This window comes from Adiantum capillus-veneris, chromosome 26 (genome assembly GCF_014529385.1).
Source record: "Adiantum capillus-veneris isolate H3 chromosome 26, ASM1452938v2, whole genome shotgun sequence".
NCBI classification, from domain to species: Eukaryota; Viridiplantae; Streptophyta; class Polypodiopsida; order Polypodiales; family Pteridaceae; genus Adiantum; species Adiantum capillus-veneris.
This window is the reverse complement of record NC_140956.1, coordinates 120,161,373-120,233,461: the sequence shown is the minus strand read 5'-3', so window position 1 is coordinate 120,233,461 and position 72,089 is coordinate 120,161,373. Positions and strand designations below refer to the sequence as shown.

Genomic DNA, 72,089 nt, shown 5'->3' with positions numbered 1-72,089 from the left:
AAGGGTTAGCCAAAGAATTGTCAGCTAGATAAGTGTGTGTGTGTGTGTGTGTGTGAGTGAGTGAGTGTGTGCAGCTCCCTTAAATGTGTATGTGTGACCTTGAAGACAAAAGAACCCTTCAATGCCCCTTAGAGCTTTTGTCGGATGTGGGGGACCTCCTTTTACTAAGGCCAAGGCTTTTTGGGCATCGGACACCTGCTAACCAAAGCTTTTTCAATCCTTCAAACACCCAACCATGGTCACTCTACAAGTTTAAAAATTTGCCTACTGGGAGCCGGTGTTGCCTCCTCACCTTCATCATCCAATTAGATCCGACCTTGTCATCCATTCCCCCCTATTCCAAGCCTCACCTCAACGTAAGAGAGGGGGAATGCAAACATGCCCAAAAACGCATAGAGATTGCTCTCTACATCCCAAAATATTCACAACATCCAAACCCTCTCAGTAACACCCCTAGAATGACACAGTTTCATAATGTACACCTTATGCGGCACACAAATAATCGTATACACACCATAGCTTCATATCCTAGTGGACCCTGCTCAATCTTCTTCTTGATTTGATTGCTCTTTTCTCAAGCAATCACAAATGCACCATTATAATTATCTGAACTCTTGAAATCTACCTTCTCTAAAAATTTGGGATGCAAAAATGCCATGAAATTCTCCAACTTGAAGTACTCGTTGGCCAACTGAATAGCGATTGCAAACTCTACCCAACACTCTTCAAGACAGTTAAGAAAAACACCAAATTCATCATATAATTGAGAGCGGATTTTTTGAGATGGGGCTCAACTCAAGGCTCCCAATAGACAACCACTCCGTGAGACCCTACACACGCATATTTCTTAGGGGACACCACCCTCTTTTATGGAGAAAGAAGGAAACCAAAACAAACCATATACAACACACACACACACACACACACCCACACACACACTCACACCTTATGTGCTTCAACACAAAATTCCCTTCAACCATTCAACACACACTCCTTAAGCAATCCCTTTGAACACTGCACAAACTCACATGCAAAGATTGACCTTCACCATATTAGTGCTCATATACTTCTAAGAAAAGCAAGCACAAAACCTCAAAACTCAAAACACCATAATGCACAAATACTTGACAACTCCTTTCCTTTCCCAAAAGAAGAGACTACTTACACACATAAGGCGGCATGCATAGAGAGCTCTTCTCCATCTATGCAGCCCCAAGACTTACTTACACACAACATAAGGAGAGAAGCCAAGAAAATAGACACCATGGTGCACAAAAACTTTCTCAACAAACAAGCAACCCAATGAGCACAAAATATGAGAAGCTGCCAAGATATGCTTACCAATTTTACATGCGTTTAGAGCAAAAGTGTGATGACGACACCCCAATTGCAACAATTTGTTGATCAAACCATGAGATAGATCATTGAACTTGATATCGTTGCTCTCATATAGAATCTACAATCCTTATTTAGGGATGAGTATGGTAAATAAGAGAAATGTTTGCAAGAGAATGGTAGCAATAGCATATTGATGCTCTCTCTATGGTGCCGCTTATGATAGCGAGCTTAGGAAATGGATAGGGAGACAAGAGGAGAGAGAGATTAGGGCTTCCCTAACGTTAGAGGAGTTTATTTGCAGCAATGGAGTAGGTGTGTGTATTTTTGTGCTTGCCAAAGGGCCTTTTGATAGCTGTACAAGACCTTGGGTTAGGTTAAACTTGACTAGGGTAGGTAATTAACCATAGTTAGGTTCCCTTTTGACCATTCCTTCAATTATGCAAATAAGGGACTTATTTTTTCATTAAAGAATATCCTTTTAAGTTGTGGAGGCTCCATAAGGGTTGATAATGTATGTGGGCCCCACCATGATGTCCCTCCAGTGGCTCCTGCAGAGTGTCCCCATCCTGTTTGTTGTGTCTCTAGAAGCATCTTGAGCCAACCCCTCCACATGCAAGTGGTTTTTAACTCCCCATTGGCATTTTAGAATGTTGGAGAAGTCAAGAAAAATTTTCACCTTTGTGGTTTACCTGATTGTAACTTTGACCTGCAGTAACAGTGTCCGCAGCACCTTGTTTTCAACATAACTTTCAGCCTGTAACTCAGAATTGGGTGCTGTAAAAGGAAAATTTGACCTTCTCAAAGTGTTTAAGCTAATTTTGGAGTGTTCCTCAAGTATACCCACGAGCTAAGGCATTCAAGATTCATCCAAAACACCTTTTGAACCAAGTCTCCTTGTAAGGGGCCCTTTAGCATGCATCCAAGGTGTAGCATGCTTTTTTCAAAAGAGAATCCACCTTAAACAAATGAGGTAGGCTCCAACAAAGTTTGATTTATTGGGGATATACATTATATTTAAGATTTGTTGACCAACACAAGTAAATGATCCAAGAGTTGGGTCACATAGTGGTGGGGAAGGGAAGGCCTACAAGGTTAACCCTACCCTTGAGAAAAGATGGGTAAGATAAGTGCCCATAAATTATTTATTTACAAATTATGGGATGTAGATAGCTATTTAAATTAGTAAAGGTAATTAGTTAAAAGAATATGCAGTAAAAACTAGGAGAGTAGAATTAAGTTTACTATTTACATTTAGCATGAAGAGAGAAATATGATGTAAATGCATAAAGATCTAATAAGGGTAAGGTGTTTGTATGGAAAAAGGCTATTACGGAAAGAGAGAATGAACACTAGGTTAAAACTTTGATAAAAAATATATACATTTGAGTAGAAATGTAGTTCAAATGCAAGTTACCATTTAACGCTACTCATATTAGCCCTCCCCCTTCATCTAGGATCATTCATGCTCCTAGATGAAACAAAAGAGTTTTTTTTCTTTTTTTTCTAAAAAAAGGAGGAGTGATATACACTCTTTTACTCCATTAGACCTGTTTTTCATTACCTCAATCCCATAAATCGAAGATGGGAGGGTTGCCTTGGGTATGTTGAGATTCCAAGGCTGGTTCTTCTTTGCACATCAAAGCTTTAAAAATAGGTGGAGCATTTGCCAAGCCGAAGGGAGCCATGCCAATTTGGAGCTTAGACGATGTAGGTAGATGAATTCCTATCAACGGATTGATACGTTGAAAGTAGGGCTTTAATCTCCATCCATTGACTCTGGTCTTGTGGAGTTTTCCTGATAAATCTGCTAATCTGTAACTACCATTTCCAAACTTTGTTTTTATCATGAAAGGTCCCTCCCATCTTTTCAAAAACTTTTTGTCAAGTCGAGTATCAAGTCGGTTATCATAGCGAAGAACCAACATACCTTCCTTCAATCCTTTCCCCTTGAGCTTCTTGTTGATTTTGTCCCTTTGGCTTGTGGCTTGGGCAATGTAATAGTCGATGGACTCTTCTCTATCAAGCTCAAGTCGTTGAAGATCTAAAATTCTTTCCTGCAAAGCTTCTTTTGGCCTCTTTGCTCCCCGTGAGAGAATGCATAGACTTGCAATCTCCACCTCAATAGGAAGGAGTGCCTCATGTCCATATACCAAATGAAAAGGAGTGAATTGAGTGGATACCTTGAAAGATGTTCTGTATGCCCATAGAGCTGCGGTCAAATGACGATCCCAGACGTTTGGTCGATCTGCAACCTGCTTAGAAATGATCTTACATATCATTCCATTCACCTTTTCAACCAACCCATTGCACTGAGGGTAGTAAGGTGTAGAATGCAAATGTTTGACTTTTAACTTTGTCAAAAGATTATCTAGGAGCTCTGCTCTAAACCCTGGACCACGATCTGACAAAATCTCTAATGGTGTGCCGAATCTACTGCATATGTGATCAAAGATAAATTTTGATACCTCCTCGGTTGTAATTCGTGTTGTACTTGCTGCCTCTGCCCATCGTGTCATGTAATCTACTCCCACAATGATGAAGACCTTCCCGGTAGATGTGCGAGGTAAGGGGCCTATTGCATCCACGCCCCACTTCTCAAAAGGACCATACGAAATTATTGGAACTCGAGGTTCGTAAGTGAGTCGTCGATTTCCAGCAATCTGACAACCTTTGCATGACTTACACCAATGCTGGACATCACGGTGTAGACTTGGCCAAACAAACCCTGCTTGCAAAATCTTCCTGTTTGTAATATCATGAGAAAAATGACCCCCACAGACATCATCATGGCATGAAAAGAGGATTCTCTCTATTTCTTGAACAGAGGGCACCCTTCTTAGCACCAAATCTTTCCCTTTATGATACAGATCATCTCCTATGAGTTGGTAAGGAGTTTCCTTTTTTACCAACCTATGCCTTTGCACTTTATCCAAGTGTTTAGGGCACTCACCAGTTTGGAGGAAAAATATGATGTCCTTCAATTCCTCTTGGCCTTGGTACTTTGGTTCGTAGAGCTTCACACCTCCCACCATGATCTGAAGTTTTTCATTGGCGAGATAATCTGCTTCCTTGTTGAGGGTTCTCACAACATGCTGTACCTGTGTAGCTTCAAAGTTCTTTATCAAAGCCTTCACCTGTCTAAGCCACTCCACTAGAGTAGGGTTCTTGCACTTCCATATCCCTTGGATTTGCCTAATAACTAGTAAGGAATCACCTCTTATTATAAGTCTTTCGATGCCAAGTTTTCAGCATTCTTCAAGCCCCAACTTTAAGGTGACATACTCAGCCTCATTATTAGAATGAACATTTTCCAAGGTGATACCTTTCTTAACAAGAACTTCCCTTTGTGGACTTAGAATAAGAACCCCCCCTGCTGCCTGATCGTGTTGTCGTCGGTAAGCTCCATCAAAGCACAAAATGTGTGCATTGTCCATCTCCTCCTCATTATTTTGTGGTGTAGCTTTGTCTCCTACCTTTGGTGACTCTTTCCTTTCTCTCACTTTGTATGTGAGAATGTCTGCAAGACCTGCCCTTGTGCTATCTTCCACAAGAAAAGAGTATTCGAACTCTTGAAGTTCTAGAACCCATTTGGCTATCCTAGATGAGAGGCTCATGTGTTGCACAACATATGGTAAATTGTTTTCCATGGTGAGAATGACAAATGGTGCAGGTAAGAGATATGATCGGAACTTTCTTACCGCAAACATAATTGTGAATACCACCTTCTCCATATCGGTGTAGCCCTTCTCTACAGCGGTCATGACTTTGCTTGCAAAGTATACTGGCCTCATGTAGCATGTTTTTGGGTCTTTTTGCATGAGAACTACACCGATGGCCTCCATTCCTACACTTGGCGTGATGTAATATGTATCCTTTGGATTTGGTGGCATTATTGTGAAGAGAGTTGAGAATACCCTTTACTTCAGTAAAGCATAATTTGTGTTCCTCTCTCCATTCAAATGTGGGTTTGTTTGCTAGCTTGTGCAAAGGTGCAATAGCTTCCGCTAGAAGGTGAATGAAACGAGACATGTACCTTACTTTGTGGTTGAAATTCATGATCTCCTTGGTTGTCGTTGGTGGTTGTAGTGACAAGAGAGCATTTACTTTTGATGGATCCACTTGAATTCCTTGCAAAGAAACCACATGACCTAGCAATACCACTTGTGACTCTGCAATGTGACACTTCTCAGGATTAAGCTGTCCCCCAAATTGATGAAGCCTCCTAAGCCCCTCCTGAACTTTTTGGCAATGAAGTCTTTGGCTACTATAGATATAGAAGTCATCCATAAAAACCCTAATTGACTTTCCAAAGAAGGGCTGAAAGACAAGAGTTGTAAACCTTATAAAGGTACTAGGAGCATTTGTGAGCCCAAATGGCATCACTCTATAGGCAAAGCAACCCCAAGGTGTGATGAAAGTGGTTTTTAACTGATCTTCTTCTGCTATTCTGATTTGAAAATACCCTGAATACCCATCACACACTGTGTAACATTCATAGCCGGCTACTTCGTTTAAGATTTCATCTTGGAAAGGAAGAGGAAAATGATCCCTCTTTGTTGCAGCATTGAGCGGTTTGTAGTCAACACAGACCCTTCATTTTCCGTTCTTTTTAGGGGTAACTACAATTGGGGACACCCACTCAGAGTTAGACACAGGGTAAATGAAACTAGCTTTGAGGAGTCGGTTAACCTCTATCAAAAGTACCTCTTGTTGTATTTTTCCTAGGCGCCTTAGCTTTTGAGCCACAGGTTTAGTACCTGGTTTTAAGTCTATGCCATGCTCTATAACATCCACACCTCTAATTTGTGAGTAATCAGTGATAAACAAATTGGGATACCTCTTGAGCATATCGATGTAGGACCGCTTCTCCTCAGGGGTAAGATCTTTTGCAAGCATCCTCTCAAAGTCTTCAAAGTGCTTGTGGTCACGTTTGTCATCCTTTGTTTTCTCCTTTGTTGGGTCAACCTCTATTGATGGAGTTTTTGATGTGTTGAAGATGATTCCCATTACCTCCAAAGATGATTCTTCTTCACTATTGGATGTAGTGGTTGAACTTTCCTCGTCGCTTGAGCCAAAACTCTCTTCACTTTCTTCATCATCCGTGGTCTCATAGTTGATGTCGAGCTGCTTTCCTTCATGCCAATCGTATACTACATGTTGCCCCTTTTTGAGAATCAATTGTCCTCGTCCCCATTTTTGATCTGTATTCACAGCAATGAGCCAAGGCCTCCCTAGGATGATGGGACAGCCCTCCCCCTTGGCTGGCATAACATACATGTCCACACGTGCATCTATATTACATACAGAAACTTTTACATTCTCGATGCCTAGGCACTTCACACTTGCATTGTTGGCCAACCTAGCTTGACAATTAGAGGATTTAGTGATTTCAAGCCCTAGTCTATTCATGGCTCTTTCCGTGATCACACACATTTGTGCTCCACCATCAACATACACATTGGATACCTTCCTACCCCTTACATAAGCATCTACAATAGGTTCCACATCTTGTTGTGGCTTTGAAGTCAATGCCTTTACTGTCACCTTTTCTTTCTTTCTTGGGAGTCTTGTGCTTACAAGTTTGGACCAGTGCTTTCTCACCTTGGGTGATAGATGTAGGAGTTGAGGCCAACAAATATTGGGCTTTTGAGTTTGCAGATCTTCTAAGATGTTGTAAGGTTCCATATTCTTTCCTAATGGAAAATCGTTGATGTCGATCTCCCTTTGCCTTGACCTCTGCTTCTTGCCTCCTTCCTCCTTCTTTGACTTTTTCTTCCTCTCCTTCCTTGAAGGTTCTGACTCTTCATTCCTTGTGTCTTCATCCTTGTTGTGTGCTCTTGTGCGCTTTTCTGCTGGCATAACATCAAAATGTATAGGGCTCACCTCTATCTCCTCTTCCAGCTTCATGACGTTTACTCCTCTCTCTTCCTCCACTGGTGGGACAGGAGGGATGTTTGCGACTGGAGGTGGTGTTGGTCGACGAAGAATTTGCGGGGCTTGAGCATGCTCTTGCTGCACCATGAGCGGAGGGGGTCTAGGAGGGTATATGTCCCCTGGAAGCCATCGAGGGTGAGGGCAATTATACATGCCATGACCCACTTCGTTGCAATTCCAGCATCTCAACTCTTGTGCTTGACGTCGTTGATTGCGATTCCCTTCTCTTGGTTGTCGTTGTTGGGGTAGGCCCGGCACTAGATTCAAGGTGAGACTCTCTAGTTGTTGAGTTAATCTTTGCAAGATCTCTTGTTGTGATCCTTCCCCTATTTGTGAAGTTTGTGCAAGAGAGCCCCTAACTTGTGCTCCTATGCTTGGTGAAGAATCCCTCTCAATGACTTCATTTAGGTCCCTTGTTCTATGTGCTTGAAAATTTAACTTCTTGAATTTGACCATGGCCACCTCACGTGCTTCCTCAAATGTTGATGGGAATTTTAACTCTACCTTGGTCTTCAAAATTGGATACAAGCCATCCATGAACCTATCTTTCTTTAGAAAGTTTGGTGCACCACCTTGGTTTTGTAAGGTAGCCTCCCATCTATCCCATAGGTTAAGGAAAAAGGCCTCATAAGATGGGTAGTCTTCAAGGAATACCTATTTATGTTGAAGTAGACACTTCCAAAGACCCTCTGGAGTATCTCCTTGCCCAAATTTGGCAAGAAAAATTGCACGTAGCCTCTCCCAATTGGTTTTGTTTTGAGGTTGCAAGGCCTCGTACCATGCCTTAGCCTCCCCTTTGAGAACGAGTGGAAAACCACGCAGCTTTACCTCTTCTTGATCTCTCCCAGAGATGAGGTGTGCCATCTCCAAATTATCCAGAAATTCTTGTGCATCCTCACCATTTTTAGAATGAAAGGTAGGAAAAGTGCTTGACATTTTTACAATACAAGGAGGCTTGTGTACCACAAAGTTTTGACTACGATGAGTGATCACATCAAAATGAAAATATATACATCAAGTGTTAGTTCATAATTTATCATAGGAAAAATAAAAGGGTTGATTGAGGCATTAATTTCATTAAGGCGAGTGGGTCCAAAAATTCTCCTAATGGTTGCTTGAAATCTAAATTTTGTAGAAACTATGATGTGCACAGATTGACGAGCTATGGGTGTAAAAGGAGAAGCAGCTCCAAGTTGGTTCATGTGACAATGCGTTCTCCTTTTTCTTTCTCTTGAAGAAAGTTTCCTTTGAGTGGATCGCTATCTAAGCGCCTCTTGTCCCTGCCTCAAAACAAAATAAAAACATGGACATCAAATGAATCATCATAATTAATGAATGGAAGAATGATGGGATTTGGAGATGCCAAGATTTCACCAAGTTTTTCTGCTCCAAACATAAAAACAATGCGTTGTTGGTAAAAAAATTTGCGATCTACACAAATGTTAATTCTGATGCGTTGTGAAAAATGAAAAGCATATGGTGCAACTCTATTGTTCATGAGGAGAATAGAAGGCAATTAGGAAAGTTCCTCCGTGGGGGCACCACTTTTATGAGAGCGGATTTTTTGAGATGGGGCTCAACTCAAGGCTCCCACCAGACAACCACTCCGTGAGACCCTACACACGCATATTTCTTAGGGGACACCACCCTCTTTTATGGAGAAAGAAGGAAACCAAAACAAACCATATACAACACACACACACACACCCACACACACACTCACACCTTCCTTATGTGCTTCAACACAAAATGCCCTTCAACCATTCAACACACACTCCTTAAGCAATCCCTTTGAACACTGCACAAACTCACATGCAAAGATTGACCTTCACCATATTAGTGCTCATATACTTCTAAGAAAAGCAAGCACAAAACCTCAAAACTCAAAACACCATAATGCACAAATACTTGACAACTCCTTTCCTTTCCCAAAAGAAGAGACTACTTACACACATAAGGCGGCATGCATAGAGAGCTCTTCTCCATCTATGCAGCCCCAAGACTTACTTACACACAACATAAGGAGAGAAGCCAAGAAAATAGACACCATGGTGCACAAAAACTTTCTCAACAAACAAGCAACCCAATGAGCACAAAATATGAGAAGCTACCAAGATATGCTTACCAATTTTACATGCGTTTAGAGCAAAAGTGTGACGACGACACCCCAATTGCAACAATTTGTTGATCAAACCTTGAGATAGATCATTGAACTTGATATCCTTTCTCTCATATAGAATCTACAATCCTTATTTAGGGATGAGTATGGTAAGAAAAATGTTTGCAAGAGAATGGTAACAATAGCATATTGATGCTCTCTCTATGGTGCCGCTTATGATAGCGAGCTTAGGAAATGGCTAGGGAGACAAGAGGAGAGAGATATTAGGGCTTCCCTAACCTTAGAGGAGCTTATTTGCAGCAATGGAGTAGGTGTGTGTTTTTTTGTGCTTGCCAAAGGGCCTTTTTATAGCTGTACAAGACCTTGGGTTAGGTTAAACTTGACTAGGGTAGGTAATTAACCATAGTTAGGTTCCCTTTTGACCATTACTTCAATTATGCAAATAAGGGAATTATTTTTTCATTAAAAATAGCCTTTTAAGTCGTGGAGGTTCCATAAGGGTTGATAATGTATGTGGGCCCCACCATGATGTCCCTCCAGTGGCTCCTGCAGAGTGTCCCCATCCTGTTTGTTGTGTCTCTAGAAGCATCTTGAGCCAACCCCTCCACATGCAAGTGGTTTTTAACTCCCCATTGGTATTTTAGAATGTATGGAAAAAGGCTATTACGGAAAGAGAGAATGAACACTAGGTTAAAACTTTGATAAAAAAATATATACATTTGAGTAGAAATGTAGTTCAAATGCAAGGTTACCATTTAACGCTACTCAACATCTTTCCTTAAATCCTTAAACCTTGCATTTAAATCAATTGGAGATGCTTCTTACAAAAATCTTGGTGGAAGCGAGCCAACAAGGCCGATCATATCAACCTTGGTTCTCCTTTTAAAGCACCAAACCATACTTTTGCTTTGCCACACATCCATAGTGGAATCAGCTATATCTTGCTATCTTCATTTAGAATATGTGATGGCGACATGCGTAACTTAAAATCGGCCATCCACTTCTCCAAATCCTCCTCACAGTGAGGATCGGGCCATAACTCCGTGCTTCCATTACTTCTTTGTGAAAGAAACCATCATACTTGATCAAATCAACGAGAAATCAGATGCTCCTCCATGGGGGACACTAGAAGATGGAGAGAGGTAATGCAAATACACCTAGAAACACACAAAAATTTCCTCTATATAGTTGAGAATATTTACAGCACCCCAATCCTCCCATTAACACCTCTGGAATGACACGGTTCACAATTTACACCTTATGATGCACACAAAAAAGCATATACACGTCTTGAGGAATCAACACCTGCACAATACTCACAACACTTCAATCTTACACACCACTGTAATTCACAGAAACAATGGAGAAGAGAAAAGGGGCAGAGGAAAAGGATGCTCAAGATTTGTAGCCTCCGCAATTATGTATCAAGTAGCATGTGTGGTAGTAGTAAGTGTGTCAAGAGGTATCTACCAACGCCATAATCTTTGTCACAACAAGCACTTTAGTCTTGTGATTTCCATGCTTAGTAGTAAATAATAACATGTAGAGTATAACAAGAGAGACTTCAACCTATGAAAATTTCAAAATGAACCTCAAAATTAGTCTATTATCCTAACTGCTCCCTACAAGGTTGTGCTTTGCTGTAGAAGTTATGCATCAAGAGAGGAAGACCCCTTTCTGGTTTTGAGAAGACTTAGGACCAACTGTCACAAGAATTTGTAGGATATATACATAAGAATTAGCAATAGCAGAATGTATATATGCAAAACAATAGGATTTCAATTTCTAAATGGGGATTGCACACACTATTCCAACCATGGTGAACAAGATAAGCATCGTACAATTTACACCAAGCACCCGTTATGAAAAAATACACATTTTTGTAACATACCAACTCAGAGCACCTGATATATATTTTAATGGGAAGGTGATGTGAGAGGGATATACACCACATAAGATAGAGGGAAAGTATCATGTGGGCTACAAATGTGTAACATGTGTTTATAGCATGAGTAGCATGTGTTAGGGAACTTTGTGTAGGAGGTTGTATCCATGCACATAGGGGTGCATGCTAGTATGCTTGGCTTTAGGGATAGGTCACATTAGAGTGTACGCCAAAGACTTACCCCAACAAACATCCTTGTAAATTGAAGCTTACACTATGGAGTCTAATATGGGTTACATTGGATTACTATTTATGGCTCATAAAGATGAATCTAATGCAATGAGGTAGATCTTACTGCCAAAATTTTGATTGGGGGTAGTTTCTAAACCCATTACAATATATCCTCATAACAAATAGCGTTGACATTCCCTTCTTCTCCTTCTTCTTCTTCTACTACTACTACATGTACTTTGCCTTTGGAATCTCTAAGATTCTTTTGATTCTTAGCATTATCTTCAAAAAAATACCTATTAAGTGCATGTCCCTTCTTATTGCAATGAGGGCACACCTTAATGCAAAAGCAATCTTGTGATTATGGTTGCTTTTGCCACAATGTGAACAACCTTTATCTTTGAAAATCATTGCGCTATTTTGAGACCTTGTATACGTGCCCAACCTTTTCTCTTCTTTTAGAAGTAAATTGATTACATCTTCAAGTGCAGGGATGGGATACTTCTCCTTTAGTATAGTTAAAATATTATCAAACCTACTTGGTAGGGATTTAGGGAGGATGGATATTTATTTCCACCTGCCATCTGCAACCTACATAAAGCCACTATGCCAATCTTGTATTCTCCAATTCTAACCAATCAAGCAATTTTCATTCCATTGTATTGAGTATACTCTATCTAAACTACTTACTCTCTATTGCTATGATACTCACACAATAATGAATGCCACATTGGTTTATCCACCATAGCCATTATAGATGGTGTGCTATAGTCTTGAGGGATTCACTAAAAGTACTAGAGAGACATCACTTGCACCTTTTTGAATCCTCATACACGGGAATCTACTTTGTAAACTCTATCTTTTTCTCCTTATAAAACCTCCCTATTATACACTGAATACGATAATCCTTAGTTAATACCTACAATGCATGGATGGCTAGTTGTTTTTAGAGTGGGCATGAAATTGAGCATGGATGCACACCCCAAAAAAAAGAATTAAAAAAATTGTTGAGTTGTTCAAGGTACATTTCAAAGAAGATGCTTGTAATATGAGAGCAAATAAGATATATGAGAGTCAAAAAGGTGTCAAGTGTGGACTTTGATGGAGCCATTACCTAATTAGTGAAGGTCTTAAGAGGTTGAGAGGAGACAAATAAAAAGGTATTGTGCGTCTAGAGAACAAGATCTTGCTTGATTGTTACTGTGTCCTAATGGGCACCTCAATCCATGTTAAAGAGATAGCATCACAAAGAGTGAAACCTCTGCTCTTACATAAAAACGTGAAATTCTTAACCTCAAATAATCATGAAGCATAGCCTTATTGAGATGAGTGGAATTGTCATTAGGCTAATATATCAATTCGTTTATGGTGTTTGAGCATGCCCCCAATCATAGAGCCAATGGAGAGTTAGCCTATCTCCTGGTTCTTCAGGGTAAGCAAATGAATCCACAACTTGACGTAGCTTCAATGGATCAATAGTGTAGTCTGGGACCCCCGTGCCTGGATTGACGCAAAGGGTGGTGTTACCACGATGTGGGTTGGCCACGCTCTTTGCATAAGGGTTGGAGAGGTCATGCTTGATATGGAGAGCTTGAGTGAGAGGTGCAACCCAAGTCTTCAAGTTGGTTGTGTCATTGTAATGTTCTTTTGATTTCCACCAATCACAAGAGCCAAAGACCTCAATGAACCCACTACCAAGAGGCATGAATATGGTAGCCCAAGTTATGGCACCATGGCCCGCGACAAAGATGTCAGTTTGGGAGAAGATGGACACGAGGTGAGTGAAAGAATAATTCATTTTCTTGGAAAGGAGGAGGAGGTCAAGGGATCGAATCTCAAGGTGAAGCCTATGAGATAAGTTGTGTTGTAGGAAGTGGAGAACCTCATCATGATTGACTATGCGGCGACGAGAGAGCTCGCTACGGCCGTAGTAGAGTAGACGGAGGGGGCGTGGCGGTAGCGGGATCTCGGCCATTGGCAGCTTGAGGAAGTGGAAGGTGGCGGCCCTATAGTTGCGCACTGATGGCTCTAGAATGCTCGTTAGCAATCTTGCTCGATCCATCCTGGCCTCGTCATACATTTGAAGGAGAAGTGTGTCAAAGCACATGGTCTCATTCTCCTCCTCTCTCAATAGATCTGACCCCGGCCACAATTCCATTAGCATGCGGAATTGCCATAACACCTGCAATGCACGTGAAATCATGGTTGTTTATATACTCTTAGAGTCTGATTCCTTCACAAGTACACAATTGAAGCACATATAAACTTTTTTCTTTGTATACTCTTAGAGTCTGATTCCTTCACAAGTACACAATTGAAGCGCATATAAACTTTTTCATCTACTTGGCGAGACCTTATGTCATGTCTTTGATAGACTTTGGATGGCAAGCTATAAGACAAGATTTGATGATTTGGATTATGCATCTTCTTGGCTTTAATCAATGAATTCACCTTGGACACTTTTTATTTGGTGGTGGTGGTTGTGTTTTTTTTTTTGGGTGGTGGTTGGTGTGTGTGGTGGGGGGGAAGGGGGCGGCGGCGGCGGCGGCCGGATGTATCACTTGAATTTGAGCTAACCCAAAGTTTTTACTCGTTGCCTTGACTTAAATAAAAAAAGGATATATCAAAGTTTTAAATTATGTCCAAAAATACCCTAATATTATTTTTCAATGAATTGCTTAGATTTTTGCATAGCTTATTCATTTTGCTAAATGACTTAGAGATGACTGCGAGATTGATGACGGGCATAATGGGAATTTCAGACATACTTAAGCGCCTATCGGGATTTATTTTTTTCGGTCAAATTTGCCAAACGAGGGTATTATAGGGATTTTTGAAATTTGAGGGGGATTTTGGTGATTTCCACAATTTTCAAGTAAATTTGTGCACAAGCAACTAAAAATACATGAGAAAAAACTAACGAAACTATTGTTGCAGCTTAGATTTTAGTCGATGATGCATTTCTTCTCACTGATCTTGAATGTGCTCACAATTGCAATCAATCTCGTAAGTCTAAATTTGGCATACAACCATCTTGTTTAAGAAATTGGTGTCCATTGTGTGTAGTGCACCATGCTAGATTGTAGGTCCTAATCAACAATGTTTTTTAACTTGTTACACTGAAGTTTGCACCTATTAGTTTGATAAGCACTCCTATATATAGATAAAAGAAGACCATGGCTCGGTACGAGCATGGCTTCAATTTGTAAATCTTTGTGATTATTCTAATATAATACACTCACAATTGTGAGTTCTAAATAAAATGGAGAAAAATTGCATTGAAATTTCACGAAAATGAGGTTTGAACAGCATTCCATGTTTTCAAGCATAGTATTCCATTCTTCACACACACTCTAGCTTTGCATGATAGCAATTAAAGTTGTAAAACTTCAATTCTTTTGTCTCAGTTAGAAGTATTGAACTATGAAGCTAACAAGAAAAAAGATGTCAATAATTAGAAACCCTAAGGTCTTCCTAAGCCGCCCATAATTGCTCGGAGATTTCTTAGGTGCAGTAAGATGAGCTTCTTTGGGGAGTGTTTCATTTAGTTCTAACGCCCTAGACCAAAGAGTGTAAGTGCATTTTGACAAAAGGGTAGTCCCTCTGTGTGAGGCCTAGAAATGACTTCAATGGGAGGAAGATTTGTTCTTGGAAGACACTCACAAGGGTGGATGAAAATTTTCTTTTGATAAGCTCTAGTTAATTCCACCCACCATCTTAAAACCGTCTTGTGCATGCTCAATTCCAGTCGATCGCGATCCATCGGCCTGCCATCGATCGAGATCTGTGAGCCTGCCTTCAATCGCAATCCGTCGTCATGTTATCGATCGCAATCCCTCTTTCCTTAGGTGGTTTGCGATTCTTATCTTTCCATTCGGGCAGTAGCTCATACTATCCTTTGTTTTGTGATCTATCTTAGAGGTTCAGTCCCTTAGGGTGATCAGGCTTTGGATCGTATCACATCGGCACCATTGGAGAATGGCCGTGGAAAATTCTCACAAGCCTACGTATGCAGAGGTTGTGGTGGGAACTCAAGGAGGGGCAAAGGACCCCTCTTCCGACATGTCAGGCCAAGGCCCAAAAGTTGACAAAGCCCAACATAACGAGGTCAGCTAGGGCGGCATTATGGGGCTAAACAAGGAGGAATTGAGGGGTCGCAAGGTGCAGATTGAAAAAGAATTGGCCGATATTCTCAATGCATTGTCCCTAAATAAAAGGACGTTGGATGAAGCAGGAGGTTACGTCGGGCCCCAGGATGCAGCTAAAGGAGACAAGGCCTACCAAGCTTTGAAAAAAACCCTCCCTTAAAGTGCGGAAGTGGAGGACGCTCTCACCGTGGCAGTCCTCCTACCTTGATCAAGAAACAGCTCGTTGAGCTTGCTAAGCCTACATTGGTCTTTGGATTCATGGGCATAGTGCCTGCTAGAGAGAAACTTGTCAATTGCTTCCATGGTCCCAATGTTTTGAATCGAGCGGATGTGTGACCAACACCCAATACTTGGAAAAGGGATTCTTATCTGTGAAATTCAGCGTGACGAGGTGGTGGTGACCACGGTATTGGCCAAAAGCCCACTATTTCTTAACCGGTCGCCAGTTTGTGTGCTCCCTTGGGATCCCTCATTTGATTCATCTGATGCATTCCAAGATATGTGTCCAATATGGGTGGAATTGGTCAACCTCCCTATGTAGCTGAGAAATAACTTAAAAGACCTTGCAAAACAGCCTTAGGTACCCCTTTATTCATACCATCAAATAGAGTAGTAGGCACCGCTTTCAACAAAATATGTGTAGTGGGATCTTAGAAAGCCTCAGCCCAAGAATCTCGTCGTAAATGTGGGGGCTGGTCTTAAGGTCATTCCTCTGAACTTTGGCACTTTCTTTGGAACGTGCTTCAAGTGTAACAAGTTTGGACACTTTGCTAGATCGTGTCCAACTGTTTCAATGACAACCCGAGGCCCAATAGTTGGTGAAAATGTCATGCCTGTCACACACTAGATGGTTACTGAAGAGCAGACTCCAGAAAAGCTATCGAGAAAGCACAGGGAGATGGGTGAATTAATGCTCACAAGGTAACTTTAGGGAACATGGAAAAACCCACAAAAGTCCATATTAGCAACAATAAGGCCACCCCTGGATACCGTTTCATGTCCACTGCCCAAAAAAAGCCATCATTCCCCTTAGTTCAGAAGATTGTTCTATCACCCGCACATAGTAATAAAGAAGAAAGATGGTGCTAAGTATCTAACATATCCTGCAAGCGCTTCAAATCCCACGCACGAGCAGTGGGGCGGCTAAAAGAAGTCCCACTAGACATCTCCAAAACCCCCTTCCTCTATGACAATATCTTTTGAGGTGCTTTAGGATGCTAGCTCGGAAAACCTCAAGGCTACCGAGGGAAAGGTGATTGATCTTATGGTGGAGGATAATAGGAAAGAGAGCACGGAAGAAGAGTCCATGGAGGTGGAGGAGTTTGAACCCCTTTCCCAATAATGGAAGAGCTCATAATCCATTCATGGAATGTGAAGGGGATCAAAACCTAAAAAAAGTGTTCTCTGTTCTAGAAAGAAGTCAGAAAAGGCAAGGGTATAAACTACTAGGCTATTCAGGAGCATCACCTGGATGCTGCTAGCAAGAGAAGTCAAGATGTGGGGAAAACACTGGTCTTCTACGGAGAAGGTGCTAATGGATTCAGTGGTATCCTTTCGATGGTGGACATAGATTTATAACCAAAACTTGTGTTCAATCATCCCTCAAGGAGAGCTCTAGGAGTTAAGGTAAAATGGGGGGGATCAACATATCACTATCATCAATATATATGGACCTTGTTTGGTGAAGGAAAGAGCCATGCTTTGGGAGCAACTAAAAGGCATCCATGTTGAAGGGGAATGGCTCCTGGTGGGAGACTTTAATATGGTAGAGAAGAGAAAGGACAGAACTGGGGCATCAAACATGCTTACTGGATTTGAAAGATAAAAATGGCTAAGCCTCTGTGAGAAATGGGTGTTGGTGCATATGTGGGAGTTAGGCCCATGGAACAACATGCCTGGGATCATGTACACCAGCCTGCAATATGCCAATACAGCTTCTCGACTGGACCACTATTATTTCTCTCATCAAGCTGATTGGCTACCCTCATGGCTTCAACTAAAGGTGTTAACTCCACATTGTATGTCGAATCACTTACCCTTGAGCATTAAATTGAAAAAACCAAAGGAGAAGATCATTGCCCTCAAGGGTCTAAAAAGTTCCTCTCTACAGGGGCTCACCTCTTTAGAGACCCACTCTTCAAATGTCTAGCCCTCAAAGCTTTAAGCAAGCATTGGAAAGATGTGGATTCAGGTAGCCCAAGGGCGTGTGATATTTTTGCCAAGAATTTGCAAAAAGCAATTAAAATTGCAGGCCATAGAAGAAAGAAATATCAAGAGGAGCAACTTAAACAGCTCAATGACAAAGTTGAGCTCCTAACCACCAAAAAACAAGGATCTGTCTCAAAAGCCGAGCACAAAAGATGGCTTGAAGCTAAAGTGGACTTATCAAACCACCAACTTGAGGAGGTGAGAAAGGCCAGAATCCTTTCTAGAGAAACCTTTCTCCAACCAGAGGAGTCCAACTATGCACATTTCTTTAGGGCCCTCAAAGTGAAAAGAAATCGGGGGATCTGGATGAAATAGCCCATCTTATGCTTTATTACCTGAGATAGATCATAGGCCAGAGCCAGAGGTCCTCTCCCTCGAAGTGAACGACGCCACAGCTACTATTCTTGGGAGCGTCAAAAGAATAATATCCCTCTCTGAAGCCAACCTTCTAGAGAAGCCCTTCACTAAAAATGACTGCTCTCTTGCACTCCAAGCCTTGGGCAAAGAAAGGTCCCCCGGTTGGGACGGATTGACTACTAAGCTCTTCAAAAAGAATTTTGGAATGATCTAAAGTCTCCTATCTTATGAATGACTAACCGAGCCCTGGTGGATGGAGTCATGGATTTAAGAGAGGCCTTATTAAGCCTATCCAAAAACAAGTCTGTTGTTCCCAATTGAACCATTGGTGCCCATAACGATGATGTCAGTAGCCTATAAAGCCCTCAGGCTCTCCCCCCCTCTTGGATCGAGTCCTTACTCCACACCAACAGGGATTTATCAAGGGAAGGTCAATTTTATGATAAAATTCTGTCAGCAATGGTCGGCATTGAATATGCTAATGTCACTAAGCAAGAGTGTATCATGTTGCAAGCCTATGATAGGATCACATGGTCATTCATTGAAGATTTCATGAAGTCATTAGGCTTTGGGTCACAACTGTGCCAACTAGTCAACACCCTTGGTGCTGGTAGCTAGTCTAAGCTCCTCTTCAAAGAGAGAATTGTGGGTGCATTCGAGGTCAAGAGATCAAGTAAACAAGGCTGCCCACTTGCCCCTTTAATGTTTTCCATTGAATCCCATCCCCTCGTGACATTACTTGAAGACAATGTTGCTAAAGAGGAGCTTCACGGCTTGACTCTGCCCAACAACAACCAACTTTTGGCAAAGCTTTTTGCGGATGACTCCTTCCTTCTTCTCAAATCATGCCCTCACGTTATCAAGAAGACTCAACAGATTGTTCAAACGTATGCCTTAGCCTCAGAGTCAAAATGTAGCATTGAAAAATTGAGATTGATTTCTCTCTCTCTGAGAACGACTCGTTTGATCCGTCAGTATGAACTAGGGAGATAGTATCTAGAGGGAAGATTTTCCCACACCTGGGAGCCCCTCTGGGGGTGGAGGTAACTAACAAAACAAATATTCTCATGGGTCATGGAGAAGATTAGGAACAAGATGCGGAGATGGGAGTACGTGCTTCTCCCCTTTTCAAGTAGAGTGAAGGTAATCAGCTCATTTATGCTGCCTTATATAGCCTTTAATGGTCCGTTGCTTAAGCTAGCCAAAAGCAACTGGAAAGATTTTTTAAAACCACTGAAGAAATCTCTATGGAAGAACAAAACTAAAGACTTGACACCATGGCAATGGACTAAATAGGAGATAGTTGTGAGACCGGTAGAGCAAGGCTGTCCCGATATTCTTAACCCTAGCATCCATGCGGAGGCACAATGTGCCAAGTTTGTGGTGACTCTAGCAAAGCAAGATTAGGTCTGGGCCATTATGGTTAAGGCTATGATGGACAACTCCAAATTGTGCTCACGAGTTGGCCAATGGAAAGGGCTCAAGGTGCACAACAAGCTGCTTGCTCCTCAATGGGCCATCCTAAAACTTGGGGGTACAACAGGTGAGCTCGCATGCAAATGCAACAGAGCAACCGAATCCTTGGAATGGGGAGAGTTGTCAAGGTATTTCCATAGTTCTATAACTCATAGGTCCCCTTGGCTCTCTAAGGCGGGAAGCATCCTTCTGGCCCCTTTTTGGAGGGAAGTAGCCAAAAATAATAATAACAAAGGCATTAGACATATAGACCAACTTTGGGAGTATAGTAGTAATGGCCGGAAAGGAACAAACCAGCTAGCCTTCCAGCTCAACCTCAGTGGGACTGAAAGATTACTACTCAGTGGAGCCTTTGAACGGCTTAATAGGTGGTGTCTGCCGAACTATGAATCCAAGTTCGAGTGGGAGCATGGTAGCGGCCCAAGAGCAAACACTTCCTGAAACCAAAAATTAAGGAAGTGAATCTCTCCCTTATGTCATTGAAGGATCGGTTCTCCCCGTTGAACAAGCAGGGAGGCAAGCATTAGTCAGAGTCAAGGTGGCAGACAGTCGTGTGGAACATCTGGCACCCAAAATGGCGGCATGAAATGAAGGTTTTGTTATGGAAGGTGTTATGGGGAGCCCTGACAACTGGGGTGAAGATCTGCATTAGGAAGATTGGTCCAGTTAGATGCTTGCAATCCAGAACATCTTGTGAAGATCTCCTCCACCTTTTCAAGGAATGATGGCAATAAATGGCCTTGAAGGAAATATTTACAAATGGGTCCAAAAGACCTGAAAATAGGATTTTTCAGACCGATCTCTTTTTGGGAGGGAAGGTGTTCAAGAGACATGCTTTGCTCATCGCAAGTCCAATTGTGAGATTTTGCTATTTGAAACATGTTTGGAAGGCAAGAAACTGTTGGATCTTCAAGAGCACCATGGAAGATGCTAAGTTTACAAAGATAATCCAAGAAAGCAAAGAGACTATCATCGCCATCGGGAAACATATGGACTTTGATGAGTGCAACATGACCCTGGGCGCCATAATGATTGACTTGAATGGGTATCGTTGAGGACCCATCCATGTTTGTGGTGTGGCTTCCCTGTTAGCGGATGTATCTACAATCATTTAAAGATGTCATGGCTCGAGACGAGCATGGCACGAATTTATAAAACTATAATTTTGCTAATATAATCTACACACCATTGTGAGGTTTAGGGGGGGAAAAGTTTATTTGATATGATATTTATTTTACACAAACTTTTTAATTGATTAGAAATGTTAACATCCTAGTCTTGTTTCATGACAAACTGCTAGCCCCTCAGTGGACTAGCCTGAGACTCGGCAGCATAATGGGTGAGCTAGTGCACAAGTGCAATACATCAACATAGGCTTTGGAGTAGGGGGAGTTAATCAGATACTTCCAGAACTCCATAACACACTGGTCCTCGTGGCTCTCTAAAGTTGATGGTATACTTTTGAGCCCTTACTAGAGGGAGATTGCCAAAAAGGTGAGTAACAAAGGATTCCATCGTCTAACCCACCTGTGGGATGTCAACAACCTAAATTGAAAGAGGCAGACCTATTGGCTACCCAATTTCACCTTAATGGCACTAAGAGACTACTGATTAACAAAGCTATGGAAAGGTTGGACAATCTCTTAATGCCCCTCAGCCAAACCAATTTTGAGTGGAAAGCCTGGCGATGGCCACAAAGTGACCATTTCCTCAAAGCACACACCTGTTGGAATTAGGGTTGCAGAGAAACACACACAGCTTGCAGAAGACGAAGGAAGCTCAAGGCACACAATAGAGAGTGTGTTACTTATTGTGAAATGGAAAGATAGATAGCCCTAGAGTGATGGGTGTATATACAATCATTAGAAAATTTCGGAGGTCATTTGGAGGGCCTTGTAAGAAATTGTATTTCTCTCTCTAGAAACTTTTTTTAAAATGCACTTGCACCTTGTGAGTACGTCCAAAAGGACAACCAGACACTCTGAAAAGTAGATTTATATTCCCAATCGTCCTTGAAAACGGTCACTTTTTTATTTAATGCGAGCGTCTTTTTCAGGAGGCAAGTGCGGCGCATTCAATGCAGCTTACGTCATCACTGAAAGTTGAAAAGTCACAAACTGTAAAATAGTGATAGATTTTGAGGATTTTGACACCACCAATGCATCCGGAACGCCAAAATACCTTAAAAACGAATGTCTACTTGTCTCATTCCGACATCCGGAGAGGCAAAAAATGTCAAAAACCCCCCCAAAAATGGGCTTTTTACTAAAGGCGCACGAGGAGGCATTCTAAAATTTTAGAATGCCCCTCTGCGCGCCATTAGTACAAAGCCCATTTTTGGGGGTTTTTGGACACTTATCTTTCCAAAAAGCCCCTTTTTAGAGGTTTTTGGACATTTTTCTCTCAAAAAGCTCCCTAAAAAAAAGAAAAAAGGGTCTTTTTACTAACGGCGTGCGAGGAGGCATTCCAAAATTTTGGAATGCCCCCTCGCGCGCCGTTAGTATAAAGCTTTTTTTAGTGATTTTTGGACACTTATCTTTCCAAAAAGCCCCTTTTTAGAGGTTTTTGGACATTTTCCTCTCAAAAAGCTCCCTAAAAAGAGGAAAAAAGGGCCTTTTTACTAACGGCGCGCGAGGAGGCATTCCAAAATTTTGGAATGCCCCCTCGCCCTAAAAAGAGGAAAAAAGGGCCTTTTTACTAACGGCGCGCGAGGAGGCATTCCAAAATTTTGGAATGCCCCCTCGCGCGCCATTAGTACAAAGCTCTTTTTAGTGATTTTTGGACACTTATCTTTCCAAAAAGCCCCTTTTTAGAGGTTTTTGGACATTTTCCTCTCAAAAAGCTCCCTAAAAAGAGGGAAAAAGGGCCTTTTTACTAACGGCGCACGAGGAGGCATTCCAAAATTTTGAAATGCCTCCTTGCGCGCCGTTATTAAAATGTTCTTTTAGGGGTGTTTGACATTTTTGGCCTCTTTGGATGTCTAAGCGAGACAATTGGACATTCATTTCTAGGAGATATGTGTGTTCCGGACGCATTGGCAGTATCAAAAGTTCCAAAATCTTCCACCACTTGATAGTTTTGTGACGTTTTGAGTTCTAGTGATGACGTATCCCGTATCAAATGCACCGCATCTACCTTTTGAAAAAAGTGCTCGCATTAAATAAAAGAGAGTGCTCGTCTTCAAGGACCACTAGATTATTAAATGAGGACAGGGACACTTTTTATATTTTTGTTAATATCAATCTATTTTTCTACGTAACGTAGGCTCTTCTCTCATTGGAGGAGCTTATTTTCCTCTCTCTACCAAAAGGCCCTCCAAAAGACCTCCGAAATCTCCTAATGGCACGGGGGAAAAAACCTCCTAAAGAGGGAAAAAATGCCCTGGCGGTCCTAATGTGTTCACACACATCACTACCACATGTATGTGGTAACAAATCCCCCGTGGAGTGATGCGGTGAACGAGAGCTGGCACATGAGTAAAGGGAAGTGCCATGCCCTGAGGACATGATCAGTCCACAAAGGGGAGTAAGCCCAAAGCTTTGCGGAAAGCTTCAAGCTTCTCACGAGACAATGCCTTTGTGAAAAGATCTGCAAGGTTGTCCTGTGTTGGCACATAAGCCAAGCTGATCTCTCCTTCTGAGAGCCTCTCCCTGACATAGTTGTAATGCACCTCAATGTGCTTTGTGCAAGCATGAAAATCTGGGTTCCTCACAACTGCCAATGGGCTCTGACTATCAGTGTAGATAGTGTTGGCAATGTCCTGTCCAACACCCAAATCAACCATAAGGCGTCTGAGCCATACACACTCAACCGTAGCTGTGAAGACTGCAATGTACTCAGCCTCACAACTCAAAGTGGCCACAGTAGGTTGCTTCTTGCTCAGCCATGATATACATGAAATGCCAAGCATGAAACAAAAACCACTTGTGGACACTCGCGTGTCAAAACAACCAGCCAAATCTGAGTCCGAAAAAGCATGTAAGTCTGGCGGCAATGATCCCCCCTTGGGATAAAACAAGCCAAGATGTAAAGTGCCACTAAGGTAGCGAAAAATCCTCTTGACAGCCTGCCACTGCTTAGACCCTAGGCTATGCATAAATCTGCTGACCTGTGAGACTGCAAACTGAATATCTGGCCTCGTGTTGCATACATAAATGAGGCAGCCAACAGCAGTTTGGTAAAGTGACATTAGCAAGATCGCCAGCATCATATAGACTCAACTTCAAACCTGTTTCCATGGGAGTGGCAATAGGTTTGCAATCCTCAAGTCCAAACTTACATAGCAATGTTTCTATGTAACTTTTCTGACACAAAGCAATACCACCATCACACTGCTTAAACTGTATACCCAAGTAATGATGCAACAGTCCCAAATCCTTCATCTTGAAAGTAGCATTCAAATCAGCCTTAAATTCAGCAATATGTCTCTCATTTCGTCCAGTGATCAGCAAATCATTGACATAAAGAACAACAATAAGAAGTACATGATCCTCACGCTTTACATACAATGTGCTTTGTGTTGGACTGTTACGAAAGCCTTGTTTGACCAAATGAGTGTCAACTTTCTCATACCAAGCACAAGGAGATTGATTCAACCCATACAAAGCCTTGTTACATTTGCACACTTTGTCCTCTTGTCCTTTTATGACAAAACCGCGAGGCTGCGTTACATAAACTTCCTCAAATATGTCACCATTCAAGAAAGGAGTAACAATGTCTGATTGATGTACATCCCAACCAAAATGAGTTGCCAATGCACATAGAAAACGCACAGTAGTCATACGACAAGTGGGAGAAAAAATCTCTTCATAATCTATGCCTTTTTGCTGTGCATAACCCTTTGCAACAAGTCGAGCCTTATGGCGATCAATCTCACCATCCGGCTTGCATTTCAACTGGTATACCCACATCGTACCAATGGCCTTTTTGCCAGGAGGCAAATCACATAAAGTCCATGTGTCATTTTCTATGAGTGCATCATATTCTGATTGCAATGCAACCATCCAATTTTTTGAACTCTGTGCTTCATCAAAAGACAGAGGCTCCTCAACATCATGTAAACTAGACACAGCCAAAGCATAACAATCTGATGCATAAGATGCATGGTGAGAGCCAGGACGAGTACGACTAGACAAAGGTGCATCCAATTTATTGTCACGCAAAGTGTGCACCAGCCATTTTGGCATACCTCTAGCTTGCTCATCTTCAGCCCTTTCCTCATCAAGTACATCATGTACATCTTCATCAGTAAATAGGCTGATCTGTAACATTTTCAGAAACCCCCATAGGCTGTACATTTGCCTCATTGGAACTTAAATTCGTATTTCTACCACTGAAAAGAGGCAACAAAGTGTCATAAATGTCTTGTGAGCTTACATTACTGTCTCTAGTACATGATAGCAAGGGCTGAACAGAATCTTCCACAAACACTACATCCCGAGAAACCAGAATACGTTTTGTTTGTGGATGATACAACCTATAACCTTTGCTTTCAGCACTATAACCAACAAAAATATATTTGACAGCCTTATCATCCAATTTTTTGCGCTGCACTTGTGGCTCCAAAGCATATGCCAAACATCCAAAAACACGCATGTTCTCAATAGAAGGCTTTCTATCATGCCATGCTTCATATGGAGTAATAGACTGCAAAGATTTCGTAGGACACCTGTTAAGTACATAAGTGGCATACATGATGGCCTCAAGCCAAAAAGAATGCGGAAAAGCTTGACTTTTGACCATACATTGTGCCATTTCCGTCAGTGACCTATATTTCCTCTCAGCAACACCATTTTTCTGATGTGTATAAGGCACTGTACATTGGTGTTTTATCCCACAACTAGCAAAAAATGCATTAAATTCATGAGACATATACTCCCCCCCTCAATCAGAACGGAGGGTGCCCATAGTACATTTCGAAACATTTTCAGCCATAGCCAAAAATTGTTTGAAGCACATAAAAACTTCGGACTTCTCTTTAAGCGGAAATACCCATGCATGCCTGGAGTAATCATGAATGAAAGTCATGAAGTGTATGTAATTGCCCAAGGACGGAGTTTGCATGGGCCCACAAACATCACTATGCACAAGCTGCAACCTACATGTGGCCCGAAGTGAACCATCCTTTGGAAATTTAGAACGCTGCATCTTACCCAAAATACAGCCTTCACAATCATGTTTGACATCTGCTTCAAGAGGCGGCAAAGAAGCAATCATATCAGATTTCTGCAAACGCTGAAAACTGGCAAAATTCAGATGACCAAAACGTGCATGCCAAATTTTTGCATCTGAAATAGCCCTTGAATCTACAACAACAACATTTGAAAAATTTTGTCCACACTTGTCATATAAAGTGAGCTTATAAAGCCCACGAAACAAAAGGCTAGATGCAACAATTTCATCACCAAAACTGAGATCATGAACTGTACATCTGTCATCCACAAATTTGACCACAAGTCCAAGTCTAGCAAGTGTGGATACAAACAAGAGATTCTTCTTGATCCCAGGTACATAAAGTGCATCAACAAGTGTGAAAGAACTGCCATTAGTAGTAGTAAGCACAATCTTTCCAACACCTGAACTGGATAAGAGGCATTGTTGGCACAAGTGACTGAATTCCCATGAGGGACAGACTCGAGAGAGGTAAACAATTCACGATGTGAGGTAATGTGCTTTGTAGCACCACTGTCAAAATACCACACATGTGAATCTACAGCAACTGACAAGCATGCATCATGGACGGCAGCCTCAGGCAGGATTGTAAGTGCACTCTGCGCTAAAAGCCCATTCTGCATCAACATCAGCATTACAGTCTCCTTTCACGGAAGACTCAACAATGGTTGCATTTGTAGTGGAACCAGCATTTGCAGTGGAACCACCCTCTTTCTTCTTAGCCTCTTTGGCCTTCAACTTAGGACACGACTTGATCAAGTGATCATTAGATTTACAATGATGGCAACGCATCTTCTTTTTGCCCTTATCACCAGAATTACCAGACGAAGTGCTGCCAGCAAAAGCATTAGGAACAGAAGTTTTGCCACTCGCAGCAGAACCATAAGAAGTGGCTGCATTATTGTTACCACCCTTTCTCTGAGAAGCAATAAAAGCCTGTTCAACTACACGTTGCCTAGTCCTGTTCAACTACACGTTGCCTAGTCCTGTTTTTTTTGGAAAGTGACTCTTGCAACAGCAATGTGCATAATGCATCAAACTTGACAACTTCTGGATTTCCTTGGGTCATAAGTCTCCAAGTACTAGCAAAAGTCTGGTAAGAATCTGGTAAGGCATCAAGAACAGTCTGCACAAGGGAACTATCTGAAATGACTTCTCCTGCAGAAATAAGTTGCTCATTGATATCCTTGACACTAGCAAGGAAAGTGTCCATATCATCTTCCTTATGCATAATCTTTGACTCCAACTCTTTACGCAGCAAAGTAATTTTAGCCTCATTGCGGCTTGCATAAAGACCTTCTAGAATATCCCAAGCCTAATTTGTAGATTTTGCTGAACGGATGTGAGGAACAATGGTGCGCTTCACAGACAACGCAATTAATGCATGAGCATGCACATCCTTAACATCCCAATGAGCTTGGTTTGTAGTAGGCAAAACAACTCTAACATCAACAATCCTTGCAGGAAGACCTGCAACATCCTCAAGATCGTCTACATCCTCAGAACCAGGAGGTACATCAATGCCCTGCACAATGTTCCAGACGCCCTTTGACACAAGAACATGTTGCATCATATAAGCCCACATAGGATAGTTGTCCCCATCCAACCTGTCCTCAACTGCAAACATCTTGAACACATTGTGTTGTTGTTGTCAGCCATGGTAAATGTTGCACCTGATGTGAAAACTGCCCGAAAATAGGAGAAATGGAGCGGGAACAACACGTGCTATATAGCATAAACCATAGAAGACTATAAGGCACCTGTTATGCAGAAAACGGCACTGACATAAATTCTGCAGAAAATGACGAAATAGCCTATGCATTACTGCTTGTAGTGGAAATGGAGGCCGAAATGAGCTCAGATTTTTTATTTGGCCGAAATGAGCTCACTGAAATCGGAGAAAGTGAGCAGGCGTGTACTGGAGCAGCTGGCGACTAAGCCTGGGAGGACGCAACCTGCTTTGATACCAATTGTTGGAATTAGGGTTGTTGAGAAACACACACAACTTGGAGAAGATGAAGGAAGCTCAAGGCACACAATAGAGAGTGTGTTACTTAGTGTGCAATGGAAAGATAGATAGCCCTAGAGTGATGGGCGTATATACAATGCACGGGGGGAAAAACCTCCTAAAGAGGGAAAAAATTCCCCGGCGGTCCTAATATGTTCACACAGATCACTACCACATGTATATGGTAACAACACCAAGGGCATATAGCTCATTCTTATGCACGAGGTGGACTTGCTCACCCCCCTCAACAAACACTGGGGTAAGCAATGGCTGAGGCTCAGTGGGTAGCAACTAAAAAGAACATATGGAATCCACAATTGCCCTTGTCAATGAAGATTTTTCCATGGAAGGTGTTATGGGGGGCCCTCCCAACAGGCGACAAGATCCTAGCTTGTGGTATTGGCTCCGATAGGTGTTGGGATTGCACAACAACTAGGGAGGACCTACACCACCTATTTAAGGAGTGTCCAGGGATTAGAGGCCTGGCAGGTAAGGTTTTCAAATGGATCCAAAGGACTGGAAGATAGGGTTTTCCAAGAATGACTTACTCCTACAAGGGAAAGGAATGAAAAGCCAAGCACTTCTGGTATGTCCTCAAGCTGTTAGATTGTTCTTCTTCCACCATATTTGGAAAGCCAAGGACTTCCAAGTGTTCAACAAGGATCTCTTGGTAGCCAACTTCTCAAAGATTATCCAAGAAAGCAGAGAAACTATTGTTGGGTTTGGAAAAAGAAAGATTTCAGATGAGTGGAATAGGGTAACTCTCACTGTCATGACTATCATGATAAGCATGGTTACCGGTCTCCTTTGGAATTTTTTTTGGCCATGGCTCGATTTGAGCATGGTGCTGATGTAATGGTTTATCCCTATTAATATAATCTCTCACATAATGTGAAATTTGCAGAAAAAAAGTATAGTCTTGTTGATCATTTTCCACTCTTGCAAAATAAGTGAACTTTCTTTTCAAAATATTGTCAAATTATGCTCTTTTTCCATAGCCAATGAGATGTGAAAATTAATCTACTTCTTGTTTTTGTTTAGATTGACTCAAGAAAAGTACAACTCGGAGCCAATGGTACTTCAATAGCACATCACACTGATATCACCAATGGAGTGGATGCATATGCAATCAGACTCTCAAGGAATACACGAAATTTCGTCTATATGACAAGATCCATATCTTCGCTATGGTTCACGGCGATGTGTAACTCATAAGTTGTCAAAGACAAGGTTAGGCAAGAAGCCCATTCTCCATACCCGCAAAACTCGCCCGGGGCGGGGGGTGTTAGAGTTTTGGCATCTCAAGTGAACTGCCCAATGTGATCCCATTATTTCTTTTGTCTTTAGGTATTTCGTCTGCTTATTTTCCAAAGACTGGGTAGGGAAATTTACTAAGGTTGTTATATAAGCAACCCCTTGCCTCCATTGTACATACACATTCAGTTGTCATTGTCAAGGTTGATTGGTTCAAGAGATTCTCTCTCTCTCTCTCTCTCTCTCTCTCTCTCTCTCTCTCTCTCTCTCTGGAGTTTCAGCGAAACCCTAATCTCAACACACCCTGTGTCCCTCCCAGGATCAAGGGCGGCTTGTGAAGGGGCATCAAGCCTCCAAGCTCGCCTGCAAACAACAAGCCCAATGAGCGACCTACTTGTGCTGCGTCTTTGCTCGCCCCTCCCACACAGTTCTCACCCTCGCCCTTGCACAACCCAATTTTCTCTGCACAGCCTGCCCACACAGTTCTCGCCTTCTCTGCACAGCGCCGCCTTGACCGCCTTGACCCCAACTTCTCGCCCTCGCCCGCGACCGGGTGTTCCTCCGCCAGTAGCCCCATTTGAGTGTAAGTTGCAACCTAAGAGAGAGTGGTGCTTTCCCACCACTGCAAAAGTTTGTGGCGACATTCAGCCATGGTTTCACTGCCGATTACCTCCTAGCCGAAGCCCACCCACGACAGGAAGCTCACTTTTTGTCGTTTACCCCCTAGCCAAAGCCCACCCACGACAATAAGCTTTTGTCGGTTGTCCCCATTTCCACCAGTGCAACCCAGAACAACAATCATGGCTACCTGAGCTTCATCCCGCAACAAGGCCACCTTTGCAGGGATTGTGTCAATGCCTCCCAAAATGGACAGCACCATCCGACTTCAGAATGAAGTCGAAAGACTCCGCAAAGAAAATGAAGAGCTGAAACAAAGGCTCGTAGTGATCGAGACTCGGCTCACTGCAATGGAGAACTACAAGAAGGAAGAAATGGAACAGACGGAAGCCAAGCTCAACAAAACAAAAGAAGAAGTAGAAACCACCCTCACAAAGGCGGTCAAAAATCAAGTACAGGAAGTCATTCTCCACAAAGTTGAGGACCGCGTGGCATCCACGCTACGCGAACAACAACGGCAAGAGAACCTCGCCCTCAATGTTCGCATTGGCGGGCTTCCATGTGATTGGAAAAGAGAGGGAGACCTCAAGTTCCAGGAGTGCTTTACTCGCATCCAAGCAACAACCCCCATGATAGAGTGGGACCCAGCCACAATCACCTTCCTTACACATGAGCAACGCACCAACCATGCGATCTTCACTTTCAAGACCAAGGCGGACCGAATCAAAATCCTTGAGTAATCAAGGCTCCTCAAGGACACTAATATCTGGTTTGCAGAAGACCTCACACCCACCCAACTCAAACACAAGAAGGTAGAACTACAAAAGGTACGAGAAGCGCGCGTAGCAGGAAAATGGGCAGTCTATCGAGGAGGTAAAGCCATTATCCAAGAGTTTCGAGCTCCCAAAATGGCTTCCCCCTCTCTCTCTCCCCCTTAGGGTTTTTGATTCTGTTTATCCTATCTTCTCCTTTTGTTCACCTCTCGTTGGACCCTCAATCCTTAACTGAGATGTAACGTTTTGCTTTTCAGTCCCATAGGTCATATTTGACCTCCGTGGACGATAATTCTATCTATCTATCTATCTATCTATCTCTCTCTCTCTCTCTCTCTCTCTCTCTCTCTCTCTCTCTCTCTCTCTCTCTCTCTCTCTCTCTCTCTCTCTCTCTCTCTCTCTCTCTCTCTCTCTCTCTCTCTCTCTCTCGTCTTGGTCTCTATGCTTCTGCATTGTTGACTATGACATGGTATCAGAGATTCTTGGTGTAGCTTGTGCATGAAGAACCTTGGTGGAGGCAGAGCTACAAAGTGAAAAGAAGAAGAAGAGATCTTGTTGCCAGCATCCACCACCCTGGGTAGTGGCATATCAAAACTCCAATGTTTTTGCTAGCCAACACGTGTACTTTCCCCTCTATTGGTCCTTGCGAGCGTTTTGAAACGCCCAACCAGTGGCAGTTTTGGTCGTGGTCCTGCAAGGGTTTTGAATCGCCGTCGCTAGCACCCTTGGTGACGGCATTGTAACCGGCCTCACTCTTCAGCAAGGCGTTCTAGACGGCTCCCCTCCTTGCCTGTAGCATTCTAAAACGCCCCCTGCGAGACGACAGAGCCTCCCGCCACCCTTGTGCCGCCAAGCGTTCTGAAACATTGCCCTGTTTGACTGCCACTGAGGCAAGCTTTTCCATGCATGGGAACCCCCCCATATATCTTTGCCCTTTTACCAAAATATTTCCTATTATACAAGTTACTTTTGATTTTTCTTCCCTTTTTCACAAAAGTTTTAGCCTTTATTAAATAAATAAGACTTATGCTAATCAATCACAATGTAGCATAAATAAGTTAGCTTTCTTTGTTGATATCTCTTTTGACCTTAAATATTAAATATATATATTTTAAATTACATTATATAGTTTAGTATTTTCTAATATATTTTTCATGTATATATATTATTCCACCCTACCAAATATTTTATTCACTAGTTTTCATTTTCAAACCTCAACCCCACTTTCAAATTTCAATAATACCTCCATCTAGATGATTGTCAATCTTTTCAAAACTCTAGGTCATGTTTTCATACACATGAAGGAGCTTACACTTGAAGGCAAGAGAGAAGTCCACTCAAAGGGGACCACCAAAAGACCTTTGCAGCCACAAATAATACATTATTTGGCTGAATTTTTTAAGTAGATAAGAACCCCGAATCTGAAGGAGCGTTCAACATGAAAGATGTAGCTCGTGATCTCAACTTTTAGCTCAATTTTCTTCAGAATTTTTGGAGTTATGAACACGGAGATATGATTTTTGTAGTGGGCCCCAGTTTTCTCGTGTAATGGTGACACAGGCCATCCCCAATTTTCTTCCCTCTAGAATGGCTATGGTTCTACAAGTCTTCAAGCATGATTACAAGAGACAAGGCTCTTTTAATGAGGTCTTGGCAAATCTAGAGTGATTCTATCACCATTTTTGGAGGATCCATCCTCATCAACAACTATCCACCTTTGACAATCTCTCTTGTAAATTTCTTACCTCTCTCTTCTCTCCCTAATAAGCTTATGTCTAGCCAAAGCTAGACTATTGTAAATATCTCCTATCCTCTACATCCTACCCACATTCTCTCATCTTCTCTCTCTATTGACTCTGGTATTTTAAATAATGAGGAGACAAGATGGGAGCCACAGTCACATGCACCCCATTTTCCTAGTCACCAAAGTGGGACACTCACCTCAAATAGAAATATTGCTAAATCCTCCCCTCCTTCCCTATATAAGGAGGCCATGAGAGCTCACTTAAAAGACACACACACACACACCTATCCATACACACTCTTGTGCTACATGCTTGTAGCATGAACCCTAATCACATAATCACAACACCATCATCATCACCATCACCATGCACAAAAGATGAGCACCACACCTCCACACCACTTGTAATTAAGGGTTGAAGGCACAATTTCAAGAAGAAGAAGGGTGGACACACTCATGATATTCCTCGCCATCAACTCCCATCTCTCCATTATGCCTCCTACGATCTTGTCCCCTTCTCATTTTCCTGCCATACGCTACCTATTGTATTCATCTTTTGCAAGCAATCAACACACTCCATCTTGGTGCCATACTTTGTGTCGCTTTGGATACATCTCATTGTGAGTATGGTATATGCTTGTTCCTTGCCTTTTTTTTTCCTGCTTATGTAAAGGTGTGCGGATTTGCCACCATACACACACACACTCTCTCTCTCCCTCTCATATTCCTATCATCTTGCCACCTCATTATCTTCCTTACTAACATGCACGAGTAGCAAGCCCATTCTCACTCATTCACCACTCCTCTCACCTTATTCTCCAACCACCCCATTCCACATTTGGGCGTGGATCTTGGAATTGTTTTCCATGGCATGCTTCATTGTGTATATGTATGCGTCCTAGCCGCATATCTTGCTAGGTGGTTCCCCTATTGTGTATCCCCCATGATGAGGCCATTGTGCATAGTCTTGGTGTAGAGGCCACCGGGTCTATTTTTCACTTCCGCCTCTCATTTGGTGCCCCCACTGAGGAAGGCTCTTGAAACCTTCAGTTTACAAGGTTGACATGTTTACTTCTCTTCATGGACGAGTGGCTTCTTGAATTCTCTAATTGGACCACTGAAGAGGATGAGCTTCAAGCAGGTTTGACACAAGTCATCAAGACACTCTTGCCAGGGTGTTGTATTGTTAGCATAGAAGAAGTGGTAAGACCCTCTTTCCCTACTCAAATTGTTTACATTTCTCATTATCCCCACAAGCGTAAAAGCAAGGCACAAGCTGCATCATGCTCACATTGTAGCCAAAAACCGCACCTTCGACATGAGTGCAACCCAAAGTGAAGAAAAGGCCATCATTTTCTCCCTCGACATCCGCACAGGCGTTCTCACAACGGTAGGCTTTCCAGTAGCACCAGGATTCTCTACATCTACGTCCCCATCTTTGCCACCTATTCCACCTACATCCATAACAAGCCTTCACAACTTGAGGAAGCTACTACGAACGCGTGGTCCCTCACTCTCCCTTGCACCAAAAGATTCAAGGGTTTTCCAGCGCCAAAAATCACCCCGTCTCCAAAACAAAAGGGTAAATCCTCCAAAGTCTTTCTATACCTCACTCTCCTCTCATGAGCCAGGAACTAGAAACAGCAGCATGGATTCTACGTCGTCTACCGAGTGAAGTGGCGGAGCTTGTCATCGACAAGGTCTTTGACACAGGTTGTGCTTGGCGGAAAGACAAGACCCTCCACCTTCAAGGGGTGTTGCTTGTGAATCAAGGCTATGATGACGACTTTACAGCTTGCTATGTATCCATCCAACTTGGATTAATACAAGTGGTAAGACTCACCATCTACCTCATCACACCTGTGTATACACTAGATGGCACTCTATCTTGCAAGAAAGTGAAGTTGCTCAAAGAGAGAGAGTTCAAGCTTTTCCAAGAGCTTGCTAGAGGGGCAGTCCTAGAGCTAGAAGACGAAGACAACCTTGTCCTGTGGTACTATAAATTTTACCTCAACTACCAAGAGCTCTACACCTCCGACTATAACCTTCCACCACGAAGGAGAGAGCCTTTCCGAATTATCATGTGATGGACCCAGCGCATCAGCCTTTTGCAAGGAACCAAATTTATGGACCACAACGAATTCAATCAATCAAAGTAATCTTGGACCGCAAGATGTTTTATCAGCAGATCATTACAACCATGTTTAGTAGAGAACGACTGCAAGAGATAAACACCTCTTCTCTACCCTTTATTCTCCCTATGATTAATCATGAAGTGTCTTTTGATGTAGTTATTTTCATCCTTGTATAGTATTTTTTCCATCTACCGAGCACCCATGTATTGAAAAAATAAAAAATAAAACGATTTCTAAGTCGAGTTAATTTTCTCACTCTCACAATGGCAAGTGTAGCATTTCCAACCTTTACTGGTAAGGTGGGTGAGGATGCTGCAGACTTTCTAGACAACTTGTAAATAGCATGTGTCATCTCTGCGAGAGATGATGATGCTTCGCGCTTGCACATCTTCCCACTTCTAATGAAGGTGGAGGCAAGATCATGGTACAATGCCTTGGCACAAGCAACGAAGGAACGGTGGGACTTATTAAGAGCAGCCTTTGTCAAGCGTTTTGGAGAGGGCACAACATCAGAGAAGCTATGGCAATTGTTGACAGAGTTGAACCAGGGCAGTATGCTGGAATACGCATCATATGAGTCAAAGTTTGTAGATTTATGGGGGCGATGGATTGCATCGCTAAGAGAGAATGAGGGGGCACCTGATTTTCTAAAAAAAGATCGGTTTGTGGCTGGGTTATGGACAACTCTTAAAGAGAAGGTGAAGGGAAGTTTTCCTGCTACGTATAAGCTATCAGTTGAAGTGGCCTGCCTTAAAGACAAGAAGTTGCGCCTACAAGCCAGGAATATCGATGAAGAGGAAGCCGTTAGGACCCGACCACCTCTAGCACCACCTACAACAGTCGCCCAGAGGATTCAACCACAAGAACCAATTGAAGATCAGCAAGGCTTGCTCAATAGAATCACCAATCAACTTGAGAATCTCTCAATCCATTTGATACAACAAGGGCATGCACACAATCGCAACGAGGAGCAAGGAAGAGGACAATGAAGGAAAAACCAAGAATACCACTGCTACAATTGTGGGGAGGATGGTCATGGCATGTACTACTGTCCACACCCAAGGAGGCAGAATTTCAACAGAGGAGCCAGGCAAAACCAGGTTTCACCACCGAGAGCAAGAACACCACCACCGAGGGCACCACAATAAGCACCACCCATGCAAATCCTACAACCACCCATTCAACCACAACCACCACCACCACCACAAGCTCTCATTCCACCCTTAGTCCCACCACTAGTTGGCAATCAAACAGTAAGTGTCATCAGTCTTGAAGGTAAAGGAAAGGAGAAAGTGGAGGAGGATATCAAGGGAGTAGCAAAAGTTAAGACCAAGTTTAAAGGAGTAGATGCCATAGGGGTAAAACGCACTAGGCAAGGTGAATCTTCCCAAAAGGAAGAAAATATGAAGACTAAAGGGGAATCTAGCAAAAAGCCGTCCAAGTCACGACGTAAAATTGACATTGTAGATTTCTCTTTGGGTGAATGTTCTAAACCATATGATTTGGTTCAAGATGTTTCTGTGCAGGGCCCAAAAATCACCTGGCCCCAATTACTCCACCTAGCACCTAGGGTGAGGAGACAATGGACAAAGATGGTTAGCACGAGACGACCAAAGCCAAAGATATCTGGGGCTATCTCTGGGAGGAATCTAGATGACATACTACCAGTGATGGATGCTTACATCAAAGGGCAACACATCTCCAATATCTACATCGATGGTGGCGCACAAATATGCGTCATGAGTGAAAAAATGATGCACCGTTTGGGTTTAGAGGTGAGTTGGCCGGCACCATGCCGAGCCAAAATGGTAAATAATTTAAAAGTTCAATGTGTTGGTGTCATAAATGCAGTTCGGATAAAGGCATTCAACACCGAGGTAGATGTGGACATCTTTGTCATGCCACACAAAGGGGAGGGCTATCCTATCATTCTAGGGAGGCCTTGGCTTATGGCTATGAGAGCTAAGCAGGACTGGGACACCGGCATAATCCAGATGAAGGATGCAAAAGGGAGGCCAATACTTTACGACATGAAGAAAGTTCGGCAATGCGACATGGATCTAGAAACCTCTATGGATGAGTTTTCTAGTGGTGACTCTTCAACCACTTCAGAGGAGGAGTCAAGAGTGAGTGAAGAAAGTGACAGTAGCATTGAGGTGATGGGAATCATTCTCAAGGACCCTAAGAAGATGGAGCAACCTGATTTCTCGTCATCAAACCAAGGGGAGACACCAGGTATACAACCTCTGGTAGAAGCACGTAAGCTATATCAAATGCTCTCTAGTGAGTTGTGTGGTAAGGAGCGTGAAGATTATATTTTGATGCTAAGTAATTTTACCACATTGTTCATTGATGAATATGATAAAATCACTGGCATCACAGTAGTTCAACATCACATTAAGCTCAAGGAGGGAAGTAAACCTGTAGTGCAGAAGCTCAGGCGGCTAGGAGTAATTCAACAAGACGCCCTGCTCAAAGAGGTGAGGAAATTGCTAGAAGCCGGCTTTATCTATCCTGTTGAAGACTCAGAGTGGGTTTCTCCAGTGGTAGTCACACCAAAGAAGAATGGTAAGTGGAGGGTTTGTGTTGATTACAAGCCTCTTAATGCAGCCACAAAGAGGGACCATTTTCCTCTTCCTTTTCAAGACGAAATACTCAATGAGGTAGCAGGACATGAGCGTTACACGGTATGTGATGGCTACTCAGGCTACTTCCAAATTAGCATCACTGAAGAAGATCAAAAGAAGACAACCTTCATCACACCATGGGGATGTTTTGCTTACAGAGTTATGCCTTTTGGTCTCACTAATGCTCCAGCCACTTTTCAGCGATATGTAACATTTGTTTTTCAGCCATTCTTTGGAAAATCAATCCGTGTTTTTATTGATGACTTTTGTATCTATAGCTCTCGCTCTCTTCATTTGGAGAATGTTTATGAAGGTCTAGCTAGGCTACAAGCTTTGGGGTCCCAACTCAATGTGGAGAAATGCCACATTGGTGAAAGCAAGGTTACTCTTCTTGGCCATGTGATCTCGGCCAATGGCATTGAAGCTGACCCAAGCAAGGTTCAAGCCTTGCTAGCTTTGACCTCTCCCACCACAACAAATCAGTTGGTCTCTTTTCTTCAAAAGGTGAGGTATTTGAGTAGGTTCACTCACTTGCTCTCCCAAGTGGTTCTCCCTTTACAACAAGTTACCCATCAAGAGATCTTCACTTGGAGTGAAGAAAATGAACAACAATTCAATTAGGTAAAACAAATTCTAGCTTCACTTCCCACCATAGCACCTCCAAAGTGGGACGATCCATTTTATGTAAACCCTAGTGTGGGCAATGACACACTTGGGGCTGTATTGATGCAAAAGGATCCTCAAACTTCGTTCATGCGTCCTATCTACTTCTCTAGTCGAATGATGACTCCATCAGAAAAGGGATACACGGCAGTGGAGCACATGGTGCTTGCATTAATGTTTGCTACCACCAAATTTCGCTCTTATTTATTGTCTAGACCATTCATAATCTTAACAATGGAAGAAGTATTTCCTTATGTAATGCAGCACATGGATGTTTCTTCTAGGATTTCCAAATGGCTCACAAGGCTGCAAGAGTTTGACTACACAATGCAAGTGGAGAACTCCACAAGGGCCAGTCTAGGAGGTATTCTCACTCATCGCCACTATGAAAAGAAGCTAAAGATAAAGCCAAATGATCAAGATATTACACCTGTGATGGAAGTCCCTAAGGTAGAGGAGGCTCACTCTCTTTTCTTTGATGGAGCCTACAAGAGGAAAGTGGACAAAGCTGCAGCAGGCATTGTCATCTTCAACGAGCAAGGGGATAAGGTTTTGTCCATTGGGAATCTCTTGGATTCTCACTCTAACAATGAGGCAGAATATGCAGACTTAACTCTTGGGTTAGAGTGGTGTGTGACACAGGGCATTCAACGGCTAAAAGAATTGGGGATGCCATGCTTTTAATAAAACAAATACAAGGAACTTGGGCTTGTAAAAATCATAGCTTGCTAGGCCATTTGCGCAAAGTCAAGAAACTTTTAGGGAAATTTCAAGTTGTACAATTACATCATGTCCCTCGAGCAGAAAATCAAGAAGCAGATGCTCTAGCTAGAGAGAAGCTGCAAGATGTGTTAGTGGTGGGTGCTATCAAGTTGAAGCTGCCTCTCTTCCAAGGTAGCGATGCTATGCCTGACATCATGAGTTTCTTGGACACGGGAGAGTGTCCTAAGGATCTTACTAAGGGCCAAAAGTAGTGGATTGTGCGCAAGGCAACAAAATACCGCCTTATCAATGACGACCTCTACTGCAAGGGTAAGGATCAAATTCTTAGGCGTGTACCTCTCTCTAGAGAGATCACTGAAATCATTTCAAGTTGCCATGATGGTGTTTGCGGAGGACACTTTGCACTTGACATCACTAGTAGAAAGATTCTACAAGCCGGGTTTGTATGGCCTAGTCTACATAGGGATGTGCATCATTGGTGTAAAACATGCAAGGAATGTCAAAAGGCAGGGGATAGGAGGCTCACATATGAGCCACAGACTCCTATAATCTCATATGGACCATTTGAGAATTGGGGAATTGATGCTATTGGGCCTTTGCCAAGGAGCCAATCAGGTAAATTTTATATCATCATGGGTGTGGACTACATGACCAGGTGGGCTGAAGCAGTTGCCACCACCCGGATTACAGCTAAGGAAGTGGCTAAGTTCGCATTTGAAAACATTTGTTACCGTTTTGGCACTCCTCTTGAAATAATTTCTGACAGGGACCAGGTTTTAGAGGAGACCTTGTAGGAGAGCTAGTGGAGAAGTTAGGTATCTCACGATGACACTCAACTCCCTACTACCCACAATGCAATGAAAAGTGATTGGGACAAGCATCTTATGGCTGCACTTTGGGCTTATCGCATTTCATTTCGCACATCCCTTGGGTTCACACCATATCACTTGGTGTTTGGTGAGGAAGCCATTTTACCCATTGAAGTACAATTGGCTAGTCTCAGGGTGCTAGCTGGGCAGGTGGAACGTCCTAATGCTCATCTCCACAACCACATTCTTGATCTAGAGAGGCTTCAACTAGACAGAGAAGATGCTATCAACTATTATGCAGCACAGTCAGAGCAACGTCGACTTACCTTCAACAAAGGACTTAGGGAAAAAGGTCTCAAGAAAGGTATGTTGGTCCTACGGTATGATAACAGATTTGACACTATGAAGGATAAAAAGCTTTCACCCAGATGGGAGGGGCCATTTGTCATTAGAAAGCGCTACGCCAATGGCAGTTACCGATTGATGGATGCAGATGGTAGGCTCCACAAAACACGTGTCAATGGATGGAGGTTGAAGCAATACTTTTTAATATTTGATCAAACACCTATGATGAAAATCCCCGAGGAGGGAGACTCCTCCACCTCAATTCAAGAAGAATCAAGTACAACGCTAGAGGCATGAATACCTCTAGCCTTCGGGGGAGGGCTAATGAGGCAAGCTTTTCCATGCATGGGAACCCCCCCATATATCTTTGCCCTTTTACCAAAATATTTCCTATTATACAAGTTACTTTTGATTTTTCTTCCCTTTTTCACAAAAGTTTTAGCCTTTATTAAATAAATAAGACTTATGCTAATCAATCACAATGTAGCATAAATAAGTTAGCTTTCTTTGTTGATATCTCTTTTGACCTTAAATATTAAATATATATATTATAAATTACATTATATAGTTTAGTATTTTCTAATATATTTTTCATGTATATATATTATTCCACCCTACCAAATATTTTATTCACTAGTTTTCATTTTCAAACCTCAACCCCACTTTCAAATTTCAATAATACCTCCATCTAGATGATTGTCAATCTTTTCAAACTCTAGGTCATGTTTTCATACACATGAAGGAGCTTACACTTGAAGGCAAGAGAGAAGTCCACTCAAAGGGGACCACCAAAAGACCTTTGCAGCCACAAATAATACATTATTTGGCTGAATTTTTTAAGTAGATAAGAACCCCGAATCTGAAGGAGCGTTCAACATGAAAGATGTAGCTCGTGATCTCAAATTTTAGCTTAATTTTTTTCAGAATTTTTGGAGTTATGAACACGGAGATATGATTTTTGTAGTGGACCCCATTTTTCTCATGTAATGGTGACACAGGCCATCCCCAATTTTCTTCCCTCTAGAATGTCTATGGTTCTACAAGTCTTCAAGCATGATTACAAGAGACAAGGCTCTTTTAATGAGGTCTTGGCAAGTCTAGAGTGATTCTATCACCATTTTTGGAGGATCCATCCTCATCAACAACTATCCACCTTTGACAATCTCTCTTGTAAATTTCTTACCTCTCTCTTCTCTCCCTAATAAGCTTATGTCTAGCCAAAGCTAGACTATTGTAAATATCTCCTATCCTCTACATCCTACCCACATTCTCTCATCTTCTCTCTCTATTGACTCTGGTATTTTAAATAATGAGGAGACAAGATGGGAGCCACAGTCACATGCACCCCATTTTCCTAGTCACCAAAGTGGGACACTCACCTCAAATAGAAATATTGCTAAATCCTCCCCTCCTTCCCTATATAAGGAGGCCATGAGAGCTCACTTAAAAGACACACACACACACACCTATCCATACACACTCTTGTGCTACATGCTTGTAGCATGAACCCTAATCACATAATCACAACACCATCATCATCATCATCACCATGCACAAAAGATGAGCACCACACCTCCACACCACTTGTAATTAAGGGTTGAAGGCACAATTTCAAGAAGAAGAAGGGTGGACATACTCATGATATTCCTCGCCATCAACTCCCATCTCTCCATTATGCCTCCTACGATCTTGTCCCCTTCTCATTTTCCTGCCATACGCTACCTATTGTATTCATCTTTTGCAAGCAATCAACACACTCCATCTTGGTGCCATACTTTGTGTCGCTTTGGATACATCTCATTGTGAGTATGGTATATGCTTGTTCCTTGCCTTTTTTTTTCTGCTTATGTAAAGGTGTGCGGATTCGCCACCATACACACACGCTCTCTCTCTCCCTCTCATATTCCTATCATCTTGCTACTTCCATCTTGAGGTGTGCGGATTCGCCACCTCTTGTATGATAAGTGAGCATACTCGCAAGTTTCCCCTACCTCATTATCTTCCTTACTAACATGCACGAGTAGCAAGCCCATTCTCACTCATTCACCACTCCTCTCACCTTATTCTCCAACCACCCCATTCCACATTTGGGCGTGGATCTTGGAATTGTTTTCCATGGCATGATTCATTGTGTATATGTATGCGTCCTAGCCGCATATCTTGCTAGGTGGTGCCCCTATTGTGTATCCCCCATGATGAGGCCATTGTGCATAGTCTTGGTGTAGAGGCCACCGGGTCTATTTTTCACTTTCGCCTCTCACCACCACCCCCTTGGCGATAGTTTCCTCCACTTGCGTTTAAAACGATGTTTGATAGTGCCCTCCCTCTCCTTGACGTTGACTACCTTGTAGTCTTGTGGTCTTGTGGTCCCCCCTTGGGCGGTCGACTACCTTGGAGACCTTATTGACTATGAATTGTGGAGCGAACCTTCCTCCCTTTTGTAGAGGGTGTGGAGCGGCACAGTAGAAGTGGAGATTTGGTGGCCTATGAGAGGAGTATTGTGGAGTGGTTTGGGAGACTCCGAGGCGAGTGACTTTGCAGTTGAAGAGCCATGGAGTGGAAAAACGGTTTGGAAGAGGCGAGGAGATTGGAGATCTTGTGGCTTGGGATTTGTTGCGGCCACCCTTGGAGTGCAAGAAGGTACGAGATTACTAGATTTTTCAACTTGAACATGGCCCCCCCTTGCTCAAGCGCCCACGACAACAACGACCAAAAACCAACAAGTGGCTATGGATAGCGGATCCACCATCTAGTTAGCGGCCTATGCACCAATACAGTTCTCAAGGAGCCTAAAAAATTGTTTGGCTCGAGATTGTGAAGTTAAAAGCAAATGGAAAAGTTTGCTAGAGGAAAGTGGCAAAGGCAAGCTGGACAAGGATGGAAGTACCAGTCCTCAGTTAGCTGCCTCGGTACCCATGAGGTACGACCATAGTTGTTATGAATGTGACTCAACGCTTTGTTTGGCTCAAGCGTTTGAAGCCAAGGAAAAATTAGGAACTCTCAGATAGACAATGACAAAGGCTGGATAGAGAGTATGATTATAAAGATTTGACAGAGAAGATCGGCATGTCACACGTGGCGATGGCAACAGTGGCCTCGACATCAAATTTGTAATCAAACGGTAGGTGTCACCACTAGCTTCAGCCAGAGAGAGGCTTGTGAGTGGCAGAGAGGGGCTAGAAGTGCTCCCTATGATTAATTTGGACCCTCGTTTTGGAGTTCAAGTTATAGGTTGGAGTTCAATGCACATGCATCTAGCAGGGAACCAGTCAAACATCTAAAACATTATGGATGGGTGTGCCAATTCATTGTTGTTGGTCGGATCATGGACAGGATGTGTTCCACAGTTCATTATCTTGGAGTTTTATATTTAGGACGTGATGTGTTCATAGTTTACGAATGGGGATTATTGGACGTAGTATCGTCTATAGTTCAAAGTTTCTACAAAGGAAACCGATGTTCAAGATGGCATTATTATTAGGTACAAACTTGAGGGTAGCAAAAGCGAGGTGTATTCAGTATCGCGGCCAGTGTTGGGGTGTCCATGGTAGCTTCTACATCGACTTGGTCTCACTATTGATGTCCAATGTGAACTACAGAGAGGGTGTTAGAGTTTTGGCATCTCAAGTGAATTGCCCAATGTGATTCCATTATTTCTTTGCCTTTTAGGTATTTAGTTTACTTATTTGTCAAAGTCTGGGTAGGGCAATTTATTGAGGTTGTTATAAGCAACCCCTTGCCTCCATTGTATATATACACATTCAGTTATTCATTGCCAAGGTTTATTGGTTGAGGAGACTCTCTCTCTCTCTCTCTCTCTCTCTCTCTCTCTCTCTCTCTCTCTCTCTCTCTCTCTCTCTCTCTCTCTCTCTCTCTCTCTCTCTCTCTCTCTCTCTCTCTCCCCCCCCTTTGGTCTCTACGTTTCCACATCGTCGACTTTGAAGGGGGCCGGAGGACTCAAAGTATGTCAGTGTACACATGAGCTCACTTGAAGAGGTTTTATATATTTCAAAAAGTTAACAAAATTACATGAATGGGAGGGATTTAAAGATCAAATCTTTTTAAAGGTTACAACTATATGAAAGAAAAGGGTTCATTTAATCCATTATGATGCATGCATGTGTGTGTGTGTGTGTGTAAAAAAGGGTTTTACAAATATCTCTTGAATGTATTTTTGAAAGGTGGACAACAACAACAACAAACATAACACACACCCCCCCCTCAAAACAAAAACTACCATGAATGAAATTGAAACACTATTTGTTTTATAGCAGCATAAGCATTTTCGTTCGTTCAGATATAGAAGACGTCCATGGGCACCATCCTAGTCACTTCGCTGTACTCAAACCCATTGATCATTGTGTTCGCATGCTCAACCAACCAAACTACACTGAATGAATTTAAGACATTCGTATAGGCCTTCAAGATGCCAAAAGTTCAAAGACAAGTGATATGTGAGAAGAAATCCGAGTTAGCTCAACCATTGCCAACAGTAAAAGATCCTAAAGATAGTTTCTCTATTGTACTATTTTTAGTCTTCTAAAATTTCTTCATTTAAACATGGGTGTTTGTACCACAAGTGATAAGTACAGCAATGAAACACATGTACCAATATCAAGATCCATCATATCGTGGCTTAAACCTTTACCTCATGGATTTCTTTGAAGCGTCATGTTTGACAATGTTGATAACTTCCTCAATCGATGGGAATCATGTCACTCTAGAAAAGATATGTTAAGCAAAATGTGGGAATTTGTTGTCTAAATAAAACAAACCAATGTAAAATTTGAGGAAACTATCCCTAATTGAAATGTGGCAACTGAAAATTTGTTTTTTTATTGGCTCAATAGAAAGCCTTGATGTTTTCTTCCCGACTCACAATTGTGAGTGGAGGTATTAAATTCACCACAAGGAATGTACAAAAAGCCCTCAAGCATTAGAGGTGCTTTGAGGGACTAGTAGATACAAAGGAGTTACAAAACGCCATGCTGATGTATGTTGGAAGCAACCTTTTGTGGTGTTATCTAGTTCTGACTATGATGGCTTGGATGGCTTGGTTCCATTTGCCAGAGTTCCTCCTTTTTATAATAGATACAATCATTTCTCTGCTTTCTTGAGTAATCTCATTGACGTTAGCATATGAGAGGTTGTTTTCAGAGACGCATTGGCTCTTGGTCCTCTGGACCAAATAGCAAAAGCGAACAATTTATGTGCGTATTAACAGAGATTGGTTCTTCGTACTCTTCCCTCCAAATAGAAGACCATTCTTGCAAAACCCAATCCTCCAAGTCTTCTATATCCATTTGCAAATTTTGCCAACCAGCCCTCTTAAAGTCAGTTGGACAGTCCTTGAACAAATGAAGAATATCGTCACTGGCTGCTTTGCATCTTGTGCATCTATCTGGACCAATCCCTCTAGCAAGAATCTTAGTGCTAGTCAAAATAGCTCCCGAGAGCACCTTCCATAGGAAAAACTTCATCACCTGGGACCATCAAGGGTTCCAAATATTGCTCACAATCGTCTCCCACCTAGATTCTATCCATTTATTACACCAATGTTTATCAAGAGGAGAGACTAGGAGGCAATCACTCTGCTTATTTCCATCCGTTGCTGCTGCGATCCCAAAATTAGGCCAGATGTGGTAGTCCTTTGTTCTTGATCTTTATAGCTATTTCATAATTCACTTCCCACTTTAGAAAGCCATAGAGACCAGTGTGTTATAGAGCTTTGGAAATATATGGCTACCTCCCCTCATTCTAGTGACTCTGCTGCTCTATTACACTTCCGTACTAACTCGCCCATGGTGCCACCTAATCTCAAGTTTGTCCACTAAGGTGCTAGCAATTTTTCGACCACATTGAGAAGAGAGATTCACCTTGTCAATCATATCCCATGTCATAATTGTCAATGCCTGGTTTTGATTTGTAATTGAGACCACATTGCACCTCTGCATGAACTGCACGGTTGAGGATTCCAACACCATCTTGCTCCTTGTTCCTAGCAACAAACTCCCATTTGGCCCACTTTGAGGACAACAAATCTATGGTGTTATTTTTCCACAAGATTTTTTTATTAGTTTCAAGAACTTCTTCCACCAAGAGCACACAAGTGAAAGACATCATGTATGGGGTCATAAGTGAACTAGTTACCTTCACAATGCTCTAGAAGAAGAGGAGCAGATACTTTCACCGACGCATCTTGCTACTCACTTTTTTCACCCATGAGAATCTTTGCTTGTGAGTGATTCCATCCCCCACCAACAGGGCCCCAAGGTGGTGGAAGACTATTCCTTTTGAGTAAATCTCTCTTGACCTCAACAAGACGGAGTATCGACGTCAACTGCAGGTTGATACGTGTTGTTAATAGAATGATCAAGTACTCAAAGGACCCAAAATATGTGAAGTACCTGAAGACTTGTCATAAAAATCTAATATCTACTTTCCCCAAATGATGAGAAAATTAAACTGATCATTTAATATAGGAAAATACCAGGGGGGAGCAAAGGTTGGATATTGGAAGGCAGCCAAACTCGTCTCAACAGGGGATCCAAAAGACGGGAATTGGGGATCCAGATGGGGATGGTTTGCTAAAAAGAAAAGTACATCAATGGGTTTAAAAGACCTCTAGGTTTAACTCCATTAAGACTTCCATAGGGCAAAGTTCCAAATTTTTACTCTAAAAGTCATAGGCCATGGGAACTGCTCTTAATGACTAAAGTATTGAATGCTAAAGTCAACAAAGTGTCTACAACAAGAAGACAAGAGAGTGGGCGAGCTGGGATAAGACAAAACACACACACACACACAAGCTTACCTTTACACCTAAAAGAAAATGGGTGAAAGCATGTTGACCTGTCGCGCTTTTTGTGCTAGTTAGCAGTTTCAAGTTAGCACATCTTCGAAAAGTTGGGCGTCCGGTAAAATTTTTACAAATAATATCAAAATTTGTCGGAGGTTGTACATTTGGATTCCTTGTTTCAAGTGCTTTCTATTGATATATCATATGTCATAGATCTTGGAGATGTAGCTCAAGTTATTGTACTAGTTAGCATATGTCAAAATTGTGCTAGTTAGCATTGTCCGGGACATGAAAAAGCGTGATAGGTTAACATGCTTTCACCCAAATAGGACACATGTCAGGCATGCAACAAAACCCCAATTTTTCTTGAATCCTATTAGATGGACAAAGAGGTGGACCAATGAGGATTGAGCTAGTGTAAATTCAATTTCTTATTTTAGAAATGCTTGATAAAAGAACCAATGAGAATTAATCTCCGAAAAAGACTATTGGATAGTCAAAAGGTCCAATGAGAAATAAGCAGCCCACAAATTTGCTTAATTCCTATTGGCCAGAAGACTAAAAGGTCCAATAAGAATTTAGATAATTAAATTAATTATCTAAGCTTTTGGGGAAAAGGGTGGACACTTGTCACAAGGATCTTGACTTGGCATCTCAAATGTTATTGGCTAAGCTTTTCAAGGGCCAATAGGGAGCCAACATGAGTAAAAAGCTTTCTCAAATGCTATTGGCTAAGCTTTTCAAGGGCCAATAGGATGCCACCAAGAGTAAATTGGAGAAGGGGTCGCCCAAGAAAAGAGAGAAGCCTCACTTTTTTCTAACACAATTACACACACACACACTGTCATAATAATCAATATCTAATTCTCCTAAATGATTTTCTCATGTTAAACTGATCATTTAATATGGAGAAGTGCCAGGGGAGAAAAATCTAGAATATTGGTTAAGCTAGCAGATTGGCCACAGTAGGGATCGAAAGGAGGGAAAATCGGGATCCAAAGGGGGGGCCATCTGCAAAAGATCCATGTGCAACAATGGGCTAAAAATACCCTAAGGTTCAGTCCATTAAGACTTCCAAAATTCAAAGGTTGTGTCCAAAGGTCAACCATGGGGGGAATTGGATGCTTTGTGTGTGTCCCAAAAGTCTTTACAAATCCCTACATAGGAGGGGGCGAGCCTTGCTTGTAGAGGATGAGAGAGAAAGTCACACACACACACACACAAGCTCCCTTTACACAAAGGGAATGAGGGACACATGTCAACTCCCTAGCCCAGATGCCCACAAGGTGTACCCAATTCCTATTGGATGGCCTTGGAGGTGGACCAATGAGAATTAGGCTAGAGTAAATCTAGTTTAATTAATTTAAAAACACTTAACAAAAGAACCAATGAGAATTAAGCTCTCTAGAAGACTATTGGACAGTCTCCCAAGGGGTCCAATGAGCATTCAGCAGCCCAATGTCTTGCCTGATTCCTATTGGCCAGGAGGCAAAGGGGTCCAATGAGAGTTTAGCTGCATTTATTAATTGTATAAATCTCTCAAAAAAGGGAAAAGGGGGACACTTGTCAGAAGGCTATCACTTATACTGCTTAATTATCATTGGCTAGCCCTAGGGAGGTCCAATGAGAGTGGAGCATGAGCAAATAGCAAGAGGGGTCGACCAAGAGAGAGAGGGGGCTAATTTTTGCAAGGCATTATCACACACACACTCACACAATCTCATGTGTGAAGTAAAGAAGACTCTCTCTCCTTCTCAAGCTTTAATGGAAAGCGTATCACCTACTCCAAGCCTGTGAGAAGGGAGGCCTACACCAACAACTCTTGGCTTTGTGATGCAAATCCAACCAAGAGCCAAGCTTCAATGCATGCTCATCTCCTCTACCATGCTAATTACTAAGCTAAGCTATGCTAATATGAGTGATTATGTGAGGAGATGTACATCTTTCTCGTAAGACTACTCCTTCTTCCTCTCAATCTACTCTCAACCCCGCTAGCTCTCACCATCTTAGAAGGTGTGTGAGGTCTTGGGTCTGAGACCGGAGATAATTGATGTTGTGTTCGATAAGTGTTTTTCTTAGTGCATGAAGCTTTCATCTTCATTGCACTAGCTATTCTTGAAGAACACAAAGAATTGTATTGTACAATGTCTCTCTTGATGGGAGAAACCATAATACAAAGCCTTTTGGAGGGGGGACCGGCTCCATGAAAATCCGGTCCTCAACTATTGTCAATAGCTTAATTTCTCTCTCTTTTGAAAGTATTGTTCATGCTATCTAACTAGGTGTTATGCTTTTTTTTGCTCTCTCCACCCAAGCACTCTTGTAATTCTCATTAGAAATCTATTCTAATGAAATGCCCACTATGTTCATGCTAATTTCCTCTACACACAAGTTTTTAGGCCATAAAATGTTACACACACACTCACACAACTCATGTATAGAGCAAGAAAGTCATCTCCTTCTCCAAGCTTTAATGGAAAGCTCATCTTCTTCTCCAAGTTTTGAGAATGGAGGGCTACACCAACAACTCTTGGATATGGAATGCAAATCCAACCAAGAGCCAAGCTTCAATGCCATGCTTCTCTCCTCTATTATCTAATTACTAAGCTAAGCTAAGCTACAAGAGTAATTAAGTGAGGAAATACTTATTTCTCGTAAGAATACTTCTTCTTCCTCTACATCTAGTCTCATACCCTACTAGCTCTCACTATCTTCGAAGGTGTGTGAGGTCTTGGGTTTGAGACCGCGAGGTTATGTGTTACCACGTGTAAGTTTGGTGCATGAAGCTTCCATCTTCATTGCACCAACGGGTTTTTACCGAGGAACACAAAGAATTGTATTGTACAAAGTCTCTCTTAATGGGAGAAGCTATAATACAAATTCCTAGTGGAGGGGGGACTGGTCCATGTAAATCCGGTCCTCAATAGTTGTCAATTGTTCTATTGCTCTCCCTCTTTCAAGTATTGTTATGCCAAACTAATTAGGTGTTATGCTAATGTTGCTATATCCAACCAAGCACTCTTCTATGCTCATGAGGAACTTGCTCTTAATGAAATGCTCACTATGTTAAGTTATTTTCCGCTATTTACAAGCTATATAGACCACTAAAAGTTACATTGGTATCAGAGCTATCGGTTTCTCTTTTCTTGCTCAAGAAGAAATGTCCTCAAGCTTGCTACAAATGGTTCGTATTATTAATTGCATGAGGGTAAGCAAAATAGGGATTTATTATCCTTGAGGTGGGCCTGCTTCGTGCAGTTAATGGGGTATCACCGTCGAGAGCCATGGTCTTAATAATGGAGTCCCAAGGGACTTGCCTACGACTTTAATCATTATTGAGCTATTAGAAGCTTGACAGGAACCGGTGCCGATTGGGCTATGATAAAGCTCTCTTCTATTCCTTGGAATTAATGATATTTCGAGCCACTGGTATAGATGCTTGAGTGCTTATCTTTGAAATAAAGAGGAGTAGCAACTAGGGCTTGAAGTGCCAAAGTACAAGTAAACATTTACACCTAAAACTTAGTTGGAATGGCTAACAATAGTAGAGAGAGTGAAATTAATGTTGATGGCTTTGATTTTGCTAATGATCAAGCTACTAATGATGCCCCTATGCTTGTGAACTATCTGGTTACTAGGCTTCAACAAGCCATGGGCAACCCATCCCTGCAAGGTGAAGTGCAACAACAATTACGCATCCATGGGATTCTCCAATCTCCTCACCTAGAAGAGGGGAAAGAGGTCATCCAAGCTTCATCCAAGCTCAAACAGTTCAAGGAGGCAGGAAAGAGTATCTCTTTTCTTACCTACGATGGCACCTTTGGTGCTAACGGGCAAAGTCTTGGCCTTTATTCAACAATTTGATGCGGCATTTGGAGATGAGGGCTTCACGAAGTCCTCTAAGATACGTCATGTAGCCATGAATCTCCAAAAGTCCGCCAGGCAATGGTGGTGTAGCCTACGAGCAAACGGTGAAGCTCCACAAACATGGAAAGTTTTAAGAGCTTCCATTATGAAGCAGTTTTTGGCTAGCGATGCCAAAGAAAAAGTGCTCACCGAATGGCAAAGCTTGAAGCTCTCTCCCTACGAATCTATCCACAAATACGGAGACAAGTTTTGGGATTTACATCTCCAAGCCACTGTCTATAAAAAGATAAATTTTGGAGAGCAAAAACAACAATTTTGTGCGGGTTTATCTAAAGATATGACGGAGTATGTCAACTCCCAAAGGCCTTTAGTAGGACCATTGTATGACCTAACAAAAAAGAACGTTAAGTATCCATGGTCTACCAAGAAGAACACTGCTTTTGAAAAGCTTAAAGAGAAGCTTATCTTTCAACCTATGCTTACACTACTGGATCTCTCAAAGCCATTTGAGGTCCAATGTGACGCTTGTGGTGATTGCCTTGGAGCTGTTTTGCTCCAAGAAGGGCATGCCATAGCCTATGAAAGTCAAAGGCTTGACTCCATTGAGCAAGCTCTAGGCATATATGAAAAGGAACTCCTCGCACTTCTACATGCCTAGACTCGTGGAAGCACTACTTATTGGGGACTCCTTTCATTCTACGAACGGATCACCAAAGCCTCAAGTACTTCATGACGCAGACGAAGCTCTCTGACAAACAAATGAGGTGGAAAAATTTCTTTTTTCATTTTCATTTTCATATTGCTCACATTACTGGCAAGCATAATCAAGTAGCCGATGCACTCTCCATATGAACGAGAGTTCCATAGCAACTCACAATGATCTATCTTCTATGATAGATGAGTACGCATTGATCCCGATTTTAAAGATGTGATGTCAGCTCTTGCACTAGGAAAGAAAGAGGAACCATTTACCCTACAAGATGGTTATCTTCTCTATGGTAATAGGCTATGTGTTACTAACTCAGTACATGAAAGTAATGTATGAATCTCATGCTCCTCCATATGCGGGGTGAAGCGGGATTCAAGCTAACCCAAGAGGGATAGAAGTGTACTTCTATTGGCCTACCATGAAAGTGAACATACAAGAGTATGTTTCAAAATGTGTGGTTTGCCAAAAGATGAAGTTTGATAGAGGGAAGCAACTTGGTTTCCTTCAACCTTTTCCAATCCCTAATTCACCCTAGGAGAGCATATCCATGGATTGCCTAAGTCTATCCATGGGAATACAGGAATATGGACAATAGTAGACAGGTTCAACAAACAAGCACATTTCATACCTATCAAAAAGACTATTAAGGCCCATCAAATGGCAACCCTCTTTATATCACAAATATTTAAGTACCGCAGCTTGCCAATGTCAATAGTGTCGAATAGAGATCCTAGAATGACCAGCAATTTCTGGAAGGGTCTCTTTGAGAATTTACGTACAAGACTAAATTTCTCTTTGGCCTATCATGCGCAAACGGATGGCCAAAGCGAGATAGCTAACCTAATAATTCTTGATCTACTAAAAGCTTATGTCACTAAAGTAGATCAAAGGTCCCGATGGGAGAAGTACTTACCTTCAGTGGAGTATGCTTACAATAACACAGTCCATGTACCTTTTGAGGTAAGATAAAAAAGTCCCCTGCTACAGCTTATGTCACTAAAGTAGATCAAAGGTCCCGATGGGAGAAGTACTTACCTTCAGTGGAGTATGCTTACAATAACACATTCCATGTACCTTTTGAGGTAAGATAAAAAAGTCCCCTGCTACTTAAGCTACATGGGAAGATCTTTGCTACAGATCAATATAGTTGCGACCTACAAGAATCTTTCCAAAAGATTAAGATGCTATATCCAACTCATAGCAAAGGCAAAGGGTTGTTGCTAACAAGCACAGAAGAGTCATGACCTTTAAAGAAAATGATTGGCTCTTGCTTAAATTTCCCGAGGCTCGGTTAAGGCACACGACGGGCAAGAAGCCTACACAGGACACCAAAAGTACTATGTCAAACTAGAACTATGGCCTTTAAGTTGCCCAACCACTGGCTCATACACAATGCTTTCCATGTGAGCCTGTTAAAGCCTTACGAAGGAGAGCCACCCCAAGAAGCAACCATAGAAGACCCACCGGAGATTGAAGACCAAGAAGAGGTACTGCAGCCCGAGTCCATTCTCCAACACAAAGACAAGGTATTGAGAGGCAGTACGATTATCCGATGATATCTTATTAAGTTTTAGAATTATCCTTTTGAACATGCTAGATGGATGCAAGGCATACAATTAAAGGATAACCTAAACCTTGTCAATGCTTACAGTGATTCCCTAGAGTAAGCAAATGTAACTATGTTTTAAATGATCAATATTTTTGTCTTATAAGACTCTCTTTTTCTTTATTGTACACAAATGTTAAGAAGTATGCATGCTAAGGATCATGTTTGTGGCGATGAAATCTCCCAAATACCAAGTAGAGCTTGTCACTCTACTATGGAAGATTGATACGGACTAATGAGCAGACATGCTTGCGGCAGCTAAGTCTCTCAAGCACCAAATGGATTAGTCATCCATCCTGGAACAATGTCGTGGGGTAAAATAGGGATCCTCCACCCGCTAGCAAATAGACTAATGATTAGGCTTTATCTTCTCTACCTCATAGTCGAGGAAGACTATGATATCAAGAGACAACTAATGTCATAAAAACCTAATATCTACTTTTCCCAAATGATTTTCTCATATTAAATTGATCATTTATATAGGAAAATACCAGGGGGGAGCAAAGGTTGGATATTAGAAAGGCTGCCAGACTGGTCTCAACAGGGGATCCAAAAGAAGGGAATTGGGGATCCAGATGGGGATGGTCTGCTAAAGAGAAAAGTACATCAATGGGTTTAAAAGACCTCTAGGTTTAACTCCATTAAGACTTCCATAGGGAAAAGTTCCAAATTTTTACTCTAAAAGTTCTAGGCCATGGGAACTGCTCTTAGTGACTAAAGTGTTGAATGCTAAAGTCAACAAAGTGGCTACAACAAGAAGACAAGAGAGTCGGCGAGCTGGGATGAGACAAAACACACACACACACACACACACAAGCTTACCTTTACACCTAAAAGCAAATCGGACACATGTCAGGCATGCAACAAAATCCCCAATTTTGCCTGAATCCTATTAGATGGACAAAGAGGTGGACCAATGAGGATTGAGCTAGTGTAAATTCAATTTCTTATTTTAAAAATGCTTGATAGAAGAACCAATGAGAATTAATCTCCCAAAAAGACTATTGGACAGTCAAAAGGTCCAATAAGAAATAAGCATCCCACAAATTTGCTTAATTCCTATTGGCCAGAAGACTAAAAGGTCCAATAAGAATTCTGATAATAAAATTAATTATCTAAGTTTTTACAAATAGGAAAAAAGGGTGGACACTTGTCACAAGGCTCTTGACTTGGCATCTCAAATGCTATTGGCTAAGCTTTTCAAGGGCCAATAGGGAGCCAGCATGAGTAAAAAGCTTTCTCAAATGCTATTGGCTAAGCTTTTCAAGGGCCAATAGGATGCCAGCAAGAGTAAATTGGAGAAGGGGCCGCCCAAGAAGAGAGAGAAGCCTCACTTTTTCCTAACACAATTACGCACACACACACTCACACAAATCATGTGTAGAGCAAGAAAGTCATCTCCTTCTCCAAGCTTTAATGGAAAGCTCACCTTCAAGTTTTGAGAATGGAGGCCTACACCAACAACTCTTGGATATGGAATGCAAATCCAACCAAGAGCCAAGCTTCAATGCCATGCTTCTATCCTCTATTATCTAATTACTAAGCTAATCTAAGCTACAAGAGTAATTAAGTGAGGAAATACTTCTTTTTCGTAAGAATACTTCTTCTTCCTCTACATCTAGTCTCATACCCTGCTAGCTCTCACCATCTTTGAAGGTGTGTGAGGTCTTGGGTCTGAGACTGCGAGGGAATTAATGTTATGTGTTATCACGTGTAAGTTTGGTGCATGAAGCTTCGATCTTCATTGCACCAACATTTAAGCAATGGATCTTCCTCTTCCACTCCATGGGTATACTCTAGTGGTAGGTTAGGGGTATCTAGGGGCTCTTCTAGGCTCCATGCTCCATGCTCCATCCATCATCATCATCAATCATCACTCGAATCCCCTTCAAACTCATTTTCATATGCATCCCTCAGCTTCCCACATGTTTTTTGCAACTTGAAAACCTTCTTTCTACTAGAACATGATTTTGGCCTATCCCCTTTATGATCATCTAGCCATTCATATGCATTCTCCAAGTCATCTTCAAAATCATCTAACTTCTCTAAGTCTCTTTCCATTTTGTTATAGGAAGTTTCCTTTTGCAATTTGCGGCTAATGTTATGAAGTTTTGTGCACAAATCCACCATGCACCACTTCCTACAAGCATCTCTCTTTGAGCACTCATCAACTACACACAGGCAATCATCCACCTCATGCTTCTTACTCATGAAAATCTCACATTTCTCTTTCTTCCTTTTACTGAATCTGTAGCACGTATAGCAGCAAAATCTAAATTTCGAATCTGCAACAACGCTTCTAATCAAACATGATCTGCTGCTCCTAAATTTTCGCTCCTCGATCTAACAATTTCTCCTTCGGGATAGGTTCTTGCATTATCACTTGTGAAACACAAACACCAACCTCGAATTCTAACACAGAAGGTAATCAAACCCAGTAGACATACCATTACAGAAGGTACTCTCAGCAAGACAAGAATGTCAGACACAACACACAAACAATTGCAGTAGGTTCGCCAAATGTGTTTGTGAAACCTTCAATGGCACAGCAGGATCGCCAAATGTGTTAAGGGCATACACCCTCAACAGGGAAAACACAGAGACGACTCTCAAAACAGCCTACATAAAGATTGAGAGAGCAAGAAGAGAGAGAGAGAGAGAGAGAGAGAGAGAGAGAGAGAGAGAGAGAGAGAGAGAGAGAGAGAGAGAGAGAGAGAGAGAGAGAGAGAGAGAGAGAGAGAACTCGTAAAACTGATTTGTGTATAGAGTCGTTCATAAAACTGCTCAACAACATTACAATTTATACCTTTAACCTACGGCCTAATAGAATCTGACTAAGCAAGATCTGATTGACCAACATCTGTTTAACCAACATCCGACCCAACAAAAATCCAACTCAACAGAAATCCGACTCAGTAACATCCGACTCAACATAATTCTGACTGAGCACAAATCTAATCAGTACAATTATCTGACTAAGCATAATTTGGACTATAGATTTAATACATATCTGCTTCAATAGTATATCCAGTCAACACTCTCACTAGGGTGGACATCGACACAATCATGCACCGACAAATAAGAGATATCACCAAGGGATTGGTTTTTGAGAGAGCTCCGGAGTGAGCTTTTTGGGAATATTCTCTAGATGCAATCTTATATTGAAAATGCTCGCTCATGAAGTAGTCGGAGAAATCGGAGCGAGATTTTGGAAGAGACATTTTCTCTCTCTCTCTCTCTCTCTCTCTCTCTCTCTCTCTCTCTCTCTCTCTCTCTCTCTCTCTCTCTCTCTCTCTCTCTCTCTCTCTCTCTCTCTCTCTCTCTCTCTCTCTCTCTCTCTCATAGACAAGCATAGAGTGAAGACATCATACTCACCTCCCATACATAGAGCCAATACAGGCTCACCCCTAAGCTTTGGTGCGGTGCCTACAACCGACAAATTACCCTCTACTACAAGGGATGGTGTCTCATACCACCAAGCCCACACTGACGGATATAGAGCAGCTGCCATGGGCCTAGAGTCCAAGTGTAGTGATCACTCAAGATGCTCACAAATGAGCCCAGGGTCCTATTATAGGATTCCTTAGCCGCCCTAACCATAGAGCCATGTTCACACTTTGTCGAACACCATCTTAATGTTTGGGGACGTAGCACTCCCCCCCTTATTGTTCTCAAGAGTATCCTCAATTATGAAATTCGGGAAACTAATCCTCAACGAGCATGCTAATTCTCAAATCTTTAAGAAAAATATGATCCCTTTAGGGTCCCTTTGGTATTGAAGTTAATTAGAGGCCAATCAATGGAAAAAGGGTGGTGGACATACTCTATACCCTCAAAACATTAGGGGGACATATTATAAGCAATCAAGCATGCAAGCTAGGGAGATCCAAGAAGCTCAGGATGAGGGGATGCTCTAGCGACAGACACAACTACAACATAGGATCAAATTCATGCTGGCAAGACATGGGAGACACCTTGTGCATAATCTCACCAAGGTGAAAATCGACACAATCATGCACCCTCAAGGGATACGTTTTTGAGTAAGCCTTTTGTGAGAGATCCGCTTTGAGCTTTTTTGGGATATTCTCTAGATGCCATCTTATATCCAAAACCTCGCTCATGAAGTGCTCTGAGCAATTGAGCGAGCTTTTGGGGGAGATATTTTCTCTCTCCTCTCACTCTCTCCCCCCTTCTCTCTCTCTCTCTCTCTCTCTCTCTCTCTCTCTCTCTCAGACAACCATAGAGTGCAGACATCATACTCACCTCCCATACATAGAGCCAATACATTCTCACCCCTGAGCTTGGGTGCCTGCAACCGATGAGCTACCCTCTATTACAAGGGTGGTGGACATCCGACATACTCTATACCCTCAAAACACTAGGGGGACAACGTAGTCTTGCACTTCTTAATTAAAATGCAAGAGTTGCTTATATGATATGTGGGCCCTCTTATTCTTCAAGTCTTCTAAGAGGTTGTAGGTTGAATGACCCTTCCCAAGCTAAAAATCATTCATGCTTATCTTCCTTCTCCTTGCTCTTACCTCTCTCCATAAATACTCGGAATCGTCCTTCTCAAACTCTACTCTCAAGGCATCAGAAAGAAGGTTCCAACTTCCCTTTGCATCATCTTAAAGTCTATCTTCATACCATTCATGTGCTTCTTTTTCAAGTAGCAAACTCACAAGATGTACCTTGAATGCATCATCATCCTATTTCTCTTCAATGCAATCAACTCGATCCTTCGGATGACCTTGTCCACATCTTCTCCTTCCCCACCTTTGAAGACTTCATATCCATCTCCCACCATACGTCTTCAGTTGATCTTCAAATGGACGCCAATCTGAAGATCAAAACCCTGCTAGAAGGATTCTCTTCTCCTCAATGAGGGTACCAATATATGTGAAAGATTGGGGGGATGGCCTCTACAATACCTCAAACCAAGACAAAGAAAAGAGGATGAAGAGAATATCTCTCTCAAGATATTATGGGATGATCCTCGCTCACAAATTTTGACAGCCTCACTCACACTCAACTTCGACTAGCCCCAATTAGCCTTCCCTCTACACCACTACAACTCCCACTATATTTATATGCACTAAAGAAAGCAAAGAGAATAGAAAAACCAAAGAAAAAAAGTAAGGAAAAACAATGGAAATCTCTGCACTTTTTCTTATAAAATCAAGGGCTTCACTTCTTTTCAAACGCCCTTCCATGTGGTAATAGAAACTCACACATAGCTTGACCAAAACCCATCCAAATCACAAATTTTAGCAAAAAAATTCAAAAAAAGTGATAAAAACTGGGGAAAACCTTGTTCTTTCATATATGTACGTGCAAGGAATTGCAGTGCATAGTCTACCCTCGAGTAGCTGCACCACAAGGAGCTGCATACAACGTAGCTGCCATACCTCAAACCAAGATGAAGAGAGGTCAATATGCAGACCTACGCATCCACTTTCATCAACCCATTGAGGAGAAACACACTCTCAACTGACCGTGCCAAGCTCTCGCAAAGCAAGATAGGGCACCCCTACATCAAAACCCCCAACCTGCACTATAGGTTGTAGCAACATAAGCTTTCTTTTTTACAGCTGAAAACACCTCTTCGCTCACGACCCCAAGCTCATAAAAGTTCAGTTCTTCGTCATATTTTTAATGCACTTACTCACTATTTGAAGTCTTGACAATTTTATGTACAACAACAACAAAACTACACACCTAGCACAACTAGCATACATGCATAGAGAGAGCAGGCACACACCACCTTTGTACACTTTGTACAAGCATGCGTAACTTACATCCAGAGATCCCAAATGCATAAAAGCACACTTCTTAAATTATTTGGGACAAATCACATCATTCCTAAAAAACAAGTCACAACGTACATGTAGTTCTAGGTTAGAGAAATCCAATGAGCCATTCAACCCTGTGTCGATCGGATTCCCAGATGGACACATGCGACACTGTCACCCAGAAACTGAACCCCCAACCAGACTTATTAATAAATTATTTTTATGATTTATTTTGTTGGGTCTGATGGGCAGTTTGCCCCACCTAAGCCTTAGTAAATTTATGAGATAAATTCCTAGCTAGCCTATAAAGGGAACCATTCAGCTAGCATTTCATCATATTACAGCTATTGCCCAAATCAGCCCTAGCGTTTTCTAGAGGAGCAATTAGCATTTGCATTAGGCTTAGCATTTTTGCTCCACAACTATGAATCAGCCTAGCTATCACAATTTGCAGTAGATCAACCTCAACTTTTTCAAATTTCAGGCCTTTCCATCCTCAAAACGCGGCTCTAATCTGCCCTCACGAGCACTCTCACATGGGGGGCTGATCTCTCGACGGTTCGTGCCACTCCAGACTGCTGCTTCACTCATGGAGTATTGTCCTTCAGTGGACATCACAACAGACATCTTCATCATTTGCCTCACATCTTCGGCTTCACCCGGTTTGTTCAACATCCGATACTGAGAGGGGGTGTTAGATTTACACCGCTCTTCTGCTTCACTCAGGTCTAGGGCATATATGTACAACTAGTGTGCCTTCGGGTTGGCCACCCTTTGCATATGCATACACACTGCATTGTCTGGCCGCCCATCTCGGCCGGCTGTCCACCTTGTCCGGGCACCCTCATATTTCATTTATTCCTTGCTGGGTCATGGGGGCTTTTTTCTGGCATTGCCTTACCTCTTCTTGGGCACCTATATATGGGGCCAAGGGGGGCACCCACAGTCAGTAATCTAATATGTTGTATTATAGGTCTTGTGGTTGATGGTGGTCATGGGTGCCTGATTAGCCCCCTCCTCTCACATCTAGCGTTTTGTTTCTGTTTGTCTCTCCCTCTCCTCTCCTCTCTCACGCTCACGCTTCCGCACATGTGCACTCTCACAGTTTTCTCAAATTGCATCTATCGCCCAGATCAACCCTAGTGTTTTTCATAGGAACAACCAGCGTTTGCATAAACCTTAGCGTTTTTGCTTAACAACGGTGTATCATAGTAGTGACCTAGATTAATCTCAAATTTTTCAGATTTCAGTCCTTCCTATCGTCAGAATGCGGCTCGGATCTACCCTCGCAAGCTTCTTGTTGTGATCATGTACTTCGATAGCCTATCCAGTCTCCCCTTGACCATTCCCTCGCCAGCATCGAGTGCTCCATTACCGTCCATCATCGCCGACATCAAGATTTACGTTTTCAGTCCTTCAATCCTCTCACATTGAGAGAGCAATTCAACCCCAGATCATCCCCTTGAGTGGCCATCTGCAGTCCCACATCAAGAAGGATCCAAAGGTGCATCAAATCAGCCCCGCAGGTGCCTCATCTTGAGGAGTTACAGTGGCGACGTTGTCGTTCAAGTCAATAGAGTCTGCATTTGAGGTATTGCATGTGTGTACATTCCATTTACGCAATCTAAAGCAAATACCATATTGTACATTAATAGAGTACATTCAACCCCAGATCATCCCCTTGAGTGGCCATCTGCAATCCCACATCAAGAAGGATCCAAAGGTGCATCAAATCAGCCCCGTAGGTGCCTCATCTTGAGGAGTTACAGTGGTGACATTGTCGTTCAAGTCAATAGAGTCTGCATTGAGGTATTCCATGTGTGTACATTCCATTTACGCAATCTAAAGCAAATACCATATTGTCAACGGTGTAGGGGGGCCTTGAGAGGGTTGATTGTTGGGACCGCATCGGGTCTCTCTCTCTCTCTCTCTCTCTCTCTCTCTCTCTCTCTCTCTCTCTCTCTCTCTCAAGAAAAGTAAAAGGAATCATCATTCAAGCTAAAAGGATTCACTAATGCAAGGAAAGAAAGAAAAGGATTTGTGAAAGTGTAGAACTACATAATGACCCTTTCAATTCGGTTGCACCCAACTGTTCAATTTGTTTCACTTCCTATTTGTGTGTTTTTATTGTTCTGTCACAGTCAAAGTACTACATTGCTCCCATAAATGCATGGTAGAAAACTTGAGTGCATCTCCGTACCCTGTGAAAACATGCTCAATGCATGTGCTGTTATTTGTGCATTTTGTTCTCATGGAAAGAGGGACTTCAGAATCAGGTAAATTTTCATGATGATATTTTCTCGGTTAAAGAAAATTATGTACTTCCTAGTACATGTGTGCACGGGCATGTGCAAGATCAAGTGTACCCACTTTCAGAATCATGCAAATCCTTCATGATATTTTCTTGGTTATCTGCTTCCTGCTTGTCAGCTCCATGCAAGCAAACCCTCTAGGTCACAGAGACCTTCCATTTTGAGCTCATACTTGAAGAGCATCTTCACAATCTCTTAATCGTTCTCAATTCTAATAAGCTGACTTCATTTGCTTAATGCAACGCAAATGTACTTGCATTTGTGTTTATTGCCATCGAGTTAGGTGTACTCTAATTAAGCAAATGAGAATTGTACCCCTAACCTGATCTTTGTCGTCGAGATAGGCAGCTTGTTTTAAGAGCTCCTCAACCTTGTGGAAGATGAAGTGGTCGACAGGGAGGCCCTCAGTGGTCTCATTGAAGGGAGACACCGCCAGTGCAAGGCGAGGCCAAACTCGCTCTGCAAAGTTGTGCATGGTGTTGCGTCTGTAGTAGGCTATGAGGTGCATAGTGTTGCCAGGGACATATCTTGCAAAGGTAGGTATCTCGGACACATATCGCACGCCCACACATTCATCTTCTGTCACGTTGCCGCAGTTGGCATACTTGATGTACCAATGGTAGGGGCGTCTTCGACCGCCGCCACGCATTGGCTCACCAAGGTCATCAGGGGTGACATTGACAAGCAGGAGACGGCCACCGGGTTCAATGCAAGCATTGCGAATGGCATGTTGTTTGTGTTGTGACGGGAAGGGGAGGAAGTAGGAGGTGAAGTTAGGATGGTCGGAGGCGGAGAGGTAGGCGAACTGGCGAGGGAAGGCAGTGGGAGTGCGCCGAGTGGAGAAGAGTTCTTGCAACGGGATGTGAGGAGGGGGGAGAAGGCCCTCTAACGAGGATATATTGTTGTTATGGCGACCTGTGGAGGAGGATGGGCCCTTTCGATTGCTAGTCGTGTAGGTGCTTAGCATCTGGGATAATGGGTCGCTTGTGCAAGAAGATGAGATGAAGGGAAAGGGGGAGAGCACGAGCTGATGGGCGTTGGGGGAGAGGAGCAGTACCAGAACGGCTGCAGGGAGCGCTAGAGCAAGGAGGAGGAGCAGGGTGAGCTGGGTGCGGTAGTAAAGAGGTTGCTGTAGTAGCTTGCCCATCTTCAAGATCTGCAGAGAACTGCATTGGAGAAGGAGCTCTCTAGGAGTCTCTCTGTCTGTCTCTCTATCTCTCTCTCGCGTCGAGTCGCGACACATACGCTCGCAGAGCAAGTCTGCATCAAATTTCATTGAGCCATGTTGGCATTTTCCCAGAGAAAGAGAGCACCTAATGCCGTGGCCTGTATGAATGGCCGTGGCCCGTAAATTAACGCCGTAATTCAAACATAAAGAGAGAGAAAAGGAACTAAGGACAGCCAAAAGACTCCACAATAAGGGAATTATCACTTGGAGAGACATATGGAACACAACAGAGCAGAGGTGGAAGAATGAGACAGAGCTTTTCGGAATGTACCAACTGCAACCATGGGAGCTAATCCTTGTCCATGTTATGGAATTGATATTTATCCATTTACTGTAGTGCTGACAGGTGGCAAAAGCATCAGCATATAATAAATTATGTAGAAGGATGTTACATTTTATGTATATTTGATTGTTCAAGTGCTCTTTATGAGCTTTGGCCATTTATGGCTGGTCGGCCAGTTTGTACTCATTTTTGGGCATTCAAGAAATCTATAAATAAATGCGAGCAAGAAGAAAATGCTCACTCTTGCACAAGGGGAGATTGCACCCAGTGTCTGTGTATTCTTCTCTCCTCTCTTCTCTCTCGTCGTGCTGGCGTAGCACTCCACTTTAGGAGGTGCATCTACACGTGCTCTTTTGCTCTTTTTCGCTCTCAGTCTCTCTTTGTTCACATACGTCGTGGTTCATGTGCTATGGGAATCGCGAGGTATGCAAATTTGTCAGTTTATGCTAGATATTGTGTTATGTTGGGTATTTTGCAGGGCAACCACGTATTCCGACTGTAGCAGTGGTATCAGAGCACTGGAAACTATCTTGGAATTGCAACTATTGCTAACAAGCATGGATATTAAGAGGAGAAGAGCTCGGATGAATAAAGCTAAGTTATTTTGATTCTTTGTTTCATGATATAGGAATGCACGCATGCGTATTTTGTGTGAAAAATAAAATAAAATAAAATAATGATGCTTGAAATGGAAACCGGCCTAAATTACAAGTTGAATGAATATATAAAGATGAAACTTTTTGATTAGCAAGCAAGGCAGGGCGATTATCTCAAGATCCTTGATCTTGCATCATGCGTATATTGAGGGAGTGTGTAATATACGACGTAATTGCATAATTGGATTCTTGCATAATATGCACAGTGATAGAGTACATAACATAAGAGATATTAAGAAAAAAAAGGATTGTATTTTCAATTTATTTCTTTTTGACACGTTGGGATGAGGTTCATCTCTGACAAATAGGCGTTAATTAGTTTGAAAAACAACCCACTCACAATATATATATATATAAAAACATGGTGATCCTTGAACGATGGTTATCCCCGCGGTTGACGATTTCTCAATAGCACCTGCATGCTATATAGTCGAATACCACCAATTTGGAGCATCATATTTTGATGGCAAACATTGTCTAAGCCGGCTCGGTGATTTCGTGGTGGCGGAGGCAACCAGTAGTAGGCCACATCCACACGCAGGGAATCCTAATCGATTCGCTTGTTTCCCCATCTGCAGGTTGCATAATGATGGACTCAAAGTGCCAACCAGTTCTCTCTCTCTCGACTCTAGCTTTAGCTGCCACAATGTTCTCTCTCTCTCTCTCTCTCTCTCTCTCTCTCTCTCTCTCTCTCTCTCTCTCTCTCTCTTTGTAAACTGGCAACTGTATACACTCAGCTCGCTCTCATCCCCACAGGTCACCAACCGCCATGCTGTTGGAATTAGGGTTGCAGACAAACGCACACAGCTTGGAGAAGACGAAGGAAGCTCAAGGCACACAATAGAGAGTATGTTACTTAGTATGCAATGAAAAGATAGATAGCCCTAGAGTGATGGTCGTATATACAATGCTCGGGGGGAAAAACCTCCTAAAGAGGGAAAAAATACCCCGATGGTCCTAGTGTGTTCACACACATCACTACCATATGTATATGGTAACAAATCCCCCCTGGAGTGATGCGGTGAATGAGAGCTGGCACATGAGTAAAGGGAAGTGCAATGCCCTGAGGACATAATCAACCCACAAAGGGGAGGAAGCCCAAAGCTTTGCGGAAAGCTTCAAGCTTCTCACGAGACAATGCCTTTGTGAAAAGATCTGCAAGGTTGTCTTGTGTTGGCACATAAGCCAAGCCGATCTCTCCTTCTGAGAGCCTCTCCCTGACAAAGTGGTAATGTACCTCAATGTGCTTTGTGCGAGCATGAAAAACTGGGTTCCTCACAACTGCCAATGCGCTCTGACTGTCAGTGTAGATATTGTTGGCAGTGTCTTGTCCAACACTCAAATCAGCCATAAGGCGTCTGAGCCATACACACTCAACCGTAGCTGTGAAGACTTCCCTGTACTCAGCCTCACAATTGGAAGTGGCCACAGTATGTTGCTTCTTGCTCAACCATGATATACATGAACTGCCAAGCATGAAACAAAAACCACTTGTGGACACTCGAGTGTTAAAACAACCAGCCCAATCTGAGTCCGAAAAAGCATGTAAATCTGCGGCAATGATCCCCCCTTGGGATAAAGCAAGCCAAGATGTGAAGTGCCACTAAGGTAGTGAAAAATCCTCTTGACACCCTATCAATGCTTAGACCTTGGTCTATGCATAAATCTGCTAACCTGTGAGACTGCAAACTGAATATCCGGCCTTGTGTTGCATACATAAATGAGGCAGCGAACATCAGTTTGATAAAGAGTGACATCAGTAGGATCGCGAGCATCATGTAGACTCAACTTCAAACCTGTTTCCATGGGAGTGGCAATAGGTTTGCAATCCTCAAGTCCAAACTTACATAGTAATGTCTCTATGTAACTTTTCTGTAGGCAATACCACCATCACACTGCTTAAACTGTATACCCAAGTAATGATGCAACAGTCCCAAATCTTTCATCTTGAAAGTAGCATTCAAATCAGCCTTAAATTCATAAATAGGTCTCTCATTTGGTCCAGTGATCACCAAATCATCGACATAAAGAACCACAATGAGAAGTACATCACCCTCATGCTTTACATACAATGTGCTTTTTGTTGGACTGTTACGAAAGCCTCATTTGACCAGATGAGTGTCATCTTCCTCATACCAAGCACGAGGAGATTGCTTCAACCCATACAAAGCCTTTTTACATCTGCACACTTTGTCCTCTTGTCCTTTTATGACAAAACTGCGAGGCTGCGTTACATAAACTTCCTCAAATATGTCACCATTCAAGAAAGCAGTAACAATGTCTGATTGATATACATCCCAACCAAAATGAGCTGCCAATGCACATAGAAAACGCACATTAGTCATACGACAAGTGGGAGCAAAAGTCTCTTCATAATCTATGACTTTTTGCTGCGCATAACCCTTTGCAACAAGTTGAGCCTTATGGCGATCGATCTCACCATCCGGCTTGTGTTTCAACTTGTAAACCCACTTTTTACCAGGAGGCAAATCACATAAAGTCATGTGTCATTTTCTAAAAGTGCATCATATTCTGATTGCATGGCAGCCATCCAATATTTGAATTCTGTGCTTCATCAAAAGACAGAGGCTCCTCAACATCATGTAAGCTAGACATAGCCAAAGCATAACAATCTGATGCATAAGATGCATGGCGAGAGCCTGAACGATTTCGACTAGACAAAGATGCATCCAATTACTGTCACGCAAAGTGTGCACTAGCCATTTTGGCATACCTCTAGCCTGCTCATTTTCATCCCTTTCCTCATCAAGTACATCATGTACATCTGCATGAGTAATAGGCTGATCTGTAACATTTTTAGAAACCCCCATAGGCTGTACATTTGCCTCATTGGAACTTACATTCATATTTCCACCACTGAAAAGAGGCAACAAAGTGTCATAAATGTCATGTGAGCTTACATTACTATCTCTAGTACATGACAGCAAGGGCTGAACAGAATCTTCCACAAACACTATATCCCGTGAAACCAGAATACGTTTTGTTTGCGGATGATAAAACCTGTAACCTTTGCCTTCAGCACTATAACCAACAAAATACATTTGACAGCCTTATCATCTAATTTTTTGCGCTGTGTTTGTGGCACCAAATCATATACCAAACAACCAAAAACACCCATGTTCTCAATAGAAGGCTTTCTATCATGCCATGCTTCATATCGAGTAATAGACTGCAAAGCTTTCGTAGGACACTTGTTTAGTACATAAGTGGCACACATGATGGCCTCAAGCCAAAAAGAATGCGGCAAAGCTTGACTTTTGACCATACATCGTGCCATTTTCGTACGTGACTTGTTTTTCCTCTCAGCAACACCATTTTGTTGATGTGTATAAGGCACTGTACATTGGTGTTTTATCCAACGACTAGCCAGAAATGCATTGAATTCATGAGACATATACTCCCCCCTCAATCGGAACGGAGGGTGCCCATGGTACATTGCGAGACATTTTCAACCATAGCAAGAAATTGTTTGAAGCACATAAAAACTTCGGACTTCGCTTTAAGCGGAAATACCCATGCATGCCTGGAGTAATCATCAATGAAAGTCACAAAATAAAGGTAATTTCCCAAGGACGGAGTTTGCATGGGCCCACAAACATCACTATGCACAAGTTGCAACCTGCATGTGGCTCGAACTCAACCATCCTTTGGAAACTTAGAATACTGCATCTTACCCAAAATACAGCCTTCATAAACATGTATGATAGGTGCTTCAAGAGGCGGCAAAGAAGCAACCATATTAGATTTCTGCAAACGCAGCAAACTGGCAAAATTCAAATGACCAAAACGTGCATGCCAAAGTTTTGCATTTGAAATAGCCCTTGATTCTGCAACAACATTTGCAAAACTTTGTCCACACTTGTCATACAAAGTGAGCTTATATAGCTCACGACACAAAAGGCCAGATGCAACAATTTCATCACCAAAACTGAGATCATGAACTGTACATTTGTCATCCACAAATTTGACTACAAGTCCAAGTCTAGTAAGTGCGGATACAGACAAGAGATTCTTCTTGATCCAAGGTACATAAAGTGCATCAACAAGTGTGAAAGAACTGCCATTAGCAGTAGTAAGCACAATCTTTCCAACACCTAAACTGGATAAGAGGCATTGTTGGCACAAGTGACTGAATTCCCATGAAGGATAGACTCGAGAGAGGTAAACAATTCACGATGTGAGGTAATGTGCTTTGTAGCACCACTGTCAAAATACCACACATGTGAATCTACAGCAACTGACAAGCATGCATCATGGACGGCAGCCTCAGGCAGGATTGTAAGTGCACTCTACGCTAAAAGCCCATTCTGCATCAACATCAGCATTACAGTCTCCTTTCACAGAAGACTCAACAATGGCTGCATTTGTAGTGGAACCAGCATTTGAAGTGGAACCACCCTCTTTCTTCTTAGCCTCTTTGGCCTTCAACTTAGGACACGACTTGATCAAGTGATCATTAGCTTTACAATGATGGCAACGCATCTTCTTTTTGCCCTTATCACCAGAATTACCAGACGAAGTGCTGCCAGCAAAAGCATTAGGAACAGAATTTTTTCCACTCACAGCAGAACCATAAGAGGTGGCTGCATTTCTATTACCACCCTTTTTTTGAGAAGCAATAAAAGCATGTTCAACTGCACGCTGTCTGGTCCTGTTTTTGCTGGAAAGTTACTCTTGCAATAGCAATGTGCATAATGCATCAAACTTGAGAACTTGTGGATTTTCTTGGGTCATAAGTCTCCAAGTACTAGCAAAAGTCTGGTAAGAATCTGGTAAGGCATCAAGAACAGTCTGCACAAAGGAACTGTCTGAAATGACTTCACCTACAGAAATAAGTTGCTCATTGATATCCTTGACACTAGCAAGGAAAGTGTCCACATCATCTTCCTCATGCATAATCTTCGACTCCAACTCTTTACGCAGCAAAGCAATTTTAGCCTCATTGCGACTTGCATAAAGACCAGCCAAAATATCACAAGCCTGTTTTGCAGATTTTGCTGAACGGATGTGAGGAACAATTGTGCACTTCACATACAATGAAATCAATGCATGAGCATGTGCATCCTTTACATCCCAAGGAGATTGTTCTACCGTAGGCAAAATAACTCTAATAGCAGCAAGACCTGTAACATCCTCAACATTGCCTGCATCCTCAAAACCAGAAGGTACACAAGAATGTGTTGCATCATATAAGCCCACATAGGGTAATTGCCCCCATCCAACCTTCGTCAGCAGTAAACATCTTGAACACATCTCTGTTGTTGTCGGCCATGGTAAATGCTGCACTTGATGTGAAAACTGCCCGAAAAGAGCAGAAATGAAGGGGGAATAACACGTGATATATAGCACAAACCGTAGAAGATTGTAAGATACCTGTTATGCAGAAAATAACATTGACAAAAATTCTGTACAAAATGACGAAATAGCATATGCAGTACTGTCCATACTGGAAACGGAGGCCGAAATGAACCCGAATCAAAAATCTGAGGATACTAAGCTCTACGAGCGCTCCTGAAATATTTGTCGACCTGCGAACGCTCGCCTAACCTCACTGTAATCGGAGAAAGTGAGCAGGCGTGTGCTGGAGCAGTTGGTGACTAAGCCCGAAAAGACGTAACCTGCTCTGATACCACTCGTTGGAATTAGGCTTGCAGAGAAACGCACACAGCTTGGAGAAGACGAAGGAAGCTCAAGGCACACAATAGAGAGTATGTTACTTAGTGTGCAATGGAAAGATAGATAGCCCTAGAGTGATGGGCGTATTTACAATGCTCGGGGGAAAAAACCTCCTAAAGAGAGAAAAAATGCCTCGGCGATCCTAGTGTGTTCACACACATCACTACCACATGTATATGGTAACACATGCGAATTAATTTGTAACCAGACACCTGCGCCGGTTTTCCTCTCTCTAGTCAAGTGGTTGCGCCACACATAGTCCTCAGTCAACTGCCTCTCGCATGCATTTGCTACCTACCACCTTCTCAACTACCAGGGTTCATTCTCCTCTCTCCCCTTGGTCTCTCTCGGTGCCGCCTCTTCGGCCGCCCCTGTAGCCCTCACCAACCTTGCGGCTCTCTCTCTCTCTCTCTCTCTCTCTCTCTCTCTCTCAGCCAATCACAGACTGCGCATGCAATACATCGCTTTCTCTTTTTAGGTACACACACAGACACACGCCCCTACAACATGCAAACCATATGCCGAGGTTGCTCAACGTGTGGCTCTTGCTGTCAAAATCTCCCCACCATACACACACAATTCTACTTGAAGGCTGTGACGTGCAACTGCTGCATGTGTAACCTCCTATGCTCAACGAGAGCTTTTCTTCATTAGTGCATGGCAGCCCGTAGCCCGTAGATTCCGATAACTCTCTCTCTCTCTTTAGGATCACAACCATCCCGTAGCCCTGTATCTGGCCATGCAACCCCCCAGCCTCCCTCACGCTCTGTAACTACCACCAACCAACCCTCTCTCTCTCTCTCTCTCTCTCTCTCTCTCTCTCTCATGCCGCCATGCAGACTCTCTCTCAGCCACCATGCAATGTTTGTTCCGAAGGGCGAAAGCAGGAAACGTTGACAGTGCGCCACCTGTAGAGCATGTGTATTATGAGCTACTAGAAGAAAAGGAGGAGGATGCTACTGAGTCTTATCGGCTGTTGATTAACGTCGATGTGTCCATTTCTCTACCTTCACTAGGTTCACCTATTGAAATGGAGGAGCCGACTGATAGGTACTGGCTTCGCCTGCCTCCAACACAACAAGCTATCATGAAGAATCTTCTATTCTCATCAACCCTTTTGCCCACCTCCCAGCTGCCCACGAACCCTCTTCATTGACCACATGCAGCTTCGTCACCCTCCAATACAGTGCCCACCCCCGGTTCCCTCCTACCCTTTGGATGCTGGCTTCATTTGGATGCTGCGATTTCCAGCTGCAATGGATGCAATATCATGGGTGCCATGTCCATCACCGTCCAATGGAGCAGTAGAGTCCACACTTGCATTGAAAGAACCGCCTACCTTACTTGGGGAGCTTCAAGTTTGGCCGGACACTGAAGGTCCTTCAACTACCCTCAACACAGGCTGTTTTGGAGATTGCAAAAAAACAAGAGAGGGAGCGTCCACAGTTAGTGTCGACTCAGCATATCACCGTCATAGTGTACTCAACTCCTACATAAGCATCTTTATGTTGGGCCAATCACGTCGGATTGTGGATATACTGAACAACCAATACTTGGATAGCAAGCAATGAAGCAGTCGATGACACACACATGCATGATGTGGAGCTTGGAAAGCCCCACCACTGCTGCCACCTCAGCTTACCGACCTTTTGCAAATCTACAACGTACAGAGTCATAACAAACATGACTTGCGAATCATTACCTATCCCACAGTAGAAGCCAGGCGTAGATGCAACATCATGACAGGCAAAGATTCTTAAGATGCCACATTACTAGGAGGCATACATGGACGACGCTTTGAAGCGACCTCTACAATATCTTCTCAAACGACGCCTCGACGATGAGGATGGTGATTAACTTTTACCTCATTTTAGATTGTATCATTTTGATCTCATTGGCTTTTGAAGACTGTTACTATAACATTTCATTTCACTCTCTCTCTCTTTTTTCCCCCTTCACCAAACTGCGGGTCCTAGCTTTGTATTCACTTGTCCACAACTTCGCACATCGATGATTTTTTGGCACCGACGCACACATCACTCGTCAATTCCGATGTTATACGCATACACATTCACACAAACACACACATACTGTAAGTGTTCTATATGGTCTCTCATAGCTTAGAGTTAGTGTTCGTGGTTACGTGGTGTGAGATTTGTGTATCTATATTTAAGGTGGAGATAAGCGTTGCTATGTCTCTTGGTATTTCAGTGTTTGCTGTATCCATTCAACGATACCATCGAAAGTAGTTCCTACGAAATTTTTCATGCAAAATTTTTCTTAAGAGAACAATGGTGGAAATCAAACTTTGGATCCGAGTAAGCATAGCAATGTTTGTTGATTAAGTTAGGGCTTACAAAAAACAATTTCCCTAACCGAAGAAAATAAGGGCACACCTAAAGCTCTTTTGGAAGATTTTCAGGTATTCACACTAAAACTTGTAAAACTTGCCAATTTACTTGAAGGAAAGCATGGAATCTAGCCGATGTTTTGTTACTTTAGCTAGTTTCAATAACACTGGTGAAATTTTACTAGCTTCTAATTTTCTTGCGACAACGATCAATGGTTTAAAAAACTTACTCACATATACAACCCACCTTACCGATATATGACACCCATTTGTACGACTTGAACTTTACGGCATCTGTACTTTGGTTTGTTCTATCTTGCATGACATTACTCAAATGATGAAGTTTGTTGTTGCCCTTTATTTTAGCATTTGACGATTGGATACTAGTCACTTCTTTAAACCGCCTCCAAGTACATAATTTTGTGTTGTTATGAAGCTCACTAATCACACTATAATCACCTCTTCTTTTATTTTTTTACAATATTACTTATCACATTCAGGTCATATTCCACTAACACTATTCTAAAAGATTCTCAACTAGCATTCTTTGTGTACCAATTAAATGTCTAACCTAACCTCTTACTCAGTATTTCATTTGTTAAGTATGCTAACTCTCTTGTCTACAACTCTGGATGTGTCTACTACTTGAGAACAACACAGTTACAACCTCTTCTCCAACTTGTACGAGCATTCTATTTTTGTGCGACCCCCTAATTCGAATGGTCATTCTTTCAATTATAGCTCTCGATGCACGCACACACTGCTTCGGCTTTGGTTTCTCATTGATGTAAAGCATTTTTCATTACGATCATTTGTCATTAATCTATACACCTACTCATGTGAGCTAAGGTGCTCTGGGAGAGTAAACAATAGTCTGTAAGTACCCTCCTACTCAAACATGCTCCAAACTAGTCTCACACATTTGATAAATGTTCTATTTTTTATTTTTTATGCCTAGCCTAGTCCATTGGTCACGGGCACATAGATTTGCCGATTTAGGCAGTGTGTAGATACTCATCTTTGTGCAGATCCGTCGATTTAGGCAGCACATTGATAAATTGCAGATTCATGATTTTTAAACAATATCAAATGCAGATTTTCCAATTTCGGCAGCATTAGTGCAGATTTTCACCGATTTAGGCAGCACATCTTATTGGTGTAGATTCGCCTATTTAGGCAACACCAATCACGAAATCATGCTGCAGTGGCTGGCCACCACTGTAA

The 72,089-nt window shown here is 42.3% G+C and overlaps 1 protein-coding gene across 1 annotated transcript; it reads right to left on the bottom strand.

Annotated features, from left to right (window-relative positions):
• Positions 1–12,668: 12,668 nt before the first annotated feature.
• Positions 12,669–62,110, bottom strand: LOC147424083 (uncharacterized). The gene is made up of 2 exons (XM_086502050.1): positions 60,974–62,110; positions 12,669–13,689 (listed from the first exon to the last, which is right to left on the bottom strand). The coding sequence occupies exons 1-2, from the start codon at positions 62,093–62,095 to the stop codon at positions 12,871–12,873; spliced, it is 1,941 nt and encodes a 646-aa protein (XP_086358176.1). The 5' UTR covers positions 62,096–62,110; the 3' UTR covers positions 12,669–12,870.
• Positions 62,111–72,089: the final 9,979 nt, after the last annotated feature.

What these genes read in the sequence shown, in the direction of transcription:
- LOC147424083 (XM_086502050.1), bottom strand. Translation starts at nt 62,095, where the DNA reads ATGTCTCTCCAAGTGATAATTCCCTTATTGTGGAGTCTTTTGGCTGTC. An exon ending in ATCTCGACGACAAAGATCAG is followed by an intron (nt 13,690 to 60,973) that starts GTTAGGGGTACA and finishes CGTGCATTGCAG; the next exon opens with GTGTTATGGCAATTCCGCAT.